Here is a 72,089-nt window from a genome sequence, read left to right as displayed (position 1 = left end):
CTGCAAATCCTTCATGGAATGATTTTGCTCTCTGTTCTGAAACTGAGATTTGTTTTCTCCATCGTGTCCTTCAGTGTGCAGCTCAGCAGTCTGAATCACCTGGGGCTCCTTCTTCAGCTCTGCGGGGTCAATCAACTGGGGCTCCATGTCCTTATCTGTAAGATTAAACTCACTCAGTTCTTCTTTGAGCTCTTGTACAGAGACACAGTAAAGTTCATTACAACCTTGTGACATATTGTTCGTGTCCTGATTATTAATCTTCTCTGTAAAAGCATCACATACTAAGAGTCCAGGTGTCCCACTCTCAGGCTCCGTCTTCATCATGGGCACAGAGTCCAGATCCTCCACACTCTGTCTGCTCTCTGTGTGCTGCTCACTGAGTGTCTCTTTCCCTTCTGCAGCAGTGATCTCTGTCTCCTGCATCAGACTGGAGCTCCACTCCTCCTCCTCACTGTGCTGCTGTTCAAGAGGTGCCCTTTCCCCAGCATCAGGGAGAACACTGGCCTCTGAGCCTGAAAACACAGGACAAGAAGACAAGCCCTTTATTATAATAATAATAATAATAATAATAATAATAATAATAAACTTTATTATACAGATGCAGCCATTCAAAATGCACGGTACCGACGGGCACTCATGGTGCATTAGTCGGTAGTGAAAAGATTTAATAATTTAATCTCTTTACTGTGCACATTTTAATCCGCTTAGTATTGAATATTTATAGGAAATTTTACCGCTAAAGGGAAATTTTAGTAGCTGAGCATAAAAAGAAGAGGAGCAGAAGAAGGTATATAGATAGATAGAAGGTCATAAATGATATTAATTTAGGAGCATACAGTAGGCTAGTCAAACGTTCTGAGGTCAAATTCTTCCAGGACGACGGCATCGAAAATTTTTGGAGCGCCCTCTCTTTAAAGCCCTTGCCAAATATGAAGACAGTACGTACAGTTATAATTCAAACTGAATTAAAAACTACACATCCCAGTTACCATGGTGGTGCATGTGATCATTGCGTTTAACCAATGAAGGGTGAAAAATCAGTCACATGACTTTGGGGCTGAGTTTCGAAAGCTTAATCTATCAGCAACAAAGCGAAATCTATACGATAGGCTACCTCAAACTGTCAGTTACATGACTGTGTACATCGCTTAAGCCACTCCTATTTGGCATTTTAGTTATGGAGACAGGAAGACGCACCCCCCCTCCCCCTCCCTCTGAGTGCCTGACTTGTCGCCATCTTTAACCGTTCCGTTTCCGAATCACAGTAGGTACACGTACAAAAATTAGGTCATCCCAGATACAATACATATAGATTTTTGTGGTAAGAGGGAGCAAAACATCAGTATTTACCGCTAGTAATTAGTGTGAGATTTATAGTTGAAATCTGAGCCTAAATATTAAGTTAAAATCTCGACAAAGCAATGTAGGAAATACGCACACAGAAACACACAGAGAAAATAAATCCTTTCTGACATCTAAAATCAGTTTCGATCAAGGTCTCCAAAATGAACAAGAAAACATTTTCAGAGAGCAATTACGCTATGTTTATTTAGAATAAGTGATTTATGAGCAATCTAATTTCTTATTCGTTTAAAACAGTGAAATGTCAGCTGCAAAAGATCGCACCAGAGACAGCACTATCTCTGCCACTCACAGACGTTCAGGAAAGGGTGAATGAAGTCATGTCAAGTACAATACTTCGGTGATCAATAATAACAGTTGAAGGACAAGAAACAAAAGATAGTGAAAACTGAAGCTTTTTAAGGCTAAAACTAAAATTCGTCCTACAAATTAAGGCAAATATAAATTCAGGACGTTAAAGTGCTAGAGGTGTAAAAAATACAAAAATGCACAAGAGCAAAAAGTTTTAGAAATGGAGCAGGTGTAACTTTGAAATAAGCAAACAGAAAAAAGCCATGACTATACATAGTGCAGAAGAGGGATGCAGGAACACTTGCTTAGATATACAAAAAAATCACAAAAAGTGTATATTACAAAAGAACATGCAAACATGTTCATGAACATGTACGTCCATTTCCCTTTGGGATCAATAAAGTCTTATCCATCTCTACACATGAAACAGAGTGAGGAATCAGAAACTTAGCATGCATAAAAAACAGCAATTCTGTCAGGCTTTCTTGTCCATGGAGAATGGCAAGGTGCAAGGTGCCGGGGCCGGACGGACTCCCCAAGGAATTCTACACCTGCTTCTGGGACACCCTGGCGGCAGATCTGGTGGAAGTGGCGCAGGAGATCTTCCGCCGGGGGAAACTCGGAGACACCATGAGGGAGGGCGTCATCTCCCTGCTCTTCAAGGGAGGAGACGCCGCCGACCTCAAAAACTGGAGGCCGATCACGATGCTCTGCGTGGACGTAAAGATCCTGTCCAAGCTCCTGACCGGCAGACTGAGAACCGCCCTCCCCCACATCATCCACAGCGACCAGACGTGTGGGGTGGAGGGGCGATCCGTCAGCTGGAACCTCCAGCTGACCAGAGACGCCATCGCCTGGGCCGAGGACCGGAACGTGCCCATGATGGTGGTCAGCCTGGACCAGGAGAAAGCCTTCGACAGAGTGAACCACAGCTATCTGTTCAGGGTGCTGGAACGCTTCGGTTTCAGAGAGAGTTTCAGCCGCCGGATTCAGATTCTGTACTCTGACGTGGGCAGCAGAGTGAACGTGAACGGAAACCTGGGGGATTTCATTCCCCAGGAATCCAGAGTACGACAGGGCTGCCCCCTTTCACCCCTTCTCTATGTTCTCTTCACAGAGCCCTTAGCAGAGGCGGTGAAACGGGACCCCGTCATCGACGGCCTGGAGATACCGGGAGGCACGGGGGAAACCCTGAAGATCTACCAGTACGCCGACGACACGACGCTGTTCCTGAGGTCGGACAGGGGGTTGAGGAGGGCCCTGCAGGTCATGGAGCAATACTCCAGAGCCTCGGGGTCGAAGCTCAACCGCCGAAAGAGCAAACTGAAGTTCTTCGGGCCCTGGAAGCACAGGACGACGGCACCGGACGGTCTCGAGCTCTGCATGGAGCCCCTCAGAATACTGGGGGTTTCCTTCCAGAGCCGGGACAACGAGACCAACAACTGGACCGAGAGGATCGCCAGGGTGGCTTCGTCTGGGGCGGCAGGTACGAGTTCATCACGAGAAACTGGATGTGTCAGCCGGTCGAGGAAGGGGGTCGAGATGTCCCACATTTCCCCCTGAAACTCGACTGCATCTTTTACTGCAACCTCTGCCGGGCGCTGCGGGAGCCCATCGGCCACAAGTACCAGTACTTTGTCAGGCTGTGGCTCTCCATCCCGATGAGGCACTTGGTCCAGTGGTCAAACACTGGGCCCAAGGCAGAGAGGCTACCAAAGTTCTACACCCACGCTGTCAAGTGGAGCTCTGTACAAAGAGGTGAGGGGGCATCTGGTCACTGACGAAAGGCTGCAAGTTCCCAGACAAGTCTGGGAAAGGATGCAGCCTAAAGAACTGGACAACGAACTGAAGGACCTCAACTGGATGGCCGTACACAAGAGACTGGCTACCAGAGAGGTCCTCTACAGACACTTGCTTACCAGGAACCCGCATTGCCCCCGGGACACGTGTTTCGTCGAGGAGACTCAGGAGCACGTGTTCTGGAGCTGCCCCTTCGCCAAGGCGGTGTGGGGCAGAATGGACAGCACCATGCAACTCCTGGGGACGGGTTGCGGTGCTCAGTTACCAGTATATTCTGCTGGGGCTGGCACCTACCGGACTGGACAGAGGGACGCAGTTCCTGATATGGCTTCTGCTGACCCTCACAAAAAAAGGCCTGTGGGACGCAAGGAACAATCTCATCCGGCACAACATCGAGTGGGGAGCGAGAGAGCTGGAGGAGAGGATCCTGGCGGACCTCAGGAGAAGGATGAAGCGCGACGTTGCTAAATGGGGTTTCCCCACGGCAAAGGAGCGCTGGAAAGGCCTATGGACCCTGTACAGGGATGAATGGTTTACAGCAAACGGTAGGGTTTGGAGGGACTCTCATAATAGCGCAAATCCGCCCACCCTTGCAAAGATTGATAACGGACAATCACCGCCGTTCCACCGTTGTTTTAATTATGTGAAGTGATGATGTGTGAGATGTTTTCTTTTTGAGATGTGTTTTTTTCAGAATAAAGTATATTTTATAAGAAAAAAAATATGCGAGCTTACTGCCTCCTACGGGCTCTGTATTTGTTAGCGATACAAGACCGGCCGTGGAGAAATGAAGTGAGGAGGGTGTGTACATTAAAAGGCTCATAGCGTCCCTGGAAGGGCTCAAACCACCACCCTTTTTGTTAACAACTGAGCCACAAAGACGCATGTACAGCTTAACACTTCCCGGTCTCAGTGAAAGTGATACACTCCGTAAAATTTCCAGAGATTCATTTATTTTAAAAGGAAAATCACTAACAGCGGCCGAGATCTACTGGAGTTTTTTTCATTCTATACTGCGATTTCTGAAGGGTACCCTGTGAAAATACGAGTTTTGACGAGAAGGGATGGACATATAAGGTCAAAAGGCTTGGGGAATTGAACTTTAAGGTGAAGACTGCGGGTTCAGTAGCAGCAGAACCTGATCAGTATCAATTGACTCCGATATACTTTGAAAATGAACTTGGGGATTTAGAGTCAGACGTGCTACCGTTGCACCATGGGGTACTTAATTTAAAAAAATAGAAAAAACAATCAGTGTTCCTGGATCTGTAATTGAGAACAACACCTACACAAGAGCTGCGCATGAAGAATAAAATGTGGTCTGGGAAGAAAAGACTCTTTGGAAGAGCTGCGCTCTTCACAGATTTTTCTTTGTGAAGCTGATTTGTCTCCTTTGGGGAATTCAAAGGCACAGACAGCCGTGACTTCATGGCCCAATGGTAGCGTGTCTGATGCCAGATCAGGAGGCTGTGTGTTCAAATCATGTCGAGGTCAGCTGTTACTTTTTCAGGTTCTGCTGGTCCTGAACACGGAATTCACACCATGCAGTTGAGTTCTATCTGTACACCACATAGATAATCTAAACAAAATAGAGCAGTACAGGACACGCAGTGTGGAGCTCACACAGGCTTACAGTCTCCAGCATTGGAGTGAAGGGGGAAAAAAAGAACTTTGTTTGTTTTTTTTTTAAGTGAAAAGGCACAGTTCACATCTGCTTAACATCACGTCCAACTTTAGAGACAGCTACATCAGATAATGGAATCCCGGAAGTTTCAGATAACTTTTTTTAATACAGGTTCAAGCAAACCTGAAAGTTAATGTGTTTCCGGACACCTTTGTTTTATTAAAAAGTGTCTGAAGCCTGAAAATGTAATTTGAAAAAAAAAACCGCTATTGGACATTAGCAGCTGCTTTTAGTAACGATTTGCTATTTCATGCTGGAAAACAAAGGAAACAGACCCAACGTTTGCTTTCAGGTGCGGTTCATTACATAATATACATTATTACTGAGGAGCTTGAATAAAATTTACACGAGCCAGGTAGAAGTCGAACCTACAATCTTATGATCCGAAACCAGACGCGTTGTTTATTAAACCGCTGGCATTTCACATGACCTGAATTCCCCCATAGGGTGCTCAGCGTCGCTACTAGTTATGCACCGCTCCGTCTAAAATTTCAAAGTGAGAAACATGTGTTTTCTGATTTTTTATGAGTTTTAAAATATAATCTCTTTAAATCAGACAAGGGGTTTATGTTTCGCACTGAAATTCCGATTGACTGAGAATTCAAAGAAAGACTGTTTTCTTCCACAACACCGTATAATTATCACATCCACCAAACTCTCCAAACTCTCCAGACCTTGCTGGTTGAGCAATTGCTCCGATAAATTAGGTCACGTATCATGTTAAATCATTTCTTCTCAACAGAACATTTCCTGGTGCACGTTTTCTCCATGAAAAAAAAGACATTTTTCCCTTGCACGATTTCTCGTTTTTTATCAAAGCGTACAGAAATAAAAAAGAAGAAGAAATAGTGTCGCAAAAGAACTCTGTCGCCCTTGGGAGATGTCAAACGCATTGGACATGAAAAATGCCGGATAAAAGCCAGTTCTCTTCGTTTCTCAGTGTCGGGGCTGCTATGTAAAAGAGGCAATTTGGTCTGAGAGCAGGCTCAGCGCTTACTGAACGCAGATGTCTCAGAGCGGTGTGTCCAAGTGGCTGTAAAAGGTGATGGGTGTCCTGTCACTGTAGCCTAGTTGGTTAAAGCGCTTCTCTATTAAACAAAAGAACCGAGATTCAAATCCCTGCCGTGTCTTTCTTCCTATCTTGCAGTACAGAACGTACCATTTCGGGCAATCACAAAGGGCTTGATTTCGTTAAATGCATGTGTTCATTTCCTTTCTGGAAAACTTGTTTTTTTTTAAATTCACACAGCTTGCGATAAATGAAATTCAATTCTTGGTTAACAGTGCAGAAGAAATATTACCATCTGGAAAAATAAAAGGTAAGAGATTTTTTGTAACCGAAAACTTCTGATTCGAGAAAAGACCACACCAGTCAGTCTCTGTGGCGCAATCGGTTAGCGCGTTTGGCTGTTAACCGAAAGGTTGGTGGTTCGAGTCCACCCAGGGACGGGGTTCTTTTGCGATGTAAACGTTGTCTTTAGTCGATTGGATTTTTCAGCGAAACCATAACCATTTTAATATTTGCAGGAAATGCGAGTGTTTAACACGTGTCAGGGTCACCGAGAAATGTCCAATAATGCCCAACATTGCAACTCCCCAGAAAACCATATTCACCCAAAACAAATTATCGTCGAATCTTCATTTATACTCCAGTTGAATCCTCTGCTGAAATATTTTAAAAATACAATGCAGGTTTGTTTGAGACTTGACAAGCATTGTTAAGATAGCACTGTGCAGTTGGATTTTGATATTTTGACATATTTACCTTAATTTAAAACAAATACTATACAGTCTATTGTAATTTTAAAATATGTGAGCCGAGGATGCAAAAGGGTGAAAGGGAAAGGTCAGAGGGTATAGTAAAAACGAGGTTAGGATTGGTGGAGGTGGTAGGGGTGTTGATGGTTTTTCTCTGTAGAGGATGATTGAGTTTTTTATCCTTCTCTGAAGTGAGAAATTGGAAGAGTTGGGAGTTGAAGGATCTGATGAGGTTAGTTATAAAAGGAAGTTGATGTGGAGCTGTTAGCTGTAAAACTTCCTAACATCTTTGATGTTGTCATCAAAGATAAACTGCAGTAAGCAAAGATAAAGAAAATTATCTTTATTTACTGACCTGTCTTTCTCACACCTGAAGAAGGCTCCACGGCCAACATGTTATGTTTCCTTTCTTCTCTTTTCAGCATGGAATAACCTTTTACTTGTTCATTTGCAGCCTACGCATGCTGACACAGCTACTCACCTGATATATAACATTCCTATAATCGCAACTATGAATGTCCACTGTGGGTATTTTTTCCATTATTATTTATTTTGGCATTGAAGCATATTTTATGTAATACCGAAGTGTCATAATCACTGAAAAACATTTTTTCATTTAGAAAGAATTTAAAAAATATAAATCACTATGAATTACATTTAACCTGTTCTGATCTAGGTTTTCTATATACTTTACCATGCCATGTTCAGAATGTCACAACGCAGAAATGCAACAGAAGTTTTGTAATTACAAATCTTCTCTTACCTTAGTGTCAGAATACTAAGATGTTTTGGTAACGAGTAAGGAGGGAAAAAGTAATTCAGCAGAAGGGGTGCTATTTTGTTGACTATAAATCCTCACATGCCATGTTCAGAGGGTCATATTAAAAAAAGGTACAGTAAATTTTCTTATACTTCATGATTTTCATAATTTGTTACATTGTGTCTCACACCTTTGTGTCAGAATTCTGAGATGTTTTTTTCTAAACGGGGGCCATCGCAATACAACAGAAAGAGCAATTAGCTTTTCCCTATGAATTCTCTCATACCATATTCAGAGGGTCATATTTTAAAAATGGTACAGCAACATTTCCTGAAGTTCAGGATTTTGAGAGTCTGTTACATTGTGTCTCACACCTCAGTGGCAGAATTGTGAGACGATTTTATAATCAGGAGGGAGGGTCATAGCAATAAGCAGAAAGTGTCATCACCCTTTGCTCATCCTCCGTTAACCATATATTCTCATATGCCATGTTCTAAATGTCCCATTGTAAACTGCTATAATAACATTTCTTGCAAAATGCAAGATTTTGAGACTTCACGTTTTGCCTTTGTCTTATTTACTTGTTGTCTAACATGCCAGTTTGTGTTATTGTGAGTTTTGAAAATTGGTTTTCGATTTTCTGAAATGTGTTTCATATAAAAATGCAATTTGGATAATCATTACTTACATATTCCCCTTTACTGAGGATATGTGCAGTAATCCACTCGGATTAGTATTTTTAAAAATTACTATAGAGAGCCATCTACAGGCGAAAGGCGGCATAACATCACAGCAGCAGCATTTAAGGTGGAACAAAAAACGCGAATAAGAAACTGGCGAATAAGCAGCCAACTTCAGCCTCGGTAATGCAATAGGATTGGGTGAGGTAGAAAAATATTTCTTCCTCTGAATCCAAACATTTTTGTAGGTGTTCTAGGACTTCTCGCCTCAGATAAAGCTGCCAATACATCACTTATTTCGACTCTATCAATATCAGCAGTGTTATCAGTACTGAGCCCTAAGTGTAGGTCCTGTCATCATATAAAAACTTGAATGTATCGACTGCATTCACCTGAAAAAATCTGATAAAATTGAAAAATACATCGGAAACAAATTTGCTTGTTTTTTTCAGATCCAGAAGAGAATCATCATGAGACTCAAAACAGACCTGTTAGTAGTATAAAGCGACACCTTTCGTCAAACTTTTGACAGGTACCACGCCCCCTTTTCCAGCCAATGGTAGTCTGCGGTGTTTGGCTGTTCCGCCCCCTTGCCAGCCAATGGCGTGTTGTTATTTGTGCATGTCCCACCCCCTCAGGAGCCAATGGTGTGTCGTTGTTGGAACTCCCGCCTCCCCCCCAGCCGGTCGGTCCGGAGCCTCAGGGTCCCAAAGCCCCAAGGCAGTGCATCCCTCGCTTTAGGTGTGTGAAAGTGTGTATTGGTTTGTAAGGGGACCATGTCTGCCGTGGGGTTGAGTGCGCTCTATTATAACCCTAGGAAATCGGGTAGTTACGGCGGCGCAGGGAGTCTGGTGCGGGCCGCGAGATCCCGGGGTGTGAGCGGCGCTAGCTAGCCGTGGCCGGGTGGCCGAGTGGTTGTCCGGCCAGGCTGCTTATACGCTGCACAAGCTGAGTCTCAAAAGCAGCAGGGGTGCAAGCACACACACACACACTGACTGCGTAAAGTCTCACGGAAAGAATTCGCAGGACAAACACCATGTGAAATGTGAACCGCTTTATTTCAAGTGGGGGTTTTCAAACACTGAAACAACGCAGCACACACGCGTTACTGGCTCCTGTTTGCATTCAACAATTAAATGTTGGTGCGGAAAATTAGTTCGGTACACGTAACCACCACCCCAACATTGCTGAGAAACTTTGCGGCATCTGAAAAAGCATTCATAAACCCCTTCCGCTCCCCGTGTCTAAAGCCATGCGAACCACACTGGGCGATCTGATCTAGCAGGGCAAAAAAATTTGCCTGCGTAATCAGCGGGATGGTGTTACCACAGGTTCTGTGCAAAAGACGCTGTATTTTGGAATACACACTGTAGAACCCCCCAGTGTTGTTTTCTGTTTGGGAGTGTTAAAAAACCTTATTTTAAAACTGCTTAGCTTTTAAAGTTAAAAGCGACTGGTCTGTGCGCGGGTCTATAGGCCGTTAACCACGCCGCTTGACCCAGTAGCGCCACCACAGCCGTAAAGGAAACCGGTGTAACAACATGTCCGTGTAACTTGTTCCGTTCACCTGCAGCCCTGTGTGTAAGGATGCACCACATGTGTGGCGTTTTTATCATAGTTATCGTAGTTTTCTGATTTTAACAGTTTAGATTTCATTGATTGTTGTGTTGAAAAGTCTTTTATTTTTAACACCGTGTAGTTTTCTGATTTTGAGATGTGGATTATTGGCGTGGTAATAAAAAATCTTTTATTTTTTCACACAGCCGCTGTATCGACGAGCGGCGAAACAAATGTGGCGGAAACGTTGGACCCTAAGGTGGTGACTGCATCGGAGACGGCTGTTAAGACCCTGACCAAAGCCAGACGTGTCAAGCCTGCGGAGAAAAATCATAACGCGCCTAAAGACTTGGTGTTGGGTGATGTGCTAGATTCAGTGCGCGGTATTACACAGTCACTATCAACGGCGATCAGTAATGAGGTGGCCAAAAAACGAGCTTTAGAGCATCTAAGAGCGGTTTTAGCCGGTGTACAGACCTTGTTTCCAAAACAGATCCAGGTTTTCATCGCTAACCTCTTAGATATAATTTCTACAGAAGATGCCGCTCTAAGCTCAGGATTTCAGACCATGATGATGATATTTCATGCTTCATTGGTGCAAAACCCCGGTGATAAATGACTAAACATGCGGTCTAAAAAGTGTTTAAAAGACCGAGCACTTGCCAACAGCAAGCGTTTGTACATAAATAAAAGAATTAAACTGGCAAAAGCATGTTTGTTGCGTCGTCAAAGATTCAGAGAGAGGCATCAGATTTCCCAAGGGCCGCCCGAACCACACAATGAGAATGCCGTGGTAGAAAATAACTTAAGGCCCGAGGTTGTTGTAGCAGAACAGGATGTCGGTAACCGAGAACCGGTTGTACTGAACGATCTGAATCAGGTTAGTGGCGGTGCAGGGGCGAATAGAGACCCCTTAGTTTTCCTGGAGCGTATACATAGTTATAACAGGTCTTATAATAATTTTAGAGCAACAGAGCACCATGAAGAATTTCGTTTTGTTAATCTCGACAGAATAACCTCGTATGTACAGGCTATAGACGCTGTGCATGGTGCAGTCCAGAGAATATTGGATGAACTTTCTCCAAACATCGGGGCAAATGATTTTGTATAGCTGCGTTTGACTGCGGGTGGTTTTAACAAGCCCTTGTTCTCACGCAGGAGACATCCCGGAGAATTAAATGCTGCCGATTTTTTAAGCCACATCTCGGACCTCTTACAGAGCCACACAGAGGTTCTCACCGATGACAGCCACCGCTTAGTGGTGACGATAGTTAGGAATATGCAGGGGGGTGCCCGCCGAAGATTTAAATCCGTTCTGTACAGCCGGGTAATTGCTCAGAAAAAAGCGCACCTTATCGACTTACATTACACGGACGGTAATCTGTGTTTCGCCAGGTGTGTGTACGGTTTGTTGAATGAGGGTTGTACCGATGGGGAAATGTTACAGGGCGCTAAACGAATGCACAAAGAGTTGGGTTTTCCAGAGAATCGGAAAATTAGTTTGTCAGACATTACCGCTTTTGAAAAACATTTAAAGGTGGTCATTAAAATTTTGTACCACGACCAGGGTGATTGGAAATATTTTACAACGGGGCCCACACCACCAAATTTCTAAAATACGTTTTGTTCTACTGCATGAAGAGCATTTTTATGGGGTTTTAAATATTAAAGCTTTTGTGGGGGCGGCGTATTTTTGCACTAACTGCCATGCGGCGTATAGCCACAAGAACGCACATGCCTGTGTTAAAGCTTGTAAAACCTGTTTAGATCCCCACTGTTGCAAAATTGGTGCCGAAATTCAGAATTGCCCGGCCTGTAAGGTCTTTTGTCGTAGCTCTCAGTGTTTGGCGAGACACTTGCGGAATGCGGCGACGGGTGTGAGTAAGTGTGAGCGCAGGGTCTTTTGTGAGAAATGTGGGGTTTATAACCTCGCAAGTCCCAAATGTAAAGAGAAACTGCTCGCGTTGTAACAACGTGATCGACACCCTAGACACACATTTGTGCTACATACCGCCTTTGGACAACCCCTAAATTTCAAACAAGTACATTTTTTTCGACTTTGAATGCAAGCAAGAAACGGGGACACACATACCAAATTACGTCCACGCCCTTCATATTGACAATAAACGAAGCTGGGAATTTTATGGTGAAACTTGTCTAAAGGATTTTGTGTGTAAATTTATTGATAGACGTTTTGAAAACCATACGTTCATATCGCACAATGGCAAGGGATATGACAATTACCTAGTAATCAGACAGTTGTTAGCTGAAAAGATGGATGTTGAACTAATTAATCAGGGTGGCAAGATAATGTGTATGACTGTAAAAAGCTCTGAACATCAGATTTGTCGATTCTTTAAACGTTCTACCTATGAAATTAAGCAAACTGCCGGCCGCCATGGGGTTCCCTGGGGCTAAGGGGAATTTTCCACACTTGATGAACACTTCAGAAAACCAAAATTATGTCGGACCGATGCCGCCGCCAGAACTTTACGGCGTTAACTACATGCTGCCGAGCGAGAAAGCCGAGTTTTTGGTTTGGTAAGAACAATGCAGGGGAAGTGTGTTTAACTTACAGAGAGTTGAAACGTTACTGCCAGTTGGATGTGGCAATTCTAAGAGAAGGCTGTATCAGGTTTCGGGACGAGGTCATGAATATGACCAGACAGACACGCGTGACTGAGTCAGGGGCCGCCTGCGTTGTCTGCATCGACCCCTTTCAGTTTGTGACCATCGCTAGTGTCTGCATGGCTATGTTCAGACTTATGTTTTTACAGGAAGAGACGATTGCGTTGCTACCCCATGAAAATTACCACCGGCAGCAAAAATGATTTTCTACACCCAGCATTCAATGGCTTATGTACATCGAACACACAGAGCCCGTTAAAATCCAACACGCGTTAACCACGGCCGGTGAGTTCAAGGTTGGCCCATATTTTCTGGATGGTTATGCTGTAATTGACGGAGTGCCGACAGCCTTTGAGTTCAACGGTTGTTTTTTTCACGGTTGTAGCGTTTGTTATTGTGAAAACGATTTTAATCCGCTGACAAACACTACTTTTGGTTGGTTGTACAGAAAGACGATGGTTAAAATTAATTTTCTCAAAATGAGGTTTTAACGTGCGTGTTTCGTGGGAGCAAGAGTTCAGAGACATGCTTGTTGAAAATGGAGACTTGGGTAAATTTCTAACAGCTGCGCAGTTACCAGAGCCTCTGCAACCGCATGAGTCGCTTTTTGGGGGGAGAACAAATGCGATTTGTTTGTATTACACAGCGCAGCCCGGTGAAAAAATTCATTACTATGATTTCACCAGTCTGTATCCGTTTGTGAACAAAACTAAAAAATAAAAAATACCCACTGGGGCACCCCCGAATAATATATAACAACTTTGGAGATTTAAAACGGTATTTCGGTTTAGTGAAGGTGAAAGTTTACCCACCCAGACGTTTGTACTTTCCAGTTCTTCCAACCAAAATTGACAAAAAACTGTCAACACTGTCGTACATGTGGTGAAACAAAACAGACCACCCCCTGTGAGCACAGTGATGAAGATCGCGCCTTGACTGGTGTCTGGTGCACCCCGGAATTACAGATGGCCTTAGATCTGGGGTATAGAGTGTGTAAAATGTACGAAATTAGGCATTTCGAAAAGGCCTCACACGATCTTTTTACCGACTATATCAAACTGCATCTGAAAGGGAAACAGGGAGCTTCGGGGTTTCCAGAGTGGTGTACGGATGTTGCGAAACAACAAAGATATATCAGCGAATATTATGAAAAAGAGGGTGTCCGGCTGGACCCCGGCAACATTAAAAAGAATCCGGCCAAAAGACAGCTTTCAAAAATTGCCTTGAACAGTTTGTGGGGGGAAGTACAGACAAAGAGACAATTTACCACAGACCACCATTGTGAGAAACCCCGATTAATTGTTCAGGTACTTATTTACGCCATATCATGAGCTGACCAGCGAAATCGATGCTGGACAACACATCAAGTTTGTATCAACAGGGCCCAAGTCGTATGGGTACAAGCTGTCTGGTGGGAAAGCCTGTTCACATTGAGCGTAATAATGGTGAAAATGTTAACTTTGAGAGTCTGCGGGACTTGGTTTTTGACTATGGCGTTAACCCTTATGCTGAGTGCCGGGAATTTAAACATTTCTATTCAACAGCCGATGATCGTGCGTGTTAAAAAGGATTGGCACATTGAGAGCCGGACCTTAAAGAAAACCCAAAAGGTGGTGTACGACAAGCGGGTGCTGCAAGAAAATTTGACATCATTGCCCTACGGATATTAACACGATGGATGTCAGGTTAAAACACCCTTTTTCAAGCATTTTGTCCAGACCCTCGAATTGCGGTAAAAGTTATTTTATAAAACAGCTCTTGGAGAACGGTGATACCATTATGACTCGTAAACCCGAAAACATAGTCTGGTGTTACAGCTGCTGGCAACCTCTATCCGCTGAGTTGCTTGTGAAATTTCCATACATTCAGTTTATAGAAGGACTACCGACGTCGTTTTCCGACGACCAGCTACTGCCACCGGGTAGAGTAAATTTGATTATAGTTGATGATTTGATGGAGTCTGCGTGTGAAAATAATGAGATAGAAAAAGCTTTAACCAAATACGTACACCACCGAAACCTCAGCATCATGTATATGATCATGTATATCATCCAAAATGTGTTTTGTCAAAGCCGGAAAAGTAGAACCGTAGCGTTAGATACAAATTCCATGGTGCTGTTTAAAAACCCTAGAGATAAACTACAGATTATAACCCTGTCCCGGCAGATGTACCCTGGTAAAGCCAAATTTTATTTGGAAGCGTTCAATGACGCTACTAAAAAACCTTTCGGTTACTTGTTGATGGATTTAAATGCCGACACCCCAGAAGACTATCGCTTGCGAACAAGTCTTTCCCCCCCAGATGTACCCACGTCTTATGTATTTAAAAAAAAAAATTAAAGTCAGTGATCTTGCAACCATAGACTCAGTAAAAAAAAAACACATTCGGTCCGTCGACATGTCTTCACGAGTTCAGTGAAACCTGACTCTTACATTTTCTGGTGAAAGCCAGCCCCAGTCAGCGGAAACCTATTCTCTGTGGGGCTTCAGGTGATCTTGTACAGGCAATAGCTAAAATCACCTTGAACACCTTGAAAGGGAACATACCGTTATCTGCTTAGCAGTTTGGGACCCTGAAGAGAAAGCATAAGCTTTTAAAGACTGTCAAAAGGGTCTTCCCAGTGGGCATTGATTCGTCGAATATACGTATATTTACGGCGAAATTACGTCTATACGTATATATACGTCGCCAAACCATCGTTGAACTCACTGTAGTCTCTCATGTTCACCAAGTCGGCCTGCCACTGCCAGTCCATTTCAGGTACCAGCGTCCTGTTTCTCTTAAAGCTCACACGCCGCCACACGTGGCGCTCACACCTGTGGAAGTCATGGCCCTCAACAGACTCCCCACGCTGCCGTAACTCCCCGCTTCCTTAGGGTTATAATAGAGCGCGCTCAACCCCATGGCAGACATGATCGCCTTCCAACCCTCGTCACTAATATGTGCTTTTTCGAGGGGAATGCGGTGGCGGGTATTTGGACCTTGAGGCTCAGGACTGCTCAGTGGGGGAAGGCGGGACATCCGCTCCACAATGACACACCATTGGCTCGGGTGGAGGGAGGGACAGCTGACCATAACAACACACCATTGGTTGAAAAGGGGGCTGGACATCCGCCCACCACAGCCTCCCATTGGCTGAAAAAGGGGGCATGGTATCTGTCAAAAAGTTTGACGAAAGGCATCGCTTTATACTACTTACAGGTCTTACTTAATATTATTTTGATTAAAAATAGTATTTTAATAAGCAATAAATGGCACATAAAATAGTTTGAAAGAGAAGACCACATAAAATCAACTACAAATGTGGGAACTTGTAAGATTATAAATTGCATGTAGCACATTAGCAACACTACAGTAATGCTAATATAACAATAGTATAAGAAAATCCTGATCCAATTCCTTTCAAATGTTGATACAAAATGTGAATGACTTCAGAAGTGGGTATTGGGTCTCCTGATGGAGATCAGAGATGAACTGAGATGTGTGGGAAGGTGTACAGAACCGTTAGACTCCCAGTTCCACATCAAGAGGCTGAGCACAATGGATGAGTTCTGTACACACGAGTGAGTCCTTGCTGCTGGTATGATATTACTGTATATTCTCTCTGGTGTAGAAAATATTCACTAGTATTCTAGGTTACAGATGGGTCATAATTTGACAGCCTACATTTGATTAATAGGATCCATCTCTGGCATACTTTCTTATTTTTAGTTTATAATGTATAATATTACTTATCTTTTAATGCCAAAATAAAGTGTTTTACATAATGTTCTATGTTCTAAAACGTTACTACAATTTAACTTTGAAATATGGTGACTTTGTATTCTAAGACTGAGCAAATACTGCAGAAAAGTGCAGTTAATATGTAAAAATGTGTTAGTTCCATTGAGTAGTCATGGGTAATGTGTATGTCTGATTAGTTGATTGATGAAGATCCAGTAGTAAAAAAACTTCTAATATTATTTCAAATATATTATTTCCAAATAAACCAACTTTGGAGAGTAGGTGGCAGTGATGTCAGAGGGAGTGTGTTCACAGTGTTGTCAAGGTATTGCTTATTGATTTTTAAGATGTTTTTACATTACATTTTTACTTTGATCAAGTTAAAATATGCACAAAATTTAGTTTATAGATACCTATGTGCTAAGCACTGAATTTGCAAGGTGTAAAGCTGCAAAACTGTCTTTTAAAGTATAAGGATTACAGTAGTACATTTGATCCTAAATATTTGAGTAAAAAAACATTGACTGGAAACTCACTTGAAAAACATCTAAGCTCAGTGAGAATTTGTTTTTCAGACAAATGACAAATGAACTGATGATGGAATTCAACTTCGCTGGCATAAACTGGAAAGATCAACGACAAAAGAGGGGCCTGGGAGAGACAAATCTTTATAGAGTAATTAAAGGTACTCTTATTTTATGTTGTACTTTCAAACTTTGGGTACTCTTTAATTAGGACAGACTATTGGTCCATTATTATGATGCAAGCTAAACTTAATACACTGATTAAGCTTTGAGCTTAGTAAACCTTAATGGTTCTTTCTTGAGATTAATCATAATTTATTTGAGTACTAATATTATAAAATTTTCTCCTAGCTGCAGTGCTGAAGTCCCACCCAACAACAACAGAAAATGAAATAAAGGAGCACAAAATGCTTTGTTTGAAGATTGCGTACGCAAGGCAGGGGGCCTGGAAGTATGGACACTGAAAATGATAAGTTGCTGGTTCTAACTGTTAGGACAATAAGAGAGGGCTTTGCAAATGGTGAACAGTAAAAATTGGTCTTAACTTCACATTGTAATCATATTTTCTTGGAAATATAGAAGTTATACGTTTCAAAATTTACATCTGAATTGAAATGTGTTTTTGACTTAAATATTAGCATGTTCAGGTAATTAGTTTGTGTTTGTCTTTACTATTTATATTGCCATGTTACAAGAATTTGTAGCTAAAGTTCACTAGTTGTGTCTTTTTATAATTAGCCTTTGTTGATTACAATATTGTATATCATGTATAATTTGAACTACATATTTTTCAGGTGTTTGATTATTCTGAAAATTAACAAATTCCTACACTAAGTCATTGGCTTGATTTATGCCTTGATTTAAAATCTCTTTGATGTATAATAGTCCTCTAAAGTTATCTGTATAATAGAACTCCAACCATTTATATATAATGAACATATAATCATAGATGTATAATTGACGTATAACAATATACGTATATTAGAATTTCATTCTAGACAAATTACGGACCACATTTATACGTCTAAGGTATTCGTTTAATAGACTTATATTCTACATCTTTTGCCCTCTGGGCCAATTGCTGTTCATGAGCTCCTAGATCCACTTGTTCCCAGTGGAACCAGCCTGGAGCAGCAGAACAGAGGTTTTGTTTCATTATATTGTCTGCCATTGTAAAACAAGTTATCCCTTAGGGATAAAAACTCTCTCTCGAGTCATGTGTATCTCCTGTATTTGCCCCATATTCCCAGGGCTCATCTCTCAGCTGAGTGATCAATAGCTGAACTCCACATTGGGGTACAACAGAGCCTGCTGTGGAATTGGGCAGGGGAGGGCCGGTTGTGCTCCTGAACTAGTCCCCTCCTCTCCTACTCTCGTATTTGAATCACAGTCTATAAACTCCAGCCCTATTGCTTTTTTATTTATTTTGTTTAAAAAACAGCTCTGGTGAGTTATGTATTTAACAATAACATTTCACAAATCTATCCAAAACAATTCTGGTACAATTCTTTTTTTACTCAAAGGTCTTTAGCTTAGTGGGCAAGACCTGGGTTCGAGCCTATACAGTGAGGCATGAACTAGGGTGGGAGTGGCAGGGGTACAAGCCCTAGAAACCAAATCCCTTACAATAAGAGAAGGGCAGACAGTTAAATGGGGATAATTTCGAAGTTGCAAATATGAGATACCATAGCACGGTTTTTTTCACTCCCTGGTGAGACGGGCTTCCATAGTTATGTGTATTCTTGATATATCAGAAGGGGGCACTCTTCTCTTTACCGCACGTAGTCCCGAATACCGTGTATGGAGTTTGCGTGAGTGAGGTCAGTAACGAGCTTGATCAGACCCAATCTACTGCTTTCATCCAAAACAGCCCTTTATTTGGGCTTCAAACACTTAACAACATTGACATATTTAGACAATGTCTGCCTGGAATTTCCTCCCCCTTAAACATTTGTTATATCTCTGCAGCAGAACATAGCAGGAGCCTGGTTCAGGTCTTAAATTGAAGCTAGCCCCCTTGGCTTTGAGTGTGAATAGTCAAATTTCTTAATGTGCCCACTCAGCAGACAAACATATGAAAAAAAAACAGCTGGTGAACATGTTTTTTTGGTCTTCAGAGGTCATATTTTTCAACTATATGCATGTCAAGGGCCTGGGAATGATTTGAAAACCTTGTTCTAGGTAACTACTAGATTGGATAAAAATCTGGGACAAATTGATCAATTAGAAAAAATTCTACATCATGTTTTGTGAAGACTGGACCTGGAATGACATTAATAAATTAATACAAAATCATGAAAATAAGAATAAAAACCATTGCAATTGCTATAAAAACCTTTAGACACTGCTAGAGAGCCTTTATCTGCTGTTATGCAATGAAAACAAAACCTCAGTTAACTTCTGGTGTGGAAAAAAAGGAGCACTGATAAGAAACTGATACTGACACGCTGGGCTGGCCAGGTGTTTTTATTGGGATTCTGCTAGTTCATTAATTTATTGGTTTATTGCATAGTAGTGTCATGTCTGTGGAAACAAACTTTATGGTTTTGTTGTGGTGATATTGGAGAATACGTGCATGTGAGAAAATTTGTAGAGCGGTTTCAAACAAACGTTATCTCAAATATAAAAAGTGTCACCTGGGGAGACAGGAGTACCTCCCCCGGTGACCTCGATACGGACTACCTCCACCTGTTACCCCTCACACTCAATGTTTCAGAAAAAGGGTTTTAATTTAAGCTTTGCCCAGCAGTGTTTGAGCAGAGAAAAGAAACAGAAGCGGTATTCGCGCCGGTCTAGCACAGTAACCACTAACTCAAATAATTCAATAATAATAATAACAATTATAATACTAATAATAGCGAAAGAACACCGACTTCTTCTTAAAAAAAACTATTAACATAGTGCGTCTCCAACACTGGCTGGAGACTCTGTGTGTCCGGGCTCAGCGGTTATATAGGACAGGACTCGGCGAGCTGCAGGTGAAACTCATTGCTCTGCGCTCCCCGTGCGGAATGCGCGTCTCCTCCCTCCAGACTCGTCACACCGCCTTCATACTCTTCAGCGGGGGAAAAAAAACAACAAACTCACCTTTACTGTCTTCATACATGCCTCTTAAATCCCAGAGTCAGTACTGGGTTTCTCTGTTCGAGGTTACAAGCAGAAACAATAAAAGTGCTGAAAGCAGGAAGTTATTTTTGCTCGTAGGCATAAACGTGTAAAAATACATTTTCTGATTCCTAAAACCTAATAAAATCCACGTACAGTAAGTCTCCCTTTTGTTCCCAATGCACATAACTGAATATAAACCAGTCAAGTTCAGGTATTTTTCTGCTGAATATGAATACACTAGTTCTGGCGCAGCTGTTACAACAAAGATACTTACGAACTATTTTTTTCATACGAGCTACTGCCGTTTTTAAATGGAATATTTTTTCAATTCGCTAAATCACACGAAACACCAACAACACTCATCGTAAGCATCTGACCAATCACATTCCTGAATTTTAAAAGTATTTAGTATTTATTTTAACTTGTTTTTTTAAAAAATATACACCTGTTTTACATATTCTTGCCATTTTTGGCATATTGTAAGTGGTTTGTAACTTCAAATTGATAATTCCTGATCTTTATAACTGTATCATTTCTTTTTACCTTGTTTTAATATGTTTTAATTATTTTTGCATTTTATAGAACTTTTTAATATATTGTGAGCATTTTAGCAAAATTTTTAAATAGGACTATCAATGCTCCTGACTTTTAAACCTGTATTTATTCTGACATTATTCTCTCCAACTGCAGATGAGGAGGGATGCATTTGATTTTTAAATTGGTTGATTTTGGGGGAAAATGTACATTAATTTCTTTGTACGTATCAACAGTGGGAAACTTGGCATTTTGGGATGAATTGCAATCTTTACTGCAAGGCCCTGAGACTGATATAGAAATGATGTGAGATTTAAATGACACGTTTGATAAATCAGACAGGCACAGTACAACATCTAAAATGGCAGAACCCTCTAAAGTACTGAAATATTTTAGGCACATTCATAATCTACAAGATGTTTTGTGGTTACTGTGTCCTGCTACCCTTTCATATTTTTTAGTGTGCATGAATGTGTCCCACTTCTTTTACTAGTTTTTAAGGAAGATTCTGAAATATCTGATTACGAGATCAAGCCAGAAAAAAAATGATGACAATTAGTAGGAAGAAAGATACAATGTATTGACAATGTAATATGCTTTAAAGGATTAAAAGGAAAATAAATACTTTATCTATGCAAACTAATTCAACTGAACTCCTCTAAACACTATAGCCCGAAGAATTGCCGAAGCACAATGTATCACTTTGGGTGACACTAAAGGAAGAGGAACACAACACTCAAAACCACAAACAACTTATTTTCAACAGCAAAAATATGCTTGAAAATATTTGACAAAAAAAAGAAACCTTACACGCATGGAAACCAATATTTATCTGCTAGGGTAGAATGCAGCAGAGAACAGTAGGGCAGAAGGTTAGTGTAACTCTATAGTGCATCACAGAGGCTGGTCTCTTCCCCTCATTATGCAGGCTGACTTGTTCACAGTGAACTGTCCTCCAGCGATCCTCCTCGTCAGCTGCAATCACTGACATCAGACATGATGTTAATACTCTGACAGCACTTTGGCTGATTTAGTTAATGCGTTTTCCTATTAAACAGGAAATCTTGAGTTCAAATCCCAGTGGTGCCTCTCTTCCTGTCTTGTCTTATAGAATGTATCACTATGGATGATCACGTGCGGCTTGATTTTGTTAAATGCAAGTTTTCATTTTCTTTCTAGAACAACTTGCTTTTCATGAAATTCATACAGCTTGCGAAAGATGAAACACAGATCTTGCTTATCAGTGCAAAACAAATATTACAGGCCGGCAAGAATAAAGTCTTTTTTTTTTTTACCAAAAGCTTGCAAATGGAGAAAAGGGTTGCACGTGAGTCTCTGGGAGCTGTTAATTGAAAGGTTAGTGGTTCGAGCCCATTTCTCATTATTCTACTTAATTGGATTCCTTAGTAAAACCTTAACCCACTTGATATTTGCAGGAAATGCAGTTGTTTTGTGTGTCAAACTACAACAAGTAAACAAGTGAGTACATTAGTCATTATCACTGGGAATGACCAGTCATGGCCAGCATTCAAGGGAATCATATTCAGCCATGGACTTTGACCTTCAAATGGCTGGCGGGAGAATTCATTTATACTCTCGTTGCACCCTTAGTTAAAATATTTAAAATTACAATACAGATTTGTTGGAGAACTTGAAAAGCAAAAAAGACAGTTGGACAGCATGATTATGTTAGGACTGTACATTTGTATTTCAATACTTTTGTATATTTATCTTAATTTTAATATAGATGTAACCATAAATGCTGTTCTATATATATATAAAGATTGTTGTATTTTATAATATTTTAGCAGAGGGCACAAGGGGGTCTATTATACCTTGCGAAACATCCAAGACAACTATAATAGAGGCTCATATTTTTTTTAAAAAGTGCTTTAAAAGAAAACCAAAATTTGTATGATATCATCCCTTAATACCGACGTTCAGTTGAAGGATTTGAAGAAGCAACACAGATAGGTGAGTACATTGATTTTGGACCCATGTTTGCATCTGAATAATCTTTCCTCCTGGAAAGAATTAAAAACAGGTCTGTTTTGAGTCTCATGATGAGTCTCTTCTGGATCTGAAAAAAACAGTGTAAATTTGTTTCCGATGTATTTTTCAATTTTATCAGATTTTTTCAGGTGAATGCAGTTGATACGTTCAAGTTTTTCTATGATGACAGGACCCACACTTAGGGCTCAGTACTGATAACACTGCTGATATTGATGGAGTAGAAATAAGTGATGTATTGGCAGCTTTATCTGAAACGAGAAGTCCTAGAACACCTACAAAAATGTTAGGATTCAGAGGAAGAAATATTTTTCTACCTCACCCAATCCTATTGTATTAACGAGGCTGAAGTTGGCTGCTTATTCGCCAGCTTCTTATTCGCGTTTTTCGTTCCAGTGCTGCTGCTGTGATGTTATGCCGCCTTTCGCCTTTAGATGGCTCTCTATAGTCATTTTTAAAAATACTAATCCGAGTGGATTACTGCACATATCCTCAGTAAAGGGGAATATGTAAGTAATGATTATCCAAATTGCATTTTCGTATGAAACACATTTCAGAAAATCGAAAACCAATTTTCAAAACTCACAATAACACAAACTGGCATGTTAGACAACAAGTAAATAAGACAAAGGCAAAACGTGAATTCTCAAAGTCTTAAAATCTTGCATTTTGCAAGAAATGTTATTATAGCAGTTTACAATGGGACATTTAGAACATGGCATATGAGAATATATGGTTAACGGAGGATGAGCAAAGGGTGATGACACTTTCTGCGTATTGCTATGACCCTCCCTCCTGATTATAAAATTGTCTCACAATTCTGCCAATGAGGTGTGAGACACAATGTAACAGACTCTCAAAATCCTGAACTTCAGGAAATGTTGCTGTACCATTTTTAAGATATGACCTTCTGAATATGGCATGAGAGAATTCATAGGGAAAAGCTAATTGCTCTTTCTGTTGTATTGCGATGGCCCCTGTTTAAAAAAAAAACATCTCAGAATTCTGACACAAAGGTGTGAGACACAATGTAACAAATTATGAAAATCATGAACTATAAGAAAATTTACTGTACCTTTTTTTAATATGACCCTCTGAACATGGCATGTGAGGATTTATTGTCAACAAAATAGCACCCCTTCTGCTGAATTACTTTTTCCCTCCTTCCTCATTACCAAAACACTGACACTAAGGTAAGAGAGACAAAATCACTCACCACAAACATTTGTAATGACAAAACTTCACTGTTGCATTTCTGCGTTGTAACATTCTGAACATGGCATGTTAAAGTATATAGAAAACCTAGATCAGAACAGGCTAAATGTAATTCATAGTGATTTATATTTTTTTAATTCTTTCTAAATGAAAAAATATGTTTTTCAGTGATTATGACACTTCTGTATTACATAAAATATGCTTCAATGCCAAAATAAATAATAATGGAAAAAATACCCACATTGGACATTCATAGTTGTGATTATAGGAATGTTATATATCAGGTGGGTAGCTGTGTCAGCATGCGTAGGCTGCAAAGGAAAAAGTAAAGGATTATTCCATGCTGAAAAGAGAAGAAAGGAAACATAACGTGTTGGCCGTAGAGCCTTCTTCAGGTGTGAGAAAGACAGGGCAGTAAGCAAAGATAATTTCCTTTATCTTTGCTTACTGCAGTTTAAAGACGTTAGGAAGTTTTACGGCTAACAGCTCCACATCAACTTCCTTTTATAACTAACCTCATCAGATCCCTCAACTCCCAACTCTTCCAATTTCTCACTTCAGAGAAGGATAAAAAACTCAATCATCCTCTACAGAGAAAAACCATCAACACCCCTACCACCTCCACCAATCCTAACCTTGTTTTTACTATACCTTCTGACCTTTCCCTTTCACCCCTTTGCATCCTCGGCTAACTTATTTTAAAATTACAATAGACTGTATAGTATTTATGTTTAAAATTAAGGTAAATATGTCAAAATATCAAAATCCAACTGCACAGTGCTATCGTAACAATGCTTGTCAAGTTCTCAAACAAACCTGCATTGTATTTTTAAAATATTTCAGCAGAGGATTCAACTGGAGTATAAATGAAGATTCAACGATAATTTTTTTTGAGTGAATATGGTTTTCTGGGGAGTTGCAATGTTGGGCATTATTGGACATTTCCCGGTGACCCTGACACGTGTTAAACACTCGCATTTCCTGCAAATATTAAAATGGTTATGGTTTCGCCGAGAAATCCAATTGATTTCAGACAACATTTACATTGCAGAAGAATCCCATCGCTGGGTGGACTCGAACCACCAACCTTACAGTTAACAGCCGAACGCGCTAACCGATTGCGCCACAGAGACTGACTGGCGGATTCTTCTATCGAATCACAAGTTTTCGGTTAAAAAATAATAATCTTACCGTTTATTTTGCCAGCCGGTAATATTTCTTCTGCACTGATAACCAAGAATTGAATTTCATTTTTCGCAAGCTGTGTGAATTTCATCAAAAACGGAAAAAAAGTTTTCCAGAAAGAAAATGAACACCTGCATTTAACGAAATTAAGCCCTTTGTGATTGCCCGAAATGATACGTTCTGTACTACAAGATAGGAAGAAAGACACGGCTGGGATTTGAATCTCGGTTCTTTTGGTTAATAGAGAAGCGCTTTATCCAACTAGGCTACGGTGACAGGACAACCATCACCTTTTACAGCCACTTGGACACACCGCTCTGAGACATCTGCGTTCAGTAAGCGCTGAACCTGCGCTCAGAGCAAATTGCCTCTTTTACATAGCAGCCCCGACACTGAGAAACGAAGAGAACTGGCTTTTATCTGGCATTTTCATGTCCAATGCGTTTGACATCTCCCAAGGGCGACAGAGTTCTTTTGCGACACTATTTCTTCTTCTTTTTTATTTCTGTACGCTTTGATAAAAAACGAGAAATCGTGCAAGGGAAAAATGTCTTTTTTTTTTCATAGAGAAAACGTGCACCAGGAAATGTTGTGTTGAGAAGAAATGATTTAACATGATACGTGACCTAATTTATCAGAGCAATTGCTCACCCAGCAAGGTCTGGAGAGGTTGGGGAGTCTGGTGGATGTGATAATTATACGGTGTTGTGGAAGAAAACAGTCTTTCTTTGAATTCTCAGTCAATCGGAATTTCAGTGCGAAACATAAACCCCTTGTCTGATTTAAAGAGATTATATTTTAAAACTCATAAAAAATCAGAAAACACATGTTTCTCACTTTGAAATTTTAGACGGAGCGGTGCATTACTAGTAGAGGCGCTGAGCACACTATGGGGAAATTCAAGTCATGTGAAATGCCAGCGGTTTAATAAACAACGCGTCTGATTTCGGATCATAAGATTATAGGTTCGACTTCTACCTGGCTCGTGTAAATTTTATTATAGCTCCTCAGTAATAGATGTATATTATGTAATGAACCGCACCTGAAAGCAAACGTTGGGTCTGTTTCCTTTGTTTTCCAGCATGAAATAGCAAATCGTTACAAAAAGCACCTGCTAATGTCCAACAGCGGTTTTTTTTTTTTTCAAATTACATTTTCAGGCTTCAGACACTTTTTAATAAAACAAAAGTGTCCGGAAACTCATTAACTTTCAGGTTTGCTTGAACCTGTATTAAAAAAAAAAGTTATCTGAAACTTCTGTGATTCCATTATCTGATGTAGCTGTCTCTAAAGTTGGACGTGATGTTAAGCAGATGTGAACTGTGCCTTTTCTCTTAAAAAAAAAACAAAGTTCTTTTTTTCCTCCTCACTCCAATGCTGGGGACTGTAAGCCTGTGTGAGCTCCACACTGCGTGTCCTGTACTGCTCTATTTTGTTTAGATTATCTATGTGGTGTACAGATAGAACTCAACTGCATTGTGTGAATTCCGTGTTCAGGACCAGCAGAACCTGAAAAAGTAACAGCTGACCTCGACGTGATTTGAACACGCAGCCTTCTGATCTGGAGTCAGACGCGCTACCGTTGCGCCACGAAGTCACGGCTGTCCATACCTTTGAATTCCCCAAAGGAGACAAATCAGCTTCACAAAAAAAAAAAAAAATCTCCTATGAAGAGCGCAGCTCTTCCAAAGAGAGTCTCTTCTTCCCAGACCACATTTTATTCTTCCTGCGCAGCTCTTGTGCAGGTGTTGTTCTCAATTACAGATCCAGGAACACTGATTGTTTTTTCTATTTTTTTAAATTAAGTACCCCAAGGTGCAACGGTAGCACGTCTGACTCTAAATCCCCAAGTTCATTTTCAAAGTATATCGGAGTCAACTGATACTGATCAGGTTCTGCTGCTACTGAACCCGCAGTCTTCACCTTAAAGTTCAATTCCCCAAGCTTTTTGACCTTATATGTCCATCCCGTCTCGTCAAAACTCGTATTTTCACAGGGTACCCTTCATAAATCGCAGTATAGAATGAAAAATCTCCAGTAGATCTCGGCCGCTGTTGGTGATTTTCCTTTAAAATAAATGAATCTCTGGAAATTTTACGGAGTATCACTTTCACTGAGACCGAGAAGTGTTAAGCTGTACATGCGTCTTTGTGGTTTGGTTGTTAACCAAAAGGGTGGTGGTTTGAGCCCTTCCAGGGACGATATGAGCCTTTTAATGTACACACCCTCCTCACTTCATTTCTCCACGTCCGGTCTTGTACCGCTAACAAATACAGAGCCCGTAGGAGGCAGTAAGCTCGCATATATAGCTCTCTGTGTATATAATGAAGAAGCAGAGGTTAGTTTCTCATCTGCGCGTTACAGAGCCTTACGCAACTCGTAGTGTACCACGGGGCATCAATCATTCCAGGCGGAAATGGACTCCTTTTTGTTTCTCGAGGGATCATATTAAACATTTCATTAGTATCGAGAGGAGGATCACCATGAAACACAAAAACAAACAGTTTCATTCTGTCTTTTTTAGAAAGTAGCGTTTGTGCTGCATTAATTATATTTTCGTGGAAATATAGAAGTTGTAAATGTTAAAATTTATATTTGAATCGAAATGTGGTTTTGAGTTAAATTTTAGCGGGATCATGTGATTAGTTTATTTGTCATTACTATATATATTGCCATGTTACTAGAATTTGTAACTGAAGTTTACTAGTTGTGTTTTTATGATGATTAGCCATTTGTTGATTACAATATTGTATATAATGTATAATTTGAACTACATATTTTTCAGGTGTGAATAATTGTATATTTTAAGAATACATTTCTAAAACAAATCATTGGCTTTATTTACTAGTTTCTACACCTATAAAATATTTATTTGATGTATAATAGGCCTTTAACTATATATGTATATTAGTCCTCTAAATTTATCCGTATAATATAACTCCAGCCATTTATGTATAATAAACATATAATCATAGATGTCTAATTGACGTATAATGATATATGTATATTTGAATTTCATTCTAGACCAGTTACAGAGCACATTTATATGTCTAAAGTATGCGTTTAATAGCCATATATTCTACATCTTTTGTCCACTGGGATGTGCCGATTTTAATTTAACAAAGCTAGATACACATTTTCTAATGCAGCCTTCATTACAAGACAGTTTGTTTCTCGAAAGCGTGTTATGTAAAAAAGAGAAAAACGAAAATATTTAGATGACAATCTTTCAAAGCTGAAGATTTTACTTTTGAAAAATTGACATTTTATGTATGCAGATGCATTCGCTGGTTCTAGAACTTTGCTGTGCTTCCTGAATCATTTTCAGCGTTATAAAGTGGGTGTAGAGGGAGCGATCTCTTTGTAGAGCAGTTGACAGGCTGGAGATGTTCAGACTACTCTCGTTATTTCTCAAATGCTTACATCATTTTTCTTTCACGCTAGGACGCGAGTGTGTACATGGGCTTGGTTTTCGTTTCACTGATTCTCATTGAAGATTTGGGAATTAACGACGAAAGATTCAGTTTGGCAGAAGGTTTGGTTCACAACGATCTTGAAGACACGCCATGTAAGGCAGCGTGTGATGATTTGTACTATAAAAGACCAAGTGCTCAAAGTGACGTCTGCGTTTACCATTTAGACTTTTCCATCTCGGGCACACTTTTAGAAAGCAAAGATAGAGTAGTTGTGTTGAATCACACTAAGACATCTGTTAGCAGAGTGGTGCAGCGGAACCGTGCTGGGCCCTTAATCCAGAAATCGACTGATTGAAACCATCCTCAGCTATGTACATTTTATGCACGATTGATAAGCACACCATCAGTTTAATGAAGTACATTAAAACTGATTTTTCTCTCGTGTGTGTGCAAGCTTCACACTTACAGTACTCTTTAATCTTTACCAATAGCAGATGCCCAAATGTATCTTTGGTTGTTCTGAGATCCTTGATAGTTTCCTCAAATCCTTCAAATGAACATCCATATCAAAGCAATTATGTTTAATTTTATTACAATTAAGGTACATATACAAAATATCAACACACAATTGTATAATGCTCATTTAATAATGATTGTCAAGGATTGTCAAATTCTCCAACAAATCTGTGTTCTAATTTTAAAATATTTTTGCTAAGGATACAACGGGTGTATAAATGAATTCTCCTGACAGCCAGTTGAAGATAAAATTCCACATGTGAAAATGGTTTTCTTGGACATTGACAGGTACTTAATTGTTTACTTGTAGTTCCACACGAGTAAAATCCATATTTCCTGCAAATTTCAGGAGGGCTTGCGAAGAAATCCCATCAAGTTTTAGCAGAGGTTATGGTTACAGCGGAACAGTCTGAAGCTCGTCCCTTAGTGGGTTTGAACCACCAGCCCTTCATTTAATAGCTGCAGAGAGACACACTCCCGTTGCTTTTTGCCATTCACACGTTTGTAATTAAAGAATTATAAAATACTGACATTTTCCTGCCAGCCGGCAGTATATCTTCTGCACTGACCATGAATAACCAATAACTTTATTTCATCTTTCGCAGTCTGTAATCCACAGAAAAGGAAGTGAATACTTGTATTAAGCTAAATTAAGATGACGGAGATGCACTGCCGTTGTTTTTCTCCACTTTTCGTTAAAAGGAGAAAAATCACTGATATTTTCTTGCGGTATTTCTTCTGTCCTGATTAGCAAGACTTATATTTTATCTTTCAGAAGTTGTATGAATTTCTTGAAGTTCAGAAACAACTTGTTCCACAAAGGAAATGAACACTTGGTTCAAAGTAAATCAAGACATATGTATCTCTCACCGCGTGTGCTCTTATCTGTCCATCTCTCTACTTTTCTCTCACTCTGACAGTCTGTGCAGAGTTTCTGAAGGGGATGTAACACCACTTGGCAAAGAGAAAAATTATCAGAGGCAGAATAATAAATCATTATTCTCTTCTCAGTCTGATTCACAGCTCAGAGACAATCGGACAGAAGCTCCATACTTCTTTTTATCCGTCAATCCAGAACCAGAGGACATTCAGACAATCCTGGAACAGCCTGGACTCAGGTCACATCTCCCCATTTTCTCCTTCCTCACAGCCACTTAGAGACAGAGAAGAGCTCCTGGTTCTCCTCTCTGTGAACTGGGCTCAAGACTCACTGATCTGTCAGCTGTGGACTCTGTTCCAGGTCAGAAGCAAGAAGCTTCTATTAACCCTTTCCAGGACCTCCAGCCCTTCAGTATTACTTTCTTTACTGTATGTCAATCTCCAAACATGTTTTATAAATGTTTTCTAACACACGTGAGTGTGGAATTATCTTTTAATGTAATAAACACAAGTAGTGACACTCTGGTCAGTACACTGTATATTGATTATTAGTAGCCGATGGGCCAATGACCGTGTCTACAGTAGTGACCAGTTGACCAGTCTGTAGCTCTCAGCAGTGGGACTCAGATCACACAGAAGAAGACCTGTCTGTGTGTGATTCCACACCAGCCCAGGGAATCACCAGCTCTCATATGTCTCTCACAGGTGTCTCACAGTCTTATAAATTTACAATTAGATGAATTATTGTAACAGTTATACATTTAATTTAAATAATCAGACTACCTATGGAACTGAGAGCAGGCTGGAAATAAAACCAGGATACACATTTTAACCTCCAGGATCAGGTTCCTGATCCTCCTGGCTTCTATACTCTGATGATTCGTTTAAAACATTTAAATGCACTTATTACAGGGACTTGTACTCGTTCTCTACTGCTCCACACAGGTACGCCTTGTAACACATTCATCTGCGAAGTAAACTATTTTTTTTCCTGTTTAATGAATTTCATTCCTTGGTTTGTCACTCTCCTTTTACAACTGTTATGATTTGCTTCTCTTCACAGCCCGGTGTATTCTTTTTTGGGGGGGATGTTATATCTGTAAGAAAAGCCCCCCAGGCTCCGGACAGGAGTCTCCTCCAGCGGAGACGCGCTCTGCTCTGTTAGAAAGAGCGCTGTAATGTCACAGACACCAGCCTGAGCACCTGGATCAGAGAGCAAGACCGCGGGAGGGTGCGCACGGAGGAGAGTTATTGATCATTTATCTATCGAAAACCAATTAATTCAATTGAAAAACCGTAGAATAAACGATTAACTTCACCGATTGGTGAGTACTGGTTCTTTTTCTGTTTTTGATCCTGTTTTAAATATCTAGAAAACAGTCAATAAAGACTGTATCGATCAATTACCACAGTGTGTTTAGTGTAAAAAATGTTCAAACCGAAATTAAACAATGATTATTCTTATTATTATTTAGGTAACTGTATCCTAGAGCTAAAAAAATATATTCCAAGTTGATAAATGTATGTACAGTGCCTTGCGAAAGTATTCGGCCCCCTTGAACTTTTCAACCTTTTGCCACATTTCAAGCTTCAAACATAAAGATATAAATTTTTTATTTTATGTGAAGAATCACCAACAAGTGGGACACAATTGTGAAGTGGAACGAAATCTATTGGATTTTTGAAACTTTTTTAACTAATAAAAAAATGAAAAGTGGGGCGTGCAAAATTATTCGGCCCCTTTACTTTCAGTGCAGCAAACTCACTCCAGAAGTTCAGCGAGGATCTCTGAATGATCCAATGTTTTCCTAAATGACTGATGGTGATAAATAGAATCCACCTGTGTGTAATCAAGTCTCTGTATAAATGCACCTGCTCTGTGATAGTCTCAAGGTTCTGTTGAAAGCGCAGAGAGCATCATGAAGACCAAGGAACACACCAGGCAGGTCCGTAATACTGTTGTGGAGAAGTTTAAAGCCGGATTTGGATACAAAAAGATTTCCCAAGCTTCAAACATCCCAAGGAGCACTGTGCAAGCGATCATCTTGAAATGGAAGGAGTATCAGACCACTGCAAATCTACCAAGACCTGGCCGTCCCTCTAAACTTTCAGCTCAGACAAGGAGAAGACTGATTAGAGATGCAGCCAAGAGGCCCATGATCACTCTGGATGAACTGCAGAGAACTACAGCTGAGGTGGGAGAGTCTGTCCATAGGACAACAATCAGTCTTACACTGCACAAATCTGGCCTTTATGGAAGAGTGGCAAGAAGAAAGCCATTTCTCAAAGATATCCATAAAAAGTCTCGTCTAAAGTTTGCCACAAGCCACCTGGGAGACACCCCAAACATGTGGAAGAAGGTGCTCTGGTCAGATGAAACCAAAATCGAACTTTTTGGCCACAATGCAAAACGATATGTTTGGCGTAAAAGCAACACAGCTCATCACCCTCAATACACCATCCCCACTGTCAAACATGGTGGTGGCAGCATCATGGTTTGGGCCTGCTTTTCTTCAGCAGGGACAGGGAAGATGGTTAAAATTGAGGGGAAGATGGATGCAGCCAAATACAGGACCATTCTGAATGAAAACCTGTTGGAGTCTGCAAAAGACCTGAAACTGGGACGGAGATTTATCTTCCAACAAGACAATGATCCCAAACATACAGCAAAATCTACAAAGGAATGGTTCACAAATAAACGTATCCAGGTGTTTGAATGGCCAAGTCAAAGTCCAGACCTGAATCCAATCGAGAATCTGTGGAAAGAGCTGAAAACTGCTGTTCACAAACGCTCTCCATCCAACCTCACTGAGCTCGAGCTGTTTTGCAAGGAAGAATGGGCAAGAATTTCAGTCTCTCGATGTGCAAAACTGATAGAGACATACCCCAAGCGACTTGCAGCTGTAATCGCAGCAAAAGGTGGCTCTACAAAGTATTAACGCAAGGGGGCCGAATAATTTTGCACGCCCCACTTTTCATTTTTTTATTAGTTAAAAAAGTTTCAAAAATCCAATAGATTTCGTTCCACTTCACAATTGTGTCCCACTTGTTGGTGATTCTTCACATAAAATAAAAAATTTATATCTTTATGTTTGAAGCCTGAAATGTGGCAAAAGGTTAAAAAGTTCAAGAGGGCCGAATACTTTCGCAAGGCACTGTAAGTAACAGTTTACATGTATTTTTTCCCGTGTTTATAAATCATAAGTATGGTAACCACGGGGACAGGCGCCACGTCACTGTGCGCGTCTAGGTGTATCTCGTTCATCACAAAGAGCGATGTAACGTCATGGGTAGCAACAAATACTAATACTAGTGTATTCATATCAATATTAATGAGAGTACAACTGGTTGTTTTAATGCTAGTGTTCATGTGAGTATTAATGATGATAGCGCTACTGATAGTTTTAGTTTTAATGTTAATATTCATGTAAATATTATTTATAATTATAGTGTTACTGTTAGAGAATTAACAGTAGTATTATTAGTTTTAATACTAGTTAGTCTAGCATTACTGTTATTCTCTTTGGGGGAATTAAAAGGACTTGTCACGAGTGACCGCGTGGCGCAACGGTAGCGCGTCTGACTCCAGATCAGAAGGTTGTGTGTTCAAATCACATCGAGGTCAGCTGGTGTGTTTGCAGGTGCTGCTGGTGCTGAACCTGGAAATTATACCATGCAGTCAGGTTTTCTCTGTACACCACATAGGTAATCTGAATGAAATAACAGTGCAGTACAGAACACCCAGATAGGAGCTTATGCAGCAGGTCATCTTGAACACGACAAGAGAAAAGGTACACTGCACATCTGTGAAACATCACGTCTGGCTTTAGAGACAGTAACATCAGAGAATGGAAGTTTCAGACTGCTTTTTTGTTACAGGTTCAAGCAAACCTGAAAGTTAGGGAGTGTTTGGTCACTTTTGTATGACAAAGTGTCTGAAGCCTGTAATTATAATTTGCCCTTTTTTAATTGTGGTTGAAATCCACTCCCATGTACCAAGACCTTACAGTATATTCATGTTTACTTAAATGACTAACTTTTGGACTATTGGACATTAGTTGGTGTTTTTTTTTTGTAACGATTTGCTATTTCATGCAGGAAAGAAAGGAACCCAGACCCAACGTTTGCTTTCAGGTGCGGTTCATTTACATAACGTACATCTATTTCTGAGGAGCCTGATTTGAATCACAAAACCCCGGTAGAAGTCGAATCGACAATCTTATAAACCGAAATCAGACGCGTTATCCATTAAACCACTAGCCCATCACGTAAATTAATTGCACCATGGTGAGTTCAGTTCCGCTACTAGTAATACCCCACCCCCATCTTAAATTTCTAAGTGAGAAACGTGTTTTCTACATTTTTTTTTTAGTTTTAAAAAATCATCACTTTTAAGCAGACAAAGCCTTTATGTGTCGCTCTGAATTTCTAATTGATTTAGAATTCCAAGACAAAAGCGTTTCGTTCCACAACGGCGTGAAATGATCACGTCTTTCACTCTACTTCTCTCTAGTGGTAAAGCAGATCTTGCTAGGTGAGCATTTGCTCCAGTAACTTAGGTCATTTTTCATGTTAACTCACTTCTTCTAAACACAACATTTCCCGGTGCATGTTTTCTCCATGAAAAAAGACATTTTTCCTTACATGATTTCTCGTTTTGTTTCATCAAAGTGAACAGAAAGAAGAAAGAAAGGAAAAGTGTCGTTAATGAACTCTGTCCTCCTTGGAAGATGTCAAGCGCATTGGACATGAAAAGTGCCCAATAAAAGCCATTTCTCTTCATTTCTCTTACGGTCAGGACTCCTGTTCCGTGTAAAGGAGGCAGCTTGCTCAGCCAGCAGACTCAGGGCTTACTGAATGCAGATGGCTCAGAGCGGTGTGTCCAAGCGGCTATAAAAGAGGAGAATTCTGCCGGCACCGTAGCTGAGTTGGTTTAAGTACCTGTCTCGTTGACTGGAGATCCTAGCTCCACATCCCAGCTGTGCCTTTCTTCCTGTCTTTTTGTGCAGAAACTACCATCTTGGACAACCACATAGGGCTTGATTTAGTTTAAAGCATGAATTTATTTCCTTTCTGCAACAACTTGTTTTTCAAGAAATTCATACAGCTTGTGAAAAATGAAATGTAATTCTTTGCTATCAGAGCAGTAGGAATATTGCCAACTGGCAAGAAAATGCAAGCAATGTTTATTTTTTGACCGGAAAGGTGCGAATGGAGAAAAGCTTCTCTCATCAGTCTCTGTGGCGCAATTGGTGAGCGCGTTCGGCTGTTAACTGAAAGGTTGGTGGTTTAAACCCACCCAGGGACGATCTTCTTATTATTGTCAATGTAAACACTGTCTCCGCTAAAGCTGAAACCTTAACCCTCTTTATATTTGCAGAAAATGCGAGTCTTTTGCCCGTGTCCAACAACAACACTTGAGACCGGGGAAGTCCAATAGTGATCAACACCGCAACTCCCCAGAAATCCATATTCACTCTTGGAAAAGTATCTTTGAATGGCTTGCAGGAGATATCATTTATACTCCTGTTGCGTCCTCTGCTAAAAGAGTTTAGAAATACAACGCAGATTTGTTTGAGAATTTGACAAGCACTGTTACAGTACCTTAGCACTGTGAAGTTGGATGTTGATATTTTGATATATTTACCTTAATTGTAACATAAATGTAAACATAAATGCTGTACAATCTATGCTGTACAATCAAACACAGGTATATTTTGAGTCTCATGCTGATCGTCCTGTGGATCCAAAAGAAAATTTTAAAGCTGATACATTTTCGATTGGAATTTGCATCTAGCTACAACGTCCCTGGAAAAGAGATTTTATGAGTTGTGTGCAATCGGTATCTTTTACTTTATGTATGGTAGTGGAAATAGTTTTAAAAATGTTTTCTAAAGAAGATTGTATTGCCAGGACCTGCCTTTAGCGCTCAGTAGCGATGACGCTGTTGATATAGATGGAGAAGAAATGTAAGATGAATTGATGATCTAAGCTAAAATAGCCCTAACACGCCTCCTGTAACAGTGTTTGTATTCATAGCAAGAAATATTATTTTTCAAACCCGAACGTTGCTTTTGCATTAAGTGTTATGAAACCATTAGCGGTTTCAGTAGCTTCTGAAGACCGCACTTTTCCAAACTGAAGCCTATAAGAACATTATTCAAGATACACCATGGCCCAGAATCGTGCATTGGGACAAAGATTAACATCCATTTAAAGTACTCCCAAATAAAAGATTTGACCGAAAAATTAAAAGAGTAGGCAAGTATTAAAACAAAACCATAACTTCTTGACTTCCAATCTCTTTCCTGGTTCAGGCCATGTAAAATGACATATTCAGTGGACTCATGCCGAGGTTGTGAGTTTAAGCCTCACCTGGAGCAGCCTGGTTTTCTGTCTTGACAGGTAAACAGTTTTTTGTGTTATTTGCTAAATGGAGAGAGGATTCTGTGTTAATTGTGCTCCTCCTGGGAGAGGTCAAGATGAGAAGTTCACCAGGCTGGTGGTAAATATCCTGTCCAGGAATATCGGGGCTGTAGGGGGTCAGATCTATAGATGTAGTAAACACATTAGTGGAGACAGTGTGTCTGCTCTCCGTGAGAGAGCCGGGCGGGAGGAATAATCTGTGGTCTGGGATGAAGAGACCCTCGTTGGAAGAGCGGCGCTCCTCACAGGAGAGAATGAAAACAATCTTTTTCAGGGACGCTGATATTTCTCTTTGGGTGAATTAAAAGCACGTGTCGCAACGGTAGCGCGTCTGACTCCAGATCAGAAGGTCGCGTGTTCAAATCATGTCGAGGTCAGCTGATGTGTTTGCAGGTGCTGCTGGTGCCAAACCTGGAATTCACACCATGCAGTTGGGTTTTAGCTGTACACCACCTAGGTAATCTGAACAGTACAGAACACCCAGTCAGGAGCTTATGCAGCATTTCATCTTGAACACGACAAGAGAAAAGGCACACTGCACATCCGCGAAACATCACGTCCGACTTTAGAGACAGTGACATCAGAGAATGGAAGTTTCAAACCGCTTTTCTGTTACAGGTTCAAGCAAACCTGAAAGTTAGGGAGTGTTTGGTCACTTTTGTATGAAAAAGTGTCTGAAGCCTGTAATTATAATTTGCCCTTCTTTTAATTGTGGTTGAAATCCACTCCCATGTACCAAGACCTTACAGTATATTCATGTTTACTTAAATGACTAACTATTGGACTATTGGACATTAGTTGGTGTTTTTGTTTTTGTAACGATTTGCTATTTCATGCAGGAAAGAAAGGAACCCAGACCCAACGTTTGCTTTCAGGTGGGGTTCATTTACATAACAGACATCTATTTCTGAGGAGCCTGATTTGAATCACACAACCCCGGTAGAAGTCGAATCGACAATCTTATAAACCGAAATCAGACGCGTTATCCATTAAACCACTAGCCCGTCACGTAAATTAATTGCACCATGGTGAGTTCAGTGCCGTTACTAGTAATACCCCACCCCCATCTTAAATTTCTAAGTGAGAAACATGTTTTCTACATTTTTTTTAGTTTTAAAAAATCATCACTTTTAAGCAGACAAAGCCTTTATGTGTCGCTCTGAATTTCTAATTGATTTAGAATTCCAAGACAAAAGCGTTTCGTTCCACAGCGGCGTGAAATGATCACGTCTTTCACTCTACTTCTCTCTAGTAGTAAAGCAGATCTTGCTTGGTGAGCATTTGCTCTGGTAAATTAGGTCACTTTTCATGTTAACTCACTTCTTCTAAACACAACATTTCCCGGTGCATGTTTTCTCCATGAAAAAAGACATTTTCCCTTACATGATTTCTCGTTTTGTTTCATCAAAGTGTACAGAAAGAAGAAAGAAAGGAAAAGTGTCGTTAATGAACTCTGTCCCCCTTGGGAGATGTCAAGTGCATTGGACATGAAAAGTGCCCGATAAAAGCCATTTCTCTTCATTTCTCTTACGGTCAGGGCTCCTGTTCCGTGTAAAGGAGGCAGCTTGCTCAGCCGGCGGACTCAGTGCTTACTAAACGCAGGTGTCTCAGAGCGGTGTGTCCAAGTGGCAGTAAAAGAAGAGAGTTCTGCCGGTGTCGTGGCTTAGATGGTTAAAGCGCCTCTTTAATAAACACGAGATCCTGGGTTTAAATCCCAGCGGTGCCTTTCTTCCTGTCTTCTTGCATCGTTTACTGTTATAGACAACATGCTTCTGCATTAAGTTTAATGGAGGTGTTTATTTCGTTTTTGGCACAACTTGTTTTTCAAGAACTCCACACATTGCGAAAGCTAAAATGCTTATCTTTGTTATCAGTGCAAAAGAATTACTGCCAGCTGGGAAGAAAATGACAACGATTTTTTTTTACTTTAGCCAAAAATCTGTGAATGTAGAAAAATACGACATGTGTCAGTTTCTATGGCACACTCAGTCAGGGTGTGCTTCAGTTAAACACAACGTTCGTAGATCAAACGCACCCAGAGACACACTTCGAATTAATCCGATCTAAACATTACCTTCTCTAAATGTGATTGAGTTTCTTTGCACGTCCTTAGCCATCTTGATGTTTGCAGAGATTTTCAACTTTTGACACGAGTCAAACTACAAGTAAATAGTTGAGTACCTAAGTCAATATCAACGGGAATGTGAATATAAATGTAAACATCAATATTTCTGCTGTCTCCTGAGAAACACAAGTATAGAGTCAAAACACAACAAATAATGCTAAAAAAATATTCAGTTAACACCCAGATGTGACAAAACACATTTAAGACGTATATCCCCTTTAAATATGTATTTCCTTAATATCAGTTCTCTTCCCTCCCCAGGATACCTGCAAATTCACTATCGCAAAATAAAGGCTGTGTGTAAGTCTTACATGTGTTCTGTCACATCTGGGTATTAAATTAATAGATGTGTTGTGTTATTTAATATGATTTGACTCCATGCTTGTGTTTCTCAGGAGACAGCAGAAATATTGGGGATTTGCGGCTACAGAAAATAATGTGAACTTTACAGGCAAAAGTTAGGTTACCTTAAAGAAACAAAAAACGTATTGTCAACGTGATTTTTTAAGACATTTGTTCGGAATAGTGTATCTTCTCGTGTCTGTGGCTGTTGTCCTACAATAACGGTGGTGAAATAGCAGGAATGTGCGGAAAGAATCGGAGATTGAACAGAAGACTCATCCAGTCGATAGTAAGGTTGTGTAGGACCGCACACCCTACGATGTCAGTGTTGAGTAGTGTGGTTTAAAAGCTTTTTCACGAACCAGGAAGGAGTACAAACCTACAGTCTTCTGATCCGTAATCAGACACATTATCCATTGTGCCATTGGCGTTTGTATTGCATTCCCATCCAGCACCACATTGAGTTCAGAGCCGCTACTATTCATGTGTTTTGTAGGTGTGTCTAGTTACTACGTCTTTCATTATGTCTGGTTTAAAATAATGTATCGAGGGATATTGACGGTAATATCATACGGATTTTGGTTTTCTTTTGATGGAAAATTGTATTAAAATACAACCCTCTTTCACATTTGTATAATACTTTCCCTTGCATCCTCAGATAAAAATTCTAAATACCAAAAAGTTACAATATATGGAATAGCATTTATTTTAAAATGTATTTTAAAATTTGCATTTATTTAGAGCTTAGTAAAGATAACATTGCTAATATTGATGGAGTAGAAATGTAAGATGAATTGATAGCTTTTTCTGAGCTTAAAAAGTCCTACAACGCCTCCTGTAACAGATAAGGACTCATAGCAAGACAGGACATGCTATTGCATTGCGCATTTTGCAGATACGACCAGTTTCTGGTTCTGGTGAGTGCATTTTTTCCAAACTGAAATTAACAAGAACATTTTCAAGATGCGCCATGTCCCTAAATCGTTCATCAGGACTACTATTAATATCAGGTGAAAGCAGTACAAAGCATAAATTTAACCTAAATATTAAGAGACTATATCTGTCAGCTACTGCTGTTATCACGACCACCAGGCAGTCAAGACCAAAGCGTAAGCGAGCTAATCAGCCCCAGCAGCGGGTGATTATTAACAAACACCGCCGTATGAGTTAAACCACCTGCGCACACTCACTGTGCGGTGCGCACTGCTATTTAAACCATCTTCACCTGCTTCCCTCTGCTCGGTATTGAGTCTACTCCTTGAGAGCTCTACCTGGCGTTTTTCCCCGTACCTCGTTTATTCTGGATTTTGGATTCCCCTTCTGCCTTTTCGACTTTGCACCTCGCCTCTCGCCTCGGACTGCCTGCTACCGGAGAACTTCCTGGATTACGACTTGCCTTTCGCCTTTTGACTACGACCTTGCCTCTCGTTTTGGTTTGTTCGCCTGCCTCATCTATCACCCGTGCCTGCGTCTGCACAGGATCCGTGTATCTTCCCACCAGGGATTCCTAACAGCTGTAAGCCATGTTCAGCCAATGCTAGAAATATTACTGCTCTACTACAGTAGCTAAAGAAAGCAAGTACAACTTAGAAACAGATCACAAGTCGAAGACATAAACCGACAAGGATGGGATTCGAACCCACGCGTACAAAGCACAACGGATTAGCAGTCCATCACCTTAACCACTCGGCAACCACATCATGAAAGCTGCCCCCCCCGGGCATGATTTTGCTCGGCGACCAGGCTCAGCACATCGACCTCAGATGTCTCAGAGCGGTGTGTCCAAGCGGCTGTATAAGAATAGGTAATAGGTTTATTCCATGCTGAAAAAAAGAAGAAAGAGAACACAACGTTTCGGCCGTGGAGCCTTCTTCAGGTGTGAGAGAGACAGGGCAGTATTCAAAGGTAAAGTAGCGGGAGAACAAAGGTTTGAGGGTGGGTACCCACCTGTATAAGAATAGTGTTCTGCCGGTGCTGTGGTAAAGCTGGTTAAAACACCTATTTCATAAAGAGGAGATCCTGGATCCGAATTCCAGCGGTACCTTTTTTTCCTGTCTTGTTTTACAGAACATGTAATTTGGGACACTCAAAGAGGTCTTGATTTGGTTTAATGCGTTTATTCATTTCCTTTGAAGAACAACTTGTTTTTTTTAAATCATATAGCTTGCGAAAGATGAAATGCGAGTGAATTTTTTTGTTCACCAAAAGTATGTAAATGAAAAAAATCAAGGTGTAAGCATTTCTGTGGTGCAATCGGTTAGCGTGTTTAGCTATTAACCCCAACGTGGGTTTTTTGATCCCACCCAGGGACGCACTTCTTCCTATAGTAAACATCATCACCGCAAAAATTTAATTGTTCCGCAAAACCTGAACTATTTTGATATTTGTAGTAGTAAACAATTGAGTACCAGAGTCAACATTACCGGGAATTTCCAATAATTTCCGATATTGGCAACTTGCGAGAAAGTTAGTATTCACCCATGGAATTATATGTTCCAGTGGGTGGCGGGAGAATTCACTTATGCTCCCGTTGCATCTTCAGCTAAAGTAATTTAAAATACAACGCAAAATTGTTTGAGAACTTGACAAGCAAAAACGACAGATCGCCGAAGTTGTATTTTAATATTTTCGTATATTTACTTTAATTTGAATATAAATGTTAACATAAATGCTGTTCAATATAATGTAATTTTGTTGTACTTTTGAAATATTTTAGCTGAGGATGCGAGGGGGGCTATTACACCTTGCCAAACATCTAAATAATTGTAAAAGAGGCTGGCATTTTAATAAAACGGGCGATCAAAAGAAAGCTACAAATAGTACGGTATTATGCTCAATATCCCTCAATATTGAAGGTCAAATGAAGAACTTGAAGAAACTCTCAAAGAATCAACGGCAATAGCAGAGGATGTTGATTTTGAACCAATGTTTTCACCTCAATTATCCAGCAGTCATTGCTTGACAGACTTCCTCAAGATATTCGGTGTTCTATACAGAAAATCGAAAATTAAAGGGCTAATGTGCCAAGAGGGGTGGTCCGAGGCAAAGACTGCGTTAGAGGAAGACTAAGCTCCGCACGATAACACGTGTCTAATACTCGGCCCCTGAAAAGCATCATATTCGTTGAACTGCCTACCAGCTGTGACTCTTGCACGAATTTCGCAGTACGTGGGTACGAGCTTATAATTCAGGAATAACAATGGTCAGACGTTTATGGTGGGTTTGTGTTTTGTATTATTTAATGAATGGAAAAAAACATTTTCAAAACTACAGCTCGAATGGAATAATAAAAAAAGTTTATTTGCCTGTTTGTTGTAACAGCTGTGCCAAAAATATTCATCTACAGATGCAGCCATTCAAAGTGCGCGGTACAGACACGTACTGGAGGTAATTGGCTACGGCGTCGCGCATCGTGACACAAGATGACGCGGGGTACCGCGGTATGTGATTGGTTGACTGACAGGGGCACTCGTGGTCCGTTGGTCTGTCGTAGAAAGATTTACAGTAAACGTCTTTACTGTGTCCATTGTAGTATTTAATATTTATATGGAATTTTACCTCTGAAGGGAAATCTTAGTGCCTGAGCATAAAAAGAATAGGAGCATATTGCAACGCGTGTGAAGTCCATAAACGATATTAATTTTGGAACTTAAACATACAGTATATGGCTGGTCTCGGTACTTTAAAGAAGACATACACACCAGTATTCCATTTCTCCCTAAACATTTTAAGCATCGAAGACTTTAACTAACGTGATACCGGAGACAACAAGCATACTTTTAGAATTTGATTAAAAGGGAATATAATATGGAATCGCGTATCTCAAGAAATTAATAACGATATAATTATATTCATGTTGCAAAAAAACTGCAGCGGACATAAAAACTCCCTTGCTTTTAACAGAGCGTTCCATAATTTCTAATTACGAAAATGATTTAAACTGCGACACTTATCATTCACCAAGAGCTCGAAATATCACAAGGATCCTCTAGAGCACAGCAAAGACTGTATCAAAAGAATCACGTATCTCAAGAAATTAATAAGATATAATTATATTTGTGTACTGCGACAGGGCTGTTTCACCTCTGTCTTCATGTGACTCGATTCAAAAGCCATTTAGCAAAGAGGGGATGAGAAGAGTGACAAACTAGTATACAGTACAGTACTTCAGATCTTTTTTTCTGAACCGGGGAAAATCTGATCATGTTTCTCTATAACAATAATAAAAAAACATTGCCACACCCGGACTGTTAAACCAACGCATTAGCACGTCAAAGCCCATTGAGGAGCCGGGCGCAATAACTGTTTTGTCGTCCCCTGATTTACTGATCAGCATTAATTACAGAAATCGAGTTCCTCCTCTTTGCAGAGGAACTGGTCCTGCTGTCGCCCACAGAACAGAGGCTGGAGCAGCACTGTCAGACCTGGGCGCTGACAGTCAATCTGGACAAGACCAGAGTTATGGTTTTCCAGAAAAAAAGCCAGACCCCCATTAGTCTTCCTGAGATCGTCGGATTATGAACGAATAAAAGCATCTTATTAAAAACGTGTTTGCTTTTGTCTGGGTATTTACTTTGTAATCTGTGGTTAACATCTACTGTATTATTTTGAGATGCCACTTTTAAAGGTGATATGTAAAATAAAGTTTTTTATTATTGTTATAGAGAAACATGATCAGATTTTCCCTGGTTCAGAAAAAAGACGATTAAAATCTGTAATCTTTCCAAGAAGTTTCTGCTTTGTGCTAAGACATTAACAAGTACAACCCCCCTCTCTGCGGGAGGGCTGGCTGTGATGAATTAAACCGGTTTCACAGGTATTTTCAAAGTAGGAAGTACAGTAGGACAGCACAAAAAAAACAGACATTGTGTGGTACAGCACGGAGCTCAGTCAATTCAAACAAGTTCAGTTTCAAAAGAACTGCAACGGACATAAAAACTCCCTTGCTTTTAACAGAGTGTTTCATAATTGCCAACTACAAAATTTATTTAAACTGCGACACTTATCATTCAACTAGAGCTCGACTATCACAAGGATCCTCTAGAGCACAGCAAAGACTGTATTAAAAGAATCGCGTATCTCAAGAAATTAATAAGATATAATTATATTTGTGTAATTCGCATAATTATATAATGCCAGCAAACTCTTGTTTTTATGTCCACTATAACTACGCTGGGCAAACGTTCCGAGGTCAAATTCTTCCAGCAAGGGGGTACCTTTAAAGCGGAGACGACGGCACCAAAATTTTTTGGCGCGCCTTCTCTTTAAAGCCCTGGCCAAATATGAAGACAGTACGTACAGTTATAATTCAAACGGAATTAAAAACTATACATCCCAGTTACCATGGTGGTGCTTGTGATCATTGCGTTTGACCAACGAAACAGGGCGAAAAATCAGTCACATGACTTTGGGGCAGAGTTTCGAAATCTTAACCTATCAGCAACAAAGCGAAATTTACACGATAGGCTACCTCAAACTGTCAGTTACACGACTGTGTATGTCGACATTATGAAAAAAATGTTTCAGGCATTGATGTGAAGGACAAGAGAGCTTTCACTGGCCGATTATCATTATTATCATTATAATCATTATTATTAATAATGATATTAATTTAAGGGTCTAAATATCTAAACATATGTATCTGTATAGCAGGTAGTATCACTGTATTCCACTTTCTTTGGAAAAACAGATTCACAACGCAAAGCTGTATTGCTGTGTAAAAAAACCCGGTTTGTAATGAGCTGCTGAGCTAAGAATAGGAATGTTCCTGCTGGCAGAGGGGGTGGAAAGTGCCTGCGGTCATTTAATTAGTATTGCAATTCGCACTGATTCCCTTGCAAAGATATGGACTTAAGAATATTCGTGCCTGGTCAAAAAATGGCATTAAGCACTTAAAATTAATATGGTTAATAATAGTAAACTGTAACATGCTGTAACAAGATCGGCTAAACTGCGAAGAAAATGCTTTCAGAGAAAATGTTTCAGGTGTGAAGAACATAGATCTCCAATGCAATTTCAACCAAACCTGTTCCCACACACCCTGCCCCCACTACCATTAGAATATACACAAAGCACTCAAATCTTTCGAGCTAATGATCAGGTGACCCGAGAGAGAGCGAGAGAAACACCAAGGGGTGCAGAACCAGGGAACTATTTACATGGAAAACGGGCGATCTCCCCAGACTGTCTGCCCGTTTCACTGTTACCTGGATACCTCTTTATTTAACTCACTAACACTGATTTTTAGTTTAGAAGGATTCAAGTAGGGTTTTAGATGAAAGGCAGCGACCTTAATCTCTGACCAAGGTAAACGTTTCATTTTTTCAAAGAAATGTTTGTTAAAAAATAAAGTCATAGTTCCAAGGGATTCAATCACAGACCATGTGACATGGGAGTCAGGAAACTAACACACAGCACCACCGGATTTAATAACGCTATAAAAACACTATAAAATAATGTGACTAGGCACAAAACAAGTTTACAGCACAGTACAATAATAAATGCTGACCATGACTTCAGAAGCATAAATTGCCTTACACTCAATTTAAACACAAGCTGTCTTTAGCCCTCTAAGCTGGTTCATACAGAAATGTAGAGATCCAGGCTCAGAACACACAGCTTCATTAGCGAATACATATGCAGGACAACTAGAGAAGACGCTTTACAGAGGATGGATTTTTAGAAACATCCCATCAGTGACATCACTGAAGTCAACTCCTAGGTACTGTAACTGTCGTGTGGATAGTTTCACAAGAATCAGACAAAGGTTTAAGCATCGCTTGTTCTAGATAAAACTGCAAAAAAAAAACCAACAACCCATAATGTACTTCTTTGCGGCTCTGTTTGCCCAAATCATATATTCACAACGTGAAATCTAAAATCCGCAAAATCCGCAATATGGAAACAGAACCTGTGTAATTGTTGATAGATGATGTACTCGTAACATTTTTACAAGACGAACTACAACATTTAAAAAATGACTTGTATGTACTTGATATCTCTAATCAATGCACGGTGACATTGTTAAAAGCAGAGTCCCAGCACAAAATGAAACTAAAATGCATACCGTTTTGCGCTTCTTATTAGTTGCTCAAAAGTAATTTGACCGTATGAAATACATAATATATACCTAGAAACATATACGTGAGCAGTATTTACGCACTGTAGTATCGGTGTTAAGACATACCTCTCAAATACTGTAAATCAAGTTAAAAATATCTCAAGACCGATTCTGGTCATAATGAAACCATGTTTCGTGAATGTTTTCTTTAAAGTACCGAGACCAGCCATGTACTGTATGTTTATGTTCCAAAATTAATATCGTTTATGGCCTTCACACGCGTTGCAGTATGCTCCTATTCTTTTTATGCTCAGCTACTAAGATTTCCCTTCAGTGGTAAAATTAGATATGAATATTCAATACTTAAACGGCCACAGTTAAGACATTAAATATACATATACATACTGTATACAGTACAGTTTTCATACTGTAATATGTTTACGTTCCTAAATCAATCTCTTTTATGAGCATGTGAAAGGCATGGTGAATCGGAGATTCTCAAAAATTACTGTACTTTGCATGATTGGAAACAAATGCGTGATTGCGAAATGCTGTGGTGTTACTTTTAACAAGACGGTCAATGAAAAAAAGAACGTTGACCAGGGCAATACTTTGAGTTTACACTTACAGCTTGTCCAAGGTCATTCATTATTAATACTATTAGTAATATCTTCTTTAAAGACTTTAATGGCCACAGCTCAAACATGAGAGGTTGAGCTTTATTAGCTCCACCTTGCCGAAATTCCGGATACTATTATTTTGCTTGTCATATTATAGGAGAATTTACGGTAACTCGTGGTATTTACCAGTAGCTTGCGGTAGACTGCGTACAGCGTACCGCAAAATAATGCAGTATCCCCCGCGCATTTTGAATGGCTGCATCTGTACATGCGAAGCATGCGCTCTACCACTGAGCTACATCCCCGATGGAAAAGGTAATGGAACAGACTTGTCCAGATGCTCACTGATCACAATCCACCACTCACGAAGAATGCCTGCAGTTTCCCACTTTCGCGTTTCCTCTACTACAGAGTAAATTCATGGGAATGAAGAAATAAGGAAGGAAAAATAATCGCATTAAAGCTTCAAGAGACTGGGAACAAATTAATCTATTATTTTTGTATCCAGTCACACGTGCGACGGTGGTTAATTCCCAGAAGTGCTTTTTTTCTACCTCCTTACTCGACTGTCTTTCAATTCTGTTTTATTTGAAAGCTTTTTGCATCTTTTAAGTGCTCTTGATTAAACTATGCATAGAAAAACAGCACTACGGATGATTTTCATGGACCGATGCACACTTGTTCTGTACAACTCAAGTGATAAAGCCCTGTCTGCAAGTAATGTAGAAGAAAATAAAAGGGTGAAACAATGCCCCAGCCACAGGAATGGTAACGGGAAGGATCGTGTTCTTATTTGATAAGTCCTTTTGAGATGTCTTGTCAATGCACACAGGCGGTAGAGCTGAATAATTTACTTTTAGTGGTGTTTTTAAACAAAGATGGAACATGTTATTTCTATACCAGGAAGAAAGGAGCAGACTTTAACTTTAAGAGGCAAAAACGACACCTTATCAAAGCTAATATTAATTAAAATGACATCACAACAAAAGTGGAGCCTTGAGTGAATAAAATTAGTTTTCATTAGTTGTGTCTCCATAACTTTGTAGGTGAGAGAGAGGATTGTGATAATTTGCAGGTGCTTCTCGGAAGTGCGTTGGTGGTACAGGCGCCTTCCAAATAATTGAGTCGGGTTTGAATCCCAGCCAGTACAAACCCAAATCTTTTCAAGATAATTTGTGGTCCGCTAACACATCTTTTGAAACACTACAACAGGTAACACCCCGTGTGAAACATCATGAACATCTGTTAAAGCCTGAGTTTTACATACTCTAACGTAAATAAACGTTAGTGTCTTCCGGTGTGTGAGCCAATTTCTCCAAAAAAATATTTGTTAGTCTGCCGGGAGGCTGTGCAAGGTGTTATAAAATAGAATTTCCAAAAGACAGGCTCCCTAAGCTTAACATCAAGGCAGAAAAAATGCTGTTTTCTCTACAGAAATGCTCTTTACATTTCAGCAATGTTGCAACTCCCTTTATAAACGTATACAACCAAGGCATTGAAAGTTTTTTTTTTAATTATTGTTCCAAAAAATGTTCCATTTGTTTTCTTTTTAATGTTGTTGATTAAAAGATTTTATTAAATGTGAAAAAAATCTGAATGTGAAAAAAGGTCAAAATGCTATTGAAAAAAATCAGTAATGTGAGGAAAGATGGATTGTGGGAGCCCCTTAACTACCCATGTCATGCTGTATTTCTCACTCATTCTACTGGGAGTGGTGCCGTCGCTTCATGATAAAGTCTGTCAGTGGTCATTCCAGACGGGTCAGGTATGACTGCTCTTCGGCACAAGAGACACGTGACTTCCGAGGATCCCGACAGTGTCGGCGTCTTTTCAGAGCCCGGATAGCTCAGTCGGTAGAGCATCAGACTTTCAATCTGAGGGCCCAGGGTTCAAGTCCCTGTTCGGGCGGCTGTGCCGTTTTTAATTCTATTGTGAATGTCATTCTGAATAGTCTTTTATCTTTCACTCTTCTAGCTTTACTGTGGTTATTTTAAATGTCCATTACTTGTATTTACAGTAGTGTATTTAGTGTTTCATTTCACAAACCGAAAATGTTCAAGTAGATCTTGTCACTCTACTCCACGTAATCATCTAAATTAAATCACAGTAGAGCACAGAACACGCAGTGAGGAACTCACACAGTGAGTACTCTTGAATACGACAAGAGGAAAGGCACACTGCACATCTGCAGAACATCACGTCCGAGTTTACAGTGACAGCAGAGGTTGGAAGCGACGTAGTGTTTTAATACTCGCTCGCTGAACGATCTCTCAAGAAACCTCGGTGGAGATTTAACGGGTGTCTAATAATCACGTTCAAAAAGATGACGATAAGTTTTTTTTTTAACTAGATAGCCTTAATGGCAACACGGTGTGAGTAGATCTTAAAGCAGCTGCAGACAGAATACCCGTAATGGCAACACACTGCTTTGAGTTCGGCTTTTCTTATTTCTTCTGCAGAACCAGTGGTATCGGAATATACTGATCCGCATAAGAAGCGCTTTCGGTTTCTGATCATTTTTAATGAGCGCTGCTCTAAGTACCACAGGCAAGATGGCTGGTGGTCTAAGGCGTTGCGTTCAGGTCGCAGTTAACCCTGGAGACGTTTGTTAAAATCTCACTTCTAATAAAGAGGTCTTTCTCGTTAGAGTAGAAACGATAGAAGCCTTAAGCTGGAAAAAAAATCACAACATCTCGCATTTCACGTGTTTAATGTTAACTGTCTCAGTGGTTGCCTCAGTGATTGATGGCTCTTCTCCCTCGCAGGGTGACGGCAAACTTCTTCAGAGAGGGAGTCTCCCACGCACGGCTTTTCTTTATCAAGAGCTGAGACAACAGAAACAGACTTCAAACTGACATGAATTACTTCTTGAGCGTTTATGACCGTCTTTAAAAGCTGAGAGCAGGTGAAAAAGTATTTGGAAATGAGGAAATGACTGCTGACAGTAAACCGAGCTGATGCTCAGCTGCAGACAAGCGCTCCTCGTTAGTATAGTGCTGAGTACCCCCGCTTGTTGCGCGGGAGACTGGGGTACGTTTCTGTGACAGGGCACTGGTTTAATTTTTTAACAACCTGAGTTCACTTAAAAAGTGTGTACTGTGTACTACGTTTCGGACTAGTTACTGCGGTAAAATATGGAGATCATCTCCAGCTTTGAGCTCAACTGCAACAAGAAGTCATGCTAAATGTAGTATAGTGAGTAGACATCGCGAGACAACAGAACGAGAGAGTAGAAGGCGGGAATATATGGTGTAAGGGCGTGATCTGTGTAGTTAACAAAATAGTTAAAATAATATAAAAACATCTCTTTATTAAGATACACAACATTTATGGCGACGAGAGATGAGTGCTTGACGGACTCAAAGCGAGCAGAACACTGCAGATTTTAGTTCTCTTGCTGGTAGAAACGAACTTCTGAATTTTCGGACTTTTCGTTTAGCTTGCGCATTGGAAGATATGGCCGCCGCGCCGAGAAGCTTTGCTTATGCCCGGCTTTTTCCACCGCTTCTACTGAACCTCGGAGCTCCGGATTTGTATACGGAATACAAGATATGGATGGAGTCGTACAGATTTTTTTTAAATAGCCGGTGGATCTACAGAAGCTGAGGATGCCGTGAGACGTGCTACATTACTGCACTGTATCGGGGCTTCCGTGCAGCGGATTTTTGCCAACCTCCCAGGAGAAAAAGACTGTAGCTGCCTTAGACGCTTCCTTTACACCGCGGAGAAATGTGGTTTTGGAACGGCATAAATTTAGGCAGAGAACTTAGTCTCAGGACGAATCTGTTGATGCTTTTGTGACTGCACTAAGAGAACTGGCTAAATTTGTGACTTTGGAGTATTGGAAACTGACATGTTAAGAGATCAACTTGTGGAAAAATGTGCACATAAGAGACTATAAATTGCTGCAGGAGGAAGGGCTGACTTTAAAAAGAGCTCTTACAGTCGCTAGAATTCATGAAGCAGCTCAAGCAGAATCAAGAATGCTTTCTGACCACAGTGACAAAGTGACACTGAACGGGGCACTCGCTCAAACTTTACAAACAAAAGCCGAGCAGCAGGACACAGTCATGCTAGAGAAATAGAAGAACAGGGGACGGCTGACATTACATGTTACAGGTGCGGACTAAAAACGCACAAAGCAGATGAATGCGGATCGTGAACAGCAAAATGTCTACACTGCAAGAAAACAGGACATTGTGCACATGTCTGCAGAACATCACGTCCAAGTTTAAGGACAAGTATCCTTTTTATTGTTGTTGCTGCCTCCGGTTTACATTTGGCGATGTAAACCAGATTCAGAAAAAAATAATTTGAACAACCTTATTCCCATGCTTACTCGAAGGCGTGGTGGCCAAGTGGTAAGGCGTCGGTCTTGTAAACCAAAGAGCGTGGGTTCAAACCCCACCCGTTCCTGTTTCATTTGTCACCGCTTTTCTTTAGTTTCAAAGTCTTAAAAAAACTCGCAATGTAGGGATCTCAATAGTAAGAGAACATAACTTTCGCCAGTGATTAGTATTCTTGCATATCCTGCCTTGTTTTTTAGTCGACAAAGCTTGTTTCTCTTCACACCCATCTTCTGAATGATCGCCTCAGCATTGGGAAGGAACGTGCGCTTTGTACAGCCCCCGACTCCATGGTCTGATCACAAACAGATCGGGTGAGCTGTCAGTCCAGGTTGGAAGGAACGTTCGAAAGCACTAAAAATCTGACTTAGAAACGAGAAGACCGTGTTTTTTTAAACGAGTAAACGATAAAATAATATACTGCCTGCAAGACTATGTCAAGTTCAAGTTCAAGTTTAAAGTTCAAGTTCAAGTTTATTTTCATTATACTCATACACAGGTATATGGTATAACGAAATGCTATTTAGCAAGCTCTCGGACATAAGTAGTACAAAGAAGAAAACACAACAACAATACAATTGTATAACAAAAGAAAGACAGAGACAACAGCCGATGTGCAAAAAACAACAGGCAGCGTGCAAAACAACAAAAAGGTAACAGGTTATGTGCAAAAACATGCATCAAAAGAATGAAATAAAGGGATAGAAATGATGGGGAGTGAGCTTTTGACATGTATGGTAGAGGTAGATTTTCAATGTGTGTTTGGGTTTTTGGTAAGAAAGAAGGCACCGTGAGGTTCAGATCATAGGTGAGAAGTGAGGAGAGAGTGAGAGAGGCTGGGAGTTTAATAGTTTGATAGTGCGGGGTAAAAACTGTTTCTGAGTCTGGTAGTCCGGACCCGAATGCTCTGGTACCGTTTTCCATGTCATGCTAAACGCCACAAATTGTGTTTGTCCAGTCGTATCAATCATCCTAAAGTTACAGAAAATTGGATGCGACTGGTGCAATCAGCACACATTTTTTCAGGATAGTCGAGCAGTTTAAAACAGCAAATTCACAGCTTCGTGTCTTTTAAGCTTTGTGTTTCACTCTCCAAATAGAGGCAGGGGTTCAAATCCCACTCCCGACAGTCAGGCGTTTTACCCTGTCTTTTTTGCCTGCTTTTACACTGTTTCAGTCTTGTTGTGCTCGCTGACAATCACAGTACGAGGAAAACGGAGAAACTGCTTAGCAAAAACATAACGGACAGAAAAAAGCTTCATAAACATGTGAATGTGATTAGCAGCAGTAAGGTATGCATTCAAATGTTTAAGGCTGATTTATAACAGCAGCAGAAGAAAGTTGCAGCACAATGCAATTTGTGAGAATTCATGGGTTTTTATGCTGCTTGGACTTCTTTCAAGCCTATGAGGTGACCCCCGTTTTATTTTCATTTTCAAACTTCAGAACTGAATAACAAAAAGGTTTCATGTGTGACAGCATTCCGTTGCAAATACCGTTTCCACGATGTATTCAGCGACGGGAATGAAATATTTTAGTGCTGGCTCAAATGCGAGGAATTTCAGAAAAACCTGGAAAAGCAACGCTTGCAGTAAATGACATATCTAAAGCGTGTAGTCAGCATGAACAGAACAACGCAATGCTCTGTAAAAACGATCTGAAGCCGCAATTACTCTTTTATCTCAGGTAGTTCATTCCGATACGATGTTTCCGCAGACTAAATGAAATGCCGAACTCCAAACATGTTGTTGCCATTATTGTACTCCTGCTGAAAGAAGAAAGAAAGAAAGGTGTCCTAAATGAACTTTGTCGCCCGTGGGAGATGTCAAGTGCATTGGACATGAAAAGTTCCCGATAAAACCCATTTCTGTACGTTTCTCTTAGTGTCGGGGCTCCTATTGAATGTAAAGGAGGCAACATGCTCAGCCAGCCGACTCAGCGCTAACCTAACGCAGGTGTCTCAGAGCGGAATTATTCAGAACAGGAGCCTCTACTTCTTTGTATACTGAGCTTTCGGGTGAACGTCAAAGTGAAAGACAAATTCGCAATTTTCACTTTTTGATTAAGGAACAAGAAAACACCATCCTTCAAACTGGATTCAGACCAGGGACATAAGACATACTCACTGTTTTTTCTACAGTTTTAAGAGCTAGCAACTGAGCTATCGAGAGGTCTAAAATAAACGTTTTGTCACACGCGTAGCCCAATGTAGTGTAGTGTTCCTCTTTATTTAAATCCCAGTTCGACATCAAAATACTCACTCCCCATAGTCTCGTTTAGTAGAAGAAATGCAGGCTTCTACTCTATTAACGTCAAGAGTTCTTCTAAAACATTTGAAGGGATATCAGTGCAGGCGGAAATTGACTCTTTTTCTTTATGATTTGGTCATATGATTTTTCTTCATATGATTTGGTTTTGATTTTGAATCGTTATATTATTAAGTTTGTGCTTTCTCTGTTTTTATCGTATTGTGAACTTATTTTTTAAACAAATGCTTACAAAGGCAAACAGGGCACACAGTACAAGCTAAATACCCCAGACTGCGTGTAAAGTCCTCCTTGAGGTATGCTTTCAAAATAGCTGCACCAGGCACTTGGACACAGATAAACACAGGGATTTAAAATTCAGGAATATGAATGGTCAATTGCATACAGTTGGGTTTTTTTCGTTTTGTATTTAGCGATTTGTGTATAAATCTTTTAACAATTCATTAAAATGCTAACAATATGTAAAATAAAAACAACAGCAACGTTAAATGCCAGGGAGACGGGCAGTTTTTTTTTACAATCAGATTCCAATCTCTAATGCTGTGTTTGAGAGCTGTGTGTGAGAGCTTACTGTACATAACTTTCCTTTTCTCACATTTTCTGAAAACTATTCCAAAGGGGCACCTGTCACGGACGTCCAAAGGGACTAGCCATGGGGAGTAGGAGAGCGGAAAAAGACCCATATGCGTAGCGGCGAGACGGGAAAAAGGCCCGGGCTCATTAGTGCAAAGAGTTCAGGAATGCCGTAAAGAAACCTATGCCTTCTCGGCCTTTTGGCTAAGATCAAGTTCAAGTGGCATGCCCGCAGTTCTTGTCTTTCCAAAGGTCTAGAAGGCGATCGAAGATTCTGAAGAGTGCTTGAGCTGGTATCGCTCTAGGTTGAGCCTAGGGGGTTAAGGCCAAGCAGCAGCTGAGCTGGGTGGAATCCGGCATCAACGTTCTCTCTCTCTGCTCTCTCCTCTCCTCTCCCCTCCCCCTTTCTCTTGCTCCGCCTCCTTGGCCTCTTGCCTGGAAGTGGGTACACGTGGCCTGCCCGCGGTGCTTGCTTTCTTCCTCGAGACTCGGAAGCGCTATCCGCTCCCTCTCTCTCTCTCCCTCTCTCTCTCCCTCTCTCTCTGCCTCTCTCTCTGCCTCCTTGGCCTCTTGGCTGGGAGTAGGTACACGTGGCCTGCCCGCGGTGCTTGCTTTCCACCTCGAGGCTCGGAAGCGCTATCCGCTCCCTCTCTCTCTCGCTCTCTCTCTCTCTGCCTCCTTGGCCTCTTGGCTGGGAGCAGGTACACGTGGCCTGCCCGCGGTGCTTGCTTTCCACCTCGAGGCTCGGAAGCGCTATCCGCTCCCTCTCTCTCTCGCTCTCTCTCTCTCTGCCTCCTTGGCCTCTTGGCTGGGAGCAGGTACACGTGGCCTGCCCGCGGTGCTTGCTTTCTTCCTTGAGACCCGGAAGCACTTTCCGCTCTCCTCTCTCTCTCTCCTCCTGCGCCTGCACCTAGCTGGGCTTTGCCCACAAGGACAAAGGCCAGGGCTCCCTCGCTGCTCCCTTTGCTCTCTCTCTTTCCCTCCTTTTTTTTTTCTCCCTCAAAGATGGCAGACAAGAGGACATTGATCCGGTTCCACTGGACAAAGAAGACGGAGCCGATGCCGACTGCAAAGGCCTTCTTTATGACCTTCCTGCGAGGAATCTTGCAGTTGGTGGCCGGAGATCTCTACTGCCTCCAGGACAACAAGGCAGAGAGATACATGGAGGCCTAAATGGCTACGGATGCATCGTACGAAAAGGCAACGAGACTGATCAGGGAGAAAGGTAAGCACCCTGGTTTCTCTGATTACAGGCCGGAGCCGATGAGGAAGACGAATCAGAGGACCATCACGGTTTGCACATACAATCCCTACGTACCAGCGGAACGGGTAACAGCGTACCTAGGGAGGTATGTAACCGTGGTGGGAAAACCGACAGAGATCAGGGACAAAGGCGTCTGGTACGGCAAACGCCAGTACCGAGTCCTCCTGAAGGAGGACCCAGAGGGCGTTGACGGTTTCCAGCACCCCCCGGCTCGCTTCAACATCGGAGCCGACAGGGGGTACCTCTACTACCCCAAGATGCCGGATTTTTGCAGCAAGTGCAGACAGTCCGGCCACAAGACAAACACATGTGACATCGTCAGATGTCACAACTGCAATGAGGACGGGCACCTGGCAAAAACCTGCCGGGCAGCCAAAAAGTGCGACGGATGCGGCGCCGAGGGACACCTCCTTCGCCAATGTAAGGTAAGCAAACCTTCGTTTGCGCAGGTGGTGGAAGCCGGCAGGCAGAAACCGGTCTCCAGACAAAGGGAGAGGGCTGAGAACAAAGAACCCGCACCTCCCCCGCTGAGAACCGAAACTGCCGAGGCCACACCCCCAGCCGCATCGGTGCCACAAGATGGCCGCCAGGAAGAGGGACAAGACGGCCGACCGGAGTAAGGGTCCTGGATAACTCCCAGCAAAAAGGGAAAGCGATAGCGGGAGAAGAGACCCAGGGTGGACCCACTTTCGGAAGGACAGAAAAAAAGAGTGGTAAGGGAAAACCGTTTCCTCGTCCTAGAGGAAACGGAACTTTCTTCCCTCGAGGCCCAGGAACAACCGGAGGAGGCTCCCCAGGAAACGGAACCCCCCTCCCCCGAGTCCCACGGACAAAAGGAGGAGGCAGCCCAGGAAGAGGTAACCCCCTCCCCCGAGGCCCAGGGACAACAGGAAGAGGCATCACAGGAAGTTGGAACCCCCTCCCCCGAGGCCCAGGAACAACAGGAAGAGGCAGCCCAGAAATTGGAGCCCCCTTCCCCCGAGGCCCAGGAGAAACTTGAGGCCCCCGAAACTCCCGGAGAAAGGGAAGAAAGGAGCCTTCCCGAAGCGGTGGCGGAGAGTATCCTCGAGGACGACGAGGATTATTTCGAAGCCGGCCTGGAGCCCGGACTGATGGTAGGGCTGGACCTGTCCAGCATGTTTACATTTCAGTCCCCAGCGAAACCTGGAGGGAGCCCAGCATATTCCCCCCAGGACCCGAACGAGAGGAGTTACATCTAGGCTAAACAGTGCCCAGATGTAGACTCCCAAGTTTCAACTGTAAGTACAGAGAGGAGGTTTAACTTTCACTAGTTTAACCATGACTGTGAAACTAACCTTCCTAACAACTAACGTGAGAGGGCTGAGAGACCCCGTGAAAAGACGGGGAGTCTTTCATGATCTGGCCTCAAAGTCTTTCTCAGTTTGTTTCTTACAGGAGGTCCACCTGAAGGATGAAAGCGACAAGCTGACATTCACCAGGGAATGGACGAAGGGAGAATCATGCTGGAGCGTAGGAGGGGTCCACTCTTCCGGAGTGGGAATTCTCCTCGGAAACCCAGAGATGACGCTGGTTTCCTCCTTCTCGGTGGTGCAGGGCCAGATCCTGGTCGCAGACATCGACTGGAGGGGGCAGAAGTTGAGAGCAATTAACGTCTATGCTCCAACAGAACCCTCTATCCTGAAGGAAGTGTTTGCTGACCTGGCCAGCTGCTGCACCACCAACAGACAGATGGTGCTCGGCGGGGACTTCAACGTCGACCGGGAGAAGGGGAGCGACGCTAGCTCGGCAGAGCTGGAGTCGCTACTCAAGCAGTTCTCCCTGGTAGACGGCTTCAGACGGTGCCGCCCTAACGACGCCGGAACGACCTGGAAAAACTCCCTGGGAGTGTGCACCCGCCTGGACTACATCTTCCTGCACACGACCTGCTCCCTGGAATCGGCGACGGTGTCCCCGGCGTGGTATTCCGACCACGGTCGCTTGACGGTGGTGGCTAACACCAGCCTGCCGGCATTCGGTCGTGGGTACTGGAAGCTGAACTGGGAGATACTGGAGGAAGACGACTTCAGGGCACTGTTCCGGAAAGACTACGCGAGCTGGGTTGATCTGAGAGACGGCTACAGCTCCGTGGTGGAATGGTGGGAGTCGGTGAAGGACGGGACCCGAACCCTGGCGCAGACGTACTGCAGACGGAAGGCGGCCAGGGAGAGGACTGAAGCTGCACGTCTCCAGAGGCAACTCGAGGAGGAGTACAGCTCGGCTAACGGGGGAGGAGCCTTCAATTCAGCCCGGGCACGGGACCTGAAGGAGAGGCTCCGCAAACTGCACACCGAGAAAGCCAAGGCTTTCCTGGTCAAGGCACAAAGGGAGCATTATGAAAATAATGAAACCTGTTCCTCCTATTTCTTCAACCAGGTCCGGGGAGCCCAGAAAAAGAGGGTGATCCACAGCCTGAGACGGGGAGATGGAGAGGAAGTGCTGGACGAGAGCGACAAAGTAGAAGCAGCCACCGCTTTCTACACGGAGCTCTTTTCAGAAAAGCAGACAGAGGTGGAGGCAGGCGATGCTTTTCTGGAGGGGCTGAAGGCACGAGTACCGGAGGAGGTGAGGGAGGACTTGGAGGGTCCGATAACGGCCGAGGAGCTGAAGGCGGCGTGCTTGTCCATGGAGAATGGCAAGGTGCCGGGGCCGGACGGACTCCCCAAGGAATTCTACACCTGCTTCTGGGACACCCTGGCGGCAGATCTGGTGGAAGTGGTGCAGGAGATCTTCCGCCGGGGGAAACTCGGAGACACCATGAGGGAGGGCATCATCTCCCTGCTCTTCAAGGGAGGAGACGCCGCCGACCTCAAAAACTGGAGGCCGATCACGATGCTCTGCGTGGACGTAAAGATCCTGTCCAAGCTCCTGACCGGCAGACTGAGAACCACCCTCCCCCACATCATCCACAGCGACCAGACGTGTGGAGGGGCGATCCGTCAGCTGGAACCTCCAGCTGACCAGAGACGCCATCGCCTGGGCCGAGGACCGGAACGTGCCCATGATGGTGGTCAGCCTGGACCAGGAGAAAGCCTTCGACAGAGTGAACCACAGCTATCTGTTCAGGGTGCTGGAACGCTTCGGTTTCGGAGAGAGTTTCAGCCGCTGGATTCAGATTCTGTACTCTGACGTGGGCAGCAGAGTGAACGTGAACGGAATCCTGGGGGATTTCATTCCCCAGGAATCCAGAGTACGACAGGGCTGCCCCCTTTCACCCCTTCTCTATGTTCTCTTCACAGAGCCCTTAGCAGAGGCGGTGAAACGGGACCCCATCATCGACGGCCTGGAGATACCGGGAGGCGCGGGGGAAACCCTGAAGATCTCCCAGTACGCCGACGACACAACGCTGTTCCTGATGTCGGACAGGGGGTTGAGGAGGGCCCTGCAGGTCATGGAGCAATACTCCAGAGCCTCGGTGTCGAAGCTCTACCGCCGAAAGAGCAAACTGAAGTTCTTCGGGCCCTGGAAGCACAGGACGATGGCGCCGGAGGGTCTCGAGCTCTGCACGGAGCCCCTCAGAATACTGGGGGTTTCCTTCCAGAGCCGGGACAACGAGACCAACAACTGGACCGAGAGGATCTCCAGGGTGAACGCCAAGCTGGGTCTGTGGAAAACGCGGTCGCTGTCCTACAAAGGGAAAGTGATGGTGTTGAAAGCAGACGTCCTGCCGGCTTTGGTTTACCTGGCGGTGGTGTACCCGCTGCCGGCTAGACTCAGACGAGCGCTGCAAGGGATGATCTTCGACTTCGTCTGGGGCGGCAGGTACGAGTACATCACGAGAAACCGGATGTGTCAGCCGGTCGAGGAAGGGGGTCGAGATGTCCCACATTTCCCCCTGAAACTCGACTGCATCTTTTACTGCAACCTCTGTCGGGTGCTGCGGGAGCCCATCGGCCACAAGTACCAGTACTTTGTCAGGCTGTGGCTCTCCATCCCGATGAGGCACTTGGTCCAGTGGTCAAACACTGGGCCCAAGGCAGAGAGGCGACCAAAGTTCTACACCCACGCTGTCAAGTGGAGCAGGAGGTACGAGGCCACGAGACGGCCAGAGCTCTGCACCAACCACAGAGCTCTGTACAAAGAGGTGAGGGGGCATCTGGTCGCCGACGAAAGGCTGCAAGTTCCCAGACAAGTCTGGGAAAGGACGCAGCCTAAAGAACTGGACAACGAACTGAAGGACCTCAACTGGATGGCCGTACACAAGAGACTGGCTACCAGAGAGGTCCTCTACAGACACTCGCTTACCAGGAACCCGCATTGCCCCCGGGACACGTGTTTCGTCGAGGAGACTCAGGAGCACGTGTTCTGGAGCTGGAGCTGCCCCTTCGCCAAGGCGGTGTGGGGCAGAATGGACATGTGTGAGATGTTTTCTTTTTGAGATGTGTTTTTTTCGGAATAAAGTATATTTTATAAGAAAAAAAATATGCGAGCTTACTGCCTCCTACGGGCTCTGTATTTGTTAGCGATACAAGACCGACCGTGGAGAAATGAAGTGAGGAGGGTGTGTACATTAAAAGGCTCATAGCGTCCCTGGAGGGGCTCAAACCACCACCCTTTTTGTTAACAACTGAGCCACAAAGACGCATGTACAGCTTAATACTTCTCGGTCTCAGTGAAAGTGATACACTCCGTAAAATTTCCAGAGATTCATTTATTTTAAAAGGAAAATCACCAACAGCGGCCGAGGTCTACTGGAGTTTTTTCATTCTATACTGCGATTTCTGAAGGGTACCCTGTGAAAATACGAGTTTTGACGAGAAGGGATGGACATATAAGGTCAAAAGGCTTGGGGAATTGAACTTTAAGGTGAAGACTGCGGGTTCAGTAGCAGCAGAACCTGATCAGTATCAGTTGACTCCGATATACTTTGAAAATGAACTTGGGGATTTAGAGTCAGACGTGCTACCGTTGCACCATGGGGTTCTTAATTTAAAAAAATAGAAAAAACAATCAGTGTTCCTGGATCTGTAATTGAGAACAACACCTACACAAGAGCTGCGCAGGAAGAATAAAATGTGGTCTGGGAAGAAAAGACTCTCTTCGGAAGAGCTGCGCTCTTCACAGATTTTTCTTTGTGAAGCTCATTTGTCTCCTTTGGGGAATTCAAAGGCACAGACAGCCGTGACTTCATGGCCCAATGGTAGCGTGTCTGACGCCAGATCAGGAGGCTGTGTGTTCAAATCATGTCGAGGTCAGCTGTTACTTTTTCAGGTTCTGCTGGTCCTGAACACGGAATTCACACCATGCAGTTGAGTTCTATCTGTACACCACATAGATAATCTAAACAAAATAGAGCAGTACAGGACACGCAGTGTGGAGCTCACACAGGCTTACAGTCTCCAGCATTGGAGTGAAGGGGAAAAAAAGAACTTTGTTTTTTTTTTTTAAGTGAAAAGGCACAGTTCACATCTGCTTAACATCACGTCCAACTTTAGAGACAGCTACATCAGATAATGGAATCCCGGAAGTTTCAGATAACTTTTTTTAATACAGGTTCAAGCAAACCTGAAAGTTAATGTGTTTCCGGACACTTTTGTTTTATTAAAAAGTGTCTGAAGCCTGAAAATGTAATTTGAAAAAAAAAAACCGCTATTGGACATTAGCAGCTGCTTTTTGTAACGATTTGCTATTTCATGCTGGAAAACAAAGGAAACAGACCCAACGTTTGCTTTCAGGTGCGGTTCATTACATAATATACATTATTACTGAGGGGCTTGAAAAAAATTTACACGAGCCAGGTAGAAGTCGAACCTACAATCTTATGATCCGAAACCAGACGCGTTGTTTATTAAACCGCTGGCATTTCACATGACCTGAATTCCCCCATAGGATGCTCAGCGTCGCTACTAGTAATGCACTGCTCCGTCTAAAATTTCAAAGTGAGAAACGTGTTTTCTGATTTTTTATGAGTTTTAAAATATAATCTCTTTAAATCAGACAAGGGGTTTATGTTTCGCACTGAAATTCCGATTGACTGAGAATTCAAAGAAAGACTGTTTTCTTTCACAACACCGTATAATTATCACATCCACCAGACTCTCCAACCTCTCCAGACCTTGCTGGTTGAGCAATTGCTCCGATAAATTAGGTCACGTATCATGTTAAATCATTTCTTCTCAACACAACATTTCCTGGTGCACGTTTTCTCTATGAAAAAAAAGACATTTTTCCCTTGCATGATTTCTCGTTTTTTATCAAAGCGTACAGAAATAAAAAAGAAGAAGAAATAGTGTGGCAAAAGAACTCTGTCGCCCTTGGGAGATGTCAAACGCATTGGACATGGAAATGCCAGATAAAAGCCAGTTCTCTTCGTTTCTCAGTGTCGGGGCTGCTATGTAAAAGAGGCAATTTGCTCTGAGCTCAGGTTAAACGCTTACTGAACGCAGATGTCTCAGAGCGGTGTGTCCAAGTGGCTGTAAAAGGTGATGGGTGTCCTGTCACCGTAGCCTAGTTGGTTAAAGCGCTTCTCTATTAAACAAAAGAACCGAGATTCAAATCCCAGCCGTGTCTTTCTTCCTATCTTGTAGTACAGAACGTACCATTTCGGGCAATCACAAAGGGCTTGATTTCGTTAAATGCATGTGTTCATTTCCTTTCTGGAAAACTTGTTTTTGATGAAATTCACACAGCTTCCGAAAAATGAAATTCAATTATTGGTTAACAGTGCAGAAGAAATATTACCATATATTACCAAAATAAACGGTAAGAGATTTTGTTTTAACCGAAAACCTCTGATTCGAGAAAAGAACACACCAGTCTCTGTGGCGCAATCGGTTAGCGCGTTCGGCTGTTAACCGAAAGGTTGGTGGTTCGAGTCCACCCAGGGATGGGATTCTTTTGCGATGTAAACGTTTTCTTTAGTCGATTGGATTTTTCAGCGAAACCATAACCATTTTAATATTTGCAGGAAATGCGAGTGTGTATCACGTGTCAGGGTCACCGAGAAATGTCCAATAATGCCCAACATTGCAACTCCCCAGAAAACCATATTCACCCAAAACAAATTATCGTCGAATCTTCATTTATACTCCAGTTGAATCCTCTGCTGAAATATTTTAAAAATACTGTGCAGGTTTGTTTGAGACTTGACAAGCATTGTTAAGATAGCACTGTGCAGTTGGATTTTGATATTTTGACATATTTACCTTAATTTTAAACATAAATACTATACAGTCTATTGTAATTTTCAAATATGTTAGCTGAGGATGCAAAGGGGTGAAAGGGAAAGGTCAGAGGGTATAGTAAAAACAAGGTTAGGATTGGTGGAGGTGGCAGGGGTGTTGATGGTTTTTCTCTGTAGAGGATGATTGAGTTTTTTATCCTTCTCTGAAGTGAGAAATTGGAAGAGTTGGGAGTTGAGGGATCTGATGAGGTTAGTTATAAAAGGAAGTTGATGTGGAGCTGTTAGCTGTAAAACTTCCTAACATCTTTGATGTTGTCATCAAAGATAAACTGCAGCAAGCAAAGATAAAGAAAATTATCTTTGCTTACTGACCTGTCTTTCTCACACCTGAAGAAGGCTCCACAGCCAACATGTTATGTTTCCTTTCTTCTCTTTTCAGCATGGAATAATCCTTTACTTTTTCCTTTGCAGCCTACGCATGCTGACACAGCTACTCACCTGATATATAACATTCCTATAATCGCAACTATGAATGTCCACTGTGGGTATTTTTTCCATTATTATTTATTTTGGCATTGAAGCATATTTTATGTAATAGCGAAGTGTCATAATCACTGAAAAACATATTTTTTTCATTTAGAAAGAATTAAAAAAATATAAATCACTATGAATTACATTTAACCTGTTCTGATCTAGGTTTTCTATATACTTTAACATGCCATGTTCAGAATGTCACAACGCAGAAATGCAACAGAGAAGTTTTGTAATTACAAATCTTCTCTTACCTTAGTGTCAGAATACTAAGATGTTTTGGTAACGAGGAAGGAGGGAAAAAGTAATTCAGCAGAAGGGGTGCTATTTTATTGACTATAAATCCTCACATGGATTTGTGATTTGTGATTTGTAATTTTGTGTCTCTTACCAAAGTGTCAGAATACTAAGATGTTTTGGTAACGAGGAAGGAGGGAAAAAGTAAATCAGCAGAAAAGGTGCTATTTTGTTGACTATAAATCCTCACATGCCATGTTCAGAGGGTCATATTAAAAAAATGGTACAGTAAATTTTCTTATACTTCATGATTTTCATAATTTGTTACATTGTGTCTCACACCTTTGTGTCAGAATTCTGAGATGTTTTTTTCTAAACAGGGGCCATCGCAATACAACAGAAAGAGCAATTAGCTTTTCCCTATGAATTCTCTCATGCCATATTCAGAGGGTCATATTTTAAAAATGGTACAGCAACATTTCCTGAAGTTCAGGATTTTTAGAGTCTGTTACATTGTGTCTCACACCTCAGTGGCAGAATTGTGAGACGATTTTATAATCAGGAGGGAGGGTCATAGCAATAAGCAGAAAGTGTCATCACCCTTTGCTCATCCTCCGTTAACCATATATTCACATATGCCATGTTCTAAATGTCCCATTGTAAACTGCTATAATAACATTTCTTGCAAAATGCAAGATTTTGAGACTTCACGTTTTGCCTTTGTCTTATTTACTTGTTGTCTAACATGCCAGTTTGTGTTATTGTGAGTTTTGAAAATTGGTTTTCGATTTTCTGAAATGTGTTTCATACAAAAATGCAATTTGGATAATCATTACTTACATATTCCCCTTTACTGGGGATATGTGCAGTAATCAACTCGGATTAGTATTTTTAGCCGGTGTACAAACCTTGTTTCCAAAACAGATCCAGGTTTTCACCGCTAACCTCTTAGATATAATTTCTACAGAAGATGCAGCTCTAAGCTCAGGATTTCAGACCATGATGATGATATTTCATGCTTCATTGGTGCAAAACCCCGGTGATTAATGACTAAACATGCGGTCTAAAAAGTGTTTAAAAGACCGAGCGCTTGCCAACAGCAAGCGTTTGTACATAAATAAAAGAATTAAACTGGCAAAAGCATGTTTGTTGCGTCGTCAAAGATTCAGAGAGAGGCATCAGATTTCCCAAGGGCCGCCCGAACCACACAATGAGAATGCCGTGGTAGAAAATAACTTAAGGCCCGAGGTTGTTGTAGCAGAACAGGATGTCGGTAACCGAGAACCGGTTGTACTGAACGATCTGAATCAGGTTGGTAGCGGTGCAGGGGCGAATAGAGACCCCTTAGTTTTCCTGGACCGTATACGTAGTTATAACAGGTCTTATAATAATTTTAGAGCAACAGAGCACCATGAAGAATTTCGTTTTGTTAATCTCGACAGAATAACCTCGTATGTACAGGCTATAGACGCTGTGCATGGTGCAGTCCAGAGAATATTGGATGAACTTTCTCCAAACATCGGGGCGAATGATTTTGTACAGCTGCGTTTGACTGCGGGTGGTTTTAACAAGCCCTTGTTCTCACGCAGGAGACACCCCGGAGAATTAAATGCTGCCGATTTTTTAAGCCACATCTCGGACCTCTTACAGAGCCACACAGAGGTTCTCACCAATGACAGCCACCGCTTAGTGGTGACGATAGTTAGGAATATGCAGGGGGGTGCCCGCTAAACGAATGCACAAAGAGTTGGGTTTTCCAGAGAATCGGAAAATTAGTTTGTCAGACATTACCGCTTTTGAAAAACATTTAAAGGTGGTCATTAAAATTTTGTACCACGACCAGGGTGATTGGAAATATTTTACAACGGGACCCACACCACCAAATTTCTAAAATACTTTTTGTTCTACTGCATGAAGAGCATTTTTATGGGGTTTTAAATATTAAAGCTTTTGTGGGGGCGGCGTATTTTTGCACTAACTGCCATGTGGCGTATAGCCACAAGAACGCACACGCCTGTGTTAAAGCTTGTAAAACCTGTTTAGATCCCCAGTGTTGCAAAATTGATGCCGAAATTCAGAATTGCCCGGCCTGTAAGGTCTTTTGTCGTAGCTCTCAGGGGTTGGCAAGACACTTGCGGAATGCAGCGACGGGTGTGAGTAAGTGTGAGCGCAGGGTCTTTTGTGAGAAATGTCGGGTTTATAACCTCGCAAGTCACAAATGTAAAGAGAAACTGCTCGCGTTGTAACAACGTGATCGACACCCCAGACACAGATTTGTGCTACATACCGCCTTTGGACAACCCCAAAATTTCAAACAAGTACATTTTTTTCGACTTTGAATGCATGCAAGAAACAGGGACACACATACCAAATTACGTCCATGCCCTTCATATTGACAAACGAAGCTGGGAATTTTATGGTGAAACTTGTCTAAAGGATTTTGTGTGTAAATTTATCGATAGACGTTTTAAAAACCATACGTTCATATCGCACAATGGCAAGGGATATGACAATTACCTAGTGATCAGACAGTTGTTAGCTGAAAAGATGGACGTTGAACTAATTAATCAGGGTGGCAAGATAATGTGTATGACTGTAAAAGCTCTGAACATCAGATTTATCGATTCTTTAAACGTTCTACCTATGAAATTAAGCAAACTGCCGGCCGCCATGGGGTTCCCTGGGGCTAAGGGGAATTTTCCACACTTGATGAACACTTCAGAAAACCAAAATTATGTCGGACCGATGCCGCCGCCAGAACTTTACGGCGTTAACTACGTGCTGCCGAGCAAGAAAGCCGAGTTTTTGGTTTGGTAAGAAGAATGCAGGGGAAGTGTATTTAACTTACAGAGAGAGTTGAAACGTTACTGCCAGTTGGATGTGGCAATTCTAAGAGAAGGCTGTATCAGGTTTCGGGACGAGGTCATGAATATGACCAGACAGACACGCGTGACTGAGTCAGGGGCCGCCTGCGTTGTCTGCATCGACCCCTTTCAGTTTGTGACCATCGCTAGTGTCTGCATGGCCATGTTCAGACTTATGTTTTTACAGGAAGAGACGATTGCGTTGCTACCCCATGAAAATTACCACCGCCAGCAAAAACGATTTTCTACACCCAGCATTCAATGGCTTATGTACATCGAACACACAGAGCCCATTAAAATCCAACACGCGTTAACCACGGCCGGTGAGTTCAAGGTTGGCCCATATTTTCTGGATGGTTATGCTGTAATTGACGGAGTGCCGACAGCCTTTGAGTTCAACGGTTGCTTTTTTCACGGTTGTAGCGTTTGTTATTGTAAAAACGATTTTAATCCGCTGACAAACACTACTTTTGGTTGGTTGTACAGAAAGACGATGGTGAAAATTAATTTTCTCAAAATGAGAGGTTTTAACGTGCGTGTTTTGTGGGAGCACGAGTTCAGAGACATGCTTGTTGAAAATGGAGACTTGGGTAAATTTCTAACAGCTGCGCAGTTACCAGAGGCCTCTGCAACCGCGCAAGTCGCTTTTTGGGGGGGAGAACAAATGAGATTTGTTTGCATTACACAGCGCAGCCCGGTGAAAAAATCCATTACTATGTTTTCACCAGTCTGTATCCATTTGTGAACAAAACTAAAAAATACCCACTGGGGCACCCCCGAATAATTTATAAAAACTTAAATTATTTAAAACAATATTTCGGTTTAGCAAAGGTGAAAGTTTACCCACCCAGATGTTTGTACTTTCCAGTTCTTCCAACCAAAATTGACAAAAAAACTGTCAACACTGTCGTACATGTGGTGAAACAAAACAGACCACCCCCTGTGAGCACGGTGATGAAGATCGCGCCTTGACTGGTGTCTGGTGCGCCCCTGAATTATGGCCTTAGATCTGGGGTATAGAGTGGGTAAAATTTATGAAATTAGGCATTTCGAAAAGGCCTCACACGATCTTTTTACAGACTACATCAAACTGCATCTGAAAGGGAAACAGGAAGCTTCGGGGTTTCCAGAGGGGTGTACAGATGTCACGAAACAACAAAGATATATCAGCGAATATTATGAAAAAGAGGGTGTCCGGCTGGACCCCAGCAACATTAAAAAGAATCCGGCCAAAAGACAGCTTTCAAAAATTGCCTTGAACAGTTTGTGGGGGAAGTATGGACAAAGAGACAATTTACCACAGACCACCATTGTGAGAAACCCCGATGAATTGTTCAGGTACTTATTTACGCCATATCATGAGGTGTCAGCCTGCAAGTTTATCAATGAAAACACAGCCTGTGTTATGTGGAAACACACTAAACACTAAACACCACTATATAGGCCATTCAAACACTAACATTTTCATCGCTAGCTTTACAACCGCCTTTGCCCGCTGGGAGTTATACAATCTGCTAAATGCTTTGCAAGGCCGCTGTCTGTACCACGACACAGATTCCGTTATCTTTGTGAGCCGGGAGGGTGAGTGGAATCCGGGGCTGGGTGACTATTTGGGTGAGCTGACCAGCGAAATCGATGCTGGACAACACATCACCGAGTTTGTATCAACAGGACCCAAGTCGTACGGGTACAAGCTGTCTGGTGGGAAAGCCTGTTTAAAGGTGAAAGGCATTACGCTCAATGTGAACAATTGTGAAAAAGTTAACTTTGAGAGTCTGCGGGACTTGGTTTTTGACTATGGCGTTAACCCTTTTGCAGAGTGCCGGGAATTTAAACACATTTCTATTCAACAGCCGATGATCGTGCGTGTTAAAAAGGATTGGCGCAGTGAGACCCGGACCTTAAAGAAAACCCAGAAGGTGGTGTACGACAAGCGGGTGCTGCAAGAAAATTTGACATTGTTGCCCTACGGATATTAACACGATGGATGTCAGGTTAAAACACCCTTTTTCATGCATTTTGTCCTGACCCTCGAATTGCGGTAAAAGTTATTTTATAAAACAGCTCTTGGAGAACAGTGATACCGTTATGACTCGTAAACCCGAAAACATAGTCTGGTGTTACAGCTGCTGGCAACCTCTATACGCTGAGTTGCTTGTGAAATTTCCATACATTCAGTTTATAGAAGGGCTACCGACGTCGTTTTCCGACGACCAGCTACTGCCACCGGATAGAGTAAATTTGATTATAGTTGATGATTTGATGGAGTCTGCGTGTGAAAATAATGAGATAGAAAAAGCTTTTACAAAATACGTACACCACCGAAACCTCAGCATCATGTATATCGTCCAAAATGTGTTTTGTCAAGGCCGGAAAAGTAGAACCATAGCGTTAAATACAAAGTACATGGTGCTGTTTAAAAACCCTAGAGATAAACTACAGATTCCAACCCTGTCACGGCATATGTATCCCGGTAAAGCCCGATTTTTTTGGAAGCGTTTGATGACGCTACTAAAAAACCTTTCGGTTACTTGTTGGTGGATTTAAATGCCGACACCCCAGATGACTATCGCTTGTGAACAGGTCTTTTCCCCCCAGATGTACCCGTGGCTTATGTATTTAAAGAATCTAAAAGTCGGTGATCTCGCAACCACAGACTCAGTCAAAAAAACACGTTCGGGCCGTCGTCATGTCTTCACGCATTCGGAGAAACCTGACACTTACATTTTCTGGTAAAAGCCAGCCCCAGTCACCGGAAAGCTATTCTCTGTGGGGCTTCAGATGATCTTGTACAGGGAATAGCTAAGCCTGCTAAGCAGTTTGGGACCCTGAAGAGAAAGCATAAGCTTTTAAAGACTTTGAGTCAAAGGGGTCTTTTTCTTAAAAGAAAGAGACTCTTGGTGAACCAGTCCGGCAGTTTTATCGGGACACTGTTGAGTATTGTAGTACCATTGATTACGGAGCTTCTACAACACCGATAATGGACCACAATGAAAAAAAATGTACCTTGTACCTCAAAAACAGCTCGATCGACTCCTAGACTGGTCCGGCAAAGAAACCGATGTGAGAAAAATAACAACCCGCAGGTTGGATGACGAAATGAGAGACATTTTTTAGAACTCGCATCTGCCTGAATATGAAAACGTGAAATTATATAATCAGCTGTTACAACGGTATTTGACATTAGTATGCCAGGAAGTTTCTGAAGAGGGGACTTTAACTGTTGTACGACCCGAAAATGCACCCGCCGATCTATCACACGCATTACCACAACAGCCGTCATCGACCGACGCTGACTTTGGGTATATTTTAGACAGTGCATCTCAGTGGTTCCAGAGAAATGCCGAGATATTGTTAAAGACTGTGGCACACAATAAACCGTTAATAGCCGGGAATTAAAGAAAATTTGTGTACAAGGGGGCACCCGTTGAGGGCTCTCACATGATTGATCTTGTCAGGGCTCTCACACAACAGCAATCAGTTGAGGCCGGTAAGAAGCTAAAAGATTGGGATGTGTTCACAGGGGCAATGGCCGAAATCAACGTACCGGGCACCTTGCTAGCCAATGCTGGTAACTGAGAGCTACTAAAACTCAAGTCTGCCCCACTGTGGTGTGCAGCGTCTGTCAAAACTTTAAAACCCCATGTCCCACCCCCTTTTCAACCAATGGTGTTGTTATAGGGTGGATGTCCCTCCTTCCCCCACAGAGCAGTAGTGTGATAGAGAGGTTTAACCAAACTATTAAAACAAAAATGTGGAGGTACCTGACACACAAAAACACCTTTCGATATATCGATCTGTCTGATCTTATTTACTTTTATAATCATAGTTACCACATGACTATTAAACGACCCACGGCTTCTGTTACGACTGATAACTCCCTTGAGATGTGGAGAACCGTCTATGGCGAACACTTTAAGCGAAAACCGTCAAAGTTTTCATTTAATGTAGGTGATCATGTGCGGGTGTCCAAAATAAAAGGGAATGTTTGAGAAGGGGTATGAACAGACCTTCACAGATGAAATTTTCATTGACAAAGAGCGGACCACGGCTCTGAGACTCTATTACAAACTGCAGGACTACGCAGGCGATGACATTAAGGGCTCTTTCTACACAGAACAGCTACAGAAGATAAACCCCAATTCTGAGAGCGTCTTTCGCATCCAAAAGATTAAAGCAGCCAGGGGGCATGAAAAAAACAAACAGATTTTGGTAAAGTGGCGCAGATAGAGCGATAAATTCAATAGTTGGGTAAAGGCTTCCGAGGTCAAAGAAATATAGAGGTGCTGAAAAATGAACCCCAATGTCTTCTAGGTTACGCTGGCCAGTAATTCATCCTCAAAGATGTTTCCAAAGAACACCAGCGCGTGCTTCACAGAGCATCTGGCAAAGGCGATTGACCTGGACAGGGGCTGGGAAGTGGGTCTGGTCGAGCTGCACTATCCGCATACGCTAAACACGTTTGATCAAGATGAAGATTTTCTGTCCATATAGTCTAATTGCTGATGAACATGTACCTTACCTAGAGGGTACTACTGCAATATCGATCAGCTCATACATGAAATAAAACGTGCTGTGGAAAAAGTTCTGTTAAACCTCTCTATTACACTAACCTTCACATCACTGGCCATAATGAATTGTTCAATATTCTCACATTTGAGAAAATTTTGGAAGGTCCTGTTAAGAAATTCTTTTCTGTCATCAGTTTGTAGCATTTTAGGAGTACGACCCTCTTGAAATATATTTCGGAAATCACTTGTCACGACACCTCCAGACTTATAACATGTCTATATGTGAGGAGATGTAACAGAAACCATCGTTGAACTCACTGTAGTCTCTCATGTTCACCAAGTCGGCCTGCCACTGCCAGTCCATTTCAGGTACCAGCGTCCTGCTTCTCTTAAAGCTCACACGTGCTGGCTTGTGTAGAATATAAGCCAGCTGGCCGGACAACCAGTCTGATACCCGGCCGCGGCTGGCGCTCACACCCCGGGAAGTTGTGGCCCTCACCAGACTCCCCACGCTGCCGTAACTTAGTTGGCAAGACCTGGGTTCAAGCCTATACAGTGAGGCACGAACTAGGGCGGGAGCGGCAAGTGCACAGGCCCTAGAACCTGAATCCATTACAATAACAAAAGGACAGAATTAAATGGGGTTAATTTCGAAATCGCAAATATGAGATACCATAGCGCGTTTTTTTTCCACTTCCTGGCGGAAACGGGCTTCCGTAGTTTTGTGTATTCTTGATGCATCACAAGGAGGTACAGATGCAGCCATTCAAAGTGCGCGGTACAGACACGTACCGGAAGTAATTGGCTACGGCGTCGCGCATCGTGACGCATGATGATGCGGGGTACCGCGGTATGTGATTGGTTGACCGACAGGGGCACTCGTAGTCCGTTGGTCTGTCGTAGAAAGACTTACAGTACAGTAAACGTCTTTACTGTGCCCGTTGTAGATATTGAATTTTACCACTGAAGGGAAATCTTAGTAGCTGAGCATAAAAAAAATAGGAGCTCAGTCAATTCTTATGGAATGTGTTTCCTTTCTTCTTTTTTTCAGCATGGAATAAACCTGTTACTTGATTCATATGGATGCCTGGTTCTGCCGGGGATTCAAAACATTTTTTATTTTATTTTTTTAAATCGGGTATCAAAGGGAATAGGCAGTATAACCCTGTTCATGCACAAACTGTGGCATGTTACATTGATTTGGGTGTCTCCTCTTGCCAGAGAGCTCTAAATTGCATTTTGAGCGCGGTTTTTGACTTTTTTTAAAATTGCATTTTGGGCACGGACAGCACATACAATGGTTAATGAACTGCGCCAAGAAATTTAAAATAGTATTCTTTAGGTGTGAGGGTAGGAGTGGACCGCAGCAGGCTTAATCAGCAAACCAGGAAAACAAAGAACAGGACAGGTGAGACGTGTATCCAGAAAGCGAGTGATCAGAAAAAGGAAATGGTGTTACGCCCAGGTTTTCGACCCAATTGTTTTAACTTGCTAATGCATCAGACACATTTCCTGGCGTATTGTGTTTTAAATAAAATAGGAGTGTCTTTCCCTGGCATTAGCTCATCGGTATAGTGTAAGTTTTATCTGTACCATATCATACAGTATATAGGTACAGAATTCAAGCTGCACCACTGTATCGCTTTGGTAAGGAGATGGACAATGACCAAAATCACGAAGACTCTCTCACACCAAATAATGAAGATGAAAAGAAACGGGAAGTCAACACGGGACATTGTACAGCAGTTGGCTTTGATGGACATCTTCGTTTCTGAAAGCACAGTGAGAAGGCATTATAAAGGGGAGAGGAGGCAAAGAGAATCTAAACCGAGGACGATTCAAAGGTAAATACATTTCTAAAAATACCTTTCTTGCATGTAAATACAACTACGCACATTATTTTTAAAACTAACTGTTGATCTCTTTTTTTTCAAGTCCTATTGTGCGAGCTATCGACAAACTGACTGATGAAAATGATGAGCTACCGGCGATGCAAGTCCAAAGACGGCTCTGGGCTGACCTCGGTGCGACCATTAGCCCGACATCGATAAGAAGAGTACGCAGGAGGCTTGGATGGAGATACAGAAAAACCAACACATGCCCCATGATAAGACTAAAAAACAAAGAGGAAAGACTCAAGCAAGCGCTCCA

The 72,089-nt window shown here is 41.9% G+C and overlaps 1 protein-coding gene and 7 non-coding genes across 8 annotated transcripts in view; 6 read left to right on the top strand and 2 right to left on the bottom strand.

Annotated features, from left to right (window-relative positions):
- LOC138242806 (zinc finger protein 180-like) overlaps nt 1-510 on the bottom strand; it is a 1,609-nt gene extending 1,099 nt beyond the window's left edge. The window contains exons 1-2 of the mRNA XM_069198360.1: nt 283-510; nt 1-155 (exon numbers count right to left, since the gene is read on the bottom strand). The exon at nt 1-155 is cut by the window's left edge and continues 1,099 nt beyond it. Of these exons, the coding sequence (XP_069054461.1) occupies nt 1-147 (147 nt within the window). The 5' untranslated portion in view covers nt 148-155; nt 283-510. The remainder of the gene's footprint in view (nt 156-282) is intronic.
- Nucleotides 511-6,512: 6,002 nt separating this feature from the next.
- trnan-guu (transfer RNA asparagine (anticodon GUU)) lies at nt 6,513-6,586 on the top strand. The gene has a single exon. It is a non-coding gene; the product is annotated as a tRNA-Asn (tRNA).
- Nucleotides 6,587-26,345: 19,759 nt separating this feature from the next.
- On the bottom strand, nt 26,346-26,417 carry trnaw-cca (transfer RNA tryptophan (anticodon CCA)). Its single transcript has one exon. It is a non-coding gene; the product is annotated as a tRNA-Trp (tRNA).
- A 6,767-nt stretch (nt 26,418-33,184) lies between these two features.
- trnaw-cca (transfer RNA tryptophan (anticodon CCA)) lies at nt 33,185-33,256 on the top strand. The gene has a single exon. It is a non-coding gene; the product is annotated as a tRNA-Trp (tRNA).
- Nucleotides 33,257-34,865: 1,609 nt separating this feature from the next.
- trnan-guu (transfer RNA asparagine (anticodon GUU)) lies at nt 34,866-34,939 on the top strand. The gene has a single exon. It is a non-coding gene; the product is annotated as a tRNA-Asn (tRNA).
- A 13,100-nt stretch (nt 34,940-48,039) lies between these two features.
- trnae-uuc (transfer RNA glutamic acid (anticodon UUC)) lies at nt 48,040-48,112 on the top strand. Its single transcript has one exon. It is a non-coding gene; the product is annotated as a tRNA-Glu (tRNA).
- A 2,436-nt stretch (nt 48,113-50,548) lies between these two features.
- Nucleotides 50,549-50,620, top strand: trnat-ugu (transfer RNA threonine (anticodon UGU)). The gene has a single exon. It is a non-coding gene; the product is annotated as a tRNA-Thr (tRNA).
- A 10,807-nt stretch (nt 50,621-61,427) lies between these two features.
- Nucleotides 61,428-61,501, top strand: trnan-guu (transfer RNA asparagine (anticodon GUU)). Its single transcript has one exon. It is a non-coding gene; the product is annotated as a tRNA-Asn (tRNA).
- The last annotated feature ends 10,588 nt before the right edge of the window (nt 61,502-72,089 follow it).

The sequence above is a fragment of the Lepisosteus oculatus genome, chromosome 14 (genome assembly GCF_040954835.1).
Source record: "Lepisosteus oculatus isolate fLepOcu1 chromosome 14, fLepOcu1.hap2, whole genome shotgun sequence".
Lineage (NCBI taxonomy): Eukaryota > Metazoa > Chordata > Actinopteri > Semionotiformes > Lepisosteidae > Lepisosteus > Lepisosteus oculatus.
This window is presented reverse-complemented; position numbering and strand designations above follow the sequence as displayed.